The following is a 72,089-nucleotide window of genomic DNA, read 5'->3' as shown; positions in this document are numbered from 1 at the left end:
GGACTGTGATAGTGAGGGTCGGAACTTTGAATGTTGGCAGTATGACTGGTATAGGGAGAGAGATAGCTGATATGATGGACCGAAGGAAGGTTGGTATATTGTGTGTGCAAGAGACCAGATGGAAGGGGAGCAAGGCTAGGTGTATCGGAGGTGGGTTCAAATTGTTTTATCATGGTGTGGATGGGAGGAGAAATGGCGTAGGCATTATCCTGAAGGAACAGTATGCCAAGAGTGTTTTGGAGGTGAAAAGAGTGTCAGATAGAGTGATGTTTATGAAGCTGGAAATTGATGGTGTAATGATGAATGTTGTTAGTGCATATGCTCCACAAGTTGGATGTGCGATGGATGAGAAAGAAACATTTTGGAGTGAGTTGGATGAAGTGGTGATGACTGTACCCAAGGGTGAGAGACTGGTGATTGGAGCAGATTTTAATGGGCATGTTGCTGAAGGGAACAGAGGGGATGAGGAAGTGATGGGTAGGTATGGTGTTAAGCAAAGGAATGCAGAAGGTCAGGTGGTAGTGGATTTTGCGAAAAGGATGGAATTGGATGTGATGAATATGTATTTTAACAAGAGGGAGGAGCATAGGGTGACATACAAGAGTGGAGGAAGATGTACACAGGTGGATTATATCTTATGTAGAAGGGCCAGTCTGAAGGAGATTGGAGACTGTAAACTGGTGGCAGGGGAAAGTGTAGTTAGGCAGCATAGGATGGTGGTTTGTAGGATGACATTGGTGATCAAGAAGAGAAGGATGAGTTTGAGGGCAGCACCAAGGATCAAATGGTGGAAATTGAAAAATAGTAATTGTGAGGTGATGTTCAGGGATGAGTTAAGACAGGAACTGGGTGGCAGTGAAGAGTTACTGAATAGCTGGGAAACTACAGCAGAGCTAGTAAGAGACATGGCTAGAAAGGTGCTTGGTGTGACATCTGGAAAGAGGAAGGAGGACAAGGAGACCTGGTGGTGGAATGAAGAAGTACAGGAGAGTATACAGAGAAAGAGGTTGATGAAGAATAAGTGGGATTGTCAGAGAGATGAAGAAAGTAGACAAGAGTATAAGGAGATGAGGTGTATGGCAAAGAGAGAGGTGGCGAAGGCTAAGGATAAGGCGTATATCGAGTTGTATAAAAGGTTGGACACCAAGGAGGGAGAAAAGGACCTGTATCAATTGGCTAGACAGAGGGACCGAGCTAGTAAAGATGTGCAGCAGGTAAGGATGATAAAGGATAATGAGGGAAACATACTCACAAGCGAGGAGAGTGTGTTGAGCAGATGGAAAGAGTACTTTGAGGGGTTGATGAATGGAGAGAATGAGGGGGAGAGAAGGCTGGATGATATGCGGATAGTGAATCATGAAGTGCAGTGGATTAGCAAGGAGGAAGTAAGGATAGCTATGAAGAGGATGAAGAACGGAAAGGCTGTTGGTCCAGATGACATACACGTGGAAGCATGGAGGTGTTTAGGTGAAATGGCAGTGGAGTTTTTAACTAGATTGTTTAATGAAATCTTGGAAAGTGAGAGAATGCCTGAGGAATGGAGAAAAAGTGTTTTGGTACCAATTTTTAAGAATAAGGGTGATGTGTACTGCTGTAGTAACTACAGAGGGATTAAACTGATCAGTCACAGCATGAAGTTATGGGAAAGAGTAGTGGAAGCTAGGTTAAGAAGGGAGGTGATGATTAGTGATCAGCAGTATGGTTTCATGCCAGGAAAGAGCACTACAGATGCAATGTTTGCTTTGAGACTGTTGATGGAGAAGTACAGAGAAGGTCAGAAGGAGTTGCATTGTGTCTTTGTGGATTTAGAGAAAGCATATGACTGGGTGCCTAGAGAGGAGTTGTGGTATTGTATGAGGAAGTCGGGAGTGTCAGAGAAGTATGTAAGAGTGGTACAGGATATGTATGAGGGTAGTGTGACAGTGGTGAGGTCTGCGGTGGGAGTCTCAGATGCATTTAAGGTGGAGGTGGGATTACATCAAGGATCAGCTCTGAGCCCTTTCTTATTTGTAATGGTGATGGACAGGTTGACAGACGAGATCAGACAGGAGTCCTCGTGGACTATGATGTTTGCAGATGACATTGTGATCTGTAGTGAGAGTAAGGAACAAGTGGAGGAGACCCGAGTGAGGTAGAGATATGCTCTAGAGAGAAGAGGAATGAAGGTCAGCAGGACTAAGACAGAATATATGTGTGTGAATGAGAGGGAGGATAGAGGAATGGTGAGGATGCGGGGAGTAGAGGTGGCGAAGGTGGATGAGTTTAAATACTTGGGATCAACAGTTCAGAGTAATGGTGAGTGTGGAAGAGAAGTGAAGAAGAGAGTACAGGCAGGATGGAGTGGGTGGAGAAGAGTGTCAGGAGTGATTTGTGACAGACGAGTACCAGTAAGAGTGAAAGGGAAGGTCTACAAGAGGATAGTAAAACCAGCTATGTTATATGGGTTGGAGACAGTGGCACTGACAAAAAGGCAGTAGTCAGAGCTTGACGTGGCAGAGTTGAAGATGTTAAGATTTGCACTAGGTGTGACGAGGATGGACAGGATTAGGAATAAGTATATTAGAGGGTCAGCCCAGGTTGGAAGGTTTGGAGACAAAGCCAGAGAGGGAAGATTACATTGGTTTGGACATGTGCTGAGGAGGGATGCACAGTATATTGGGAAAAAGATGCTAAGGATGAAGCTGCCAGGTAACAGGAAAAGAGGAAGGCCTAAGATAAGTTTTATGGATGTGGTGAGAGAGGACATGCAGGTGGTTGGTGTGACAGAGCAAGATGCAGAGTACAGGAAGAAATGGAAACAGTTGATCTGCTGTGGTGCCCCCTGATGGGAGCAGCCGAAAGAAGAAGAAGAAGAAGAAGAAGGAAGACATGCCAGCAAAGCTAAGTAGGCAAACAATAAAGCAGGACAACATTATATAAGGGGACACATTGCAAAACACATTGAAAATGCATGTGTGCACCACATAGGGTGGTGTTGATGTCAACCCAAGCTACATTGAAGCAAATGGCCAAGGTATGTCAAATGGGCAGACTGCATTTCTGACTGCAATAAACATGGGTATGTAGAAATCATGCACACTCAGTATTGTGCAATCATCTAATAGCAACAGGGATAGGTAAACAAGCTACGAATCAGTATCACATATATATATATATATATATATATATATATATATATATATATATATATATATATACTGTCAAGCAAATGTGCAACAAAATGTAGAATAAATGCCTGTGTTTTATATATATATATATATATATATATATATATATATATATATATATATATATATATTCCATACCGATATCACTTACCATCGGTATGACTGAGCAATGGCAGTCCTGTGAACAACAATACAGCACATGCACATAGATTCAATGACTGTTCACAGTCCCAAGGTACAATGGGGTTTCTCTAATGATCAGAATATGGGCAGAGATATGTACATAAAGCAGTGCATATGTACACCATTTGAATAAGCAATGCATGTGGAAATGTAGCATAGGCCAAAGAAGGCATACTTTAATATTGCTATATAAGTAAGCAATACCACGGTGTATGAACATGAACAGTACAGTGGTGGTCTATGCATTCTATAAAGAAGGACTACCCATAACAGACACAGTTATATGATACAACTCAGCACCATCATACCCACATGCCACACACAAAGCTAGTATGCCAGTGTGACAGCAGGACAAGTGCCATACAAAGCACAGGGGAAAGGAAATGTCCTGCTGTTAAACATTCATAAGATAGCAAGCCACAAATCATACCCATCTCCCTATGTTATTTGTGAAGTGTGGGTAAAATGTCATTTGCAAGTTGCTGTCAGTCCCACACATGTATTCAGTGGAACTCTTGCATCAGTAGCAGCATGTTAACTGCAAAATGCATAACTGTGACATACTAGACCACTGTGCATTGGCCATAATAATAATATGTTGCACTGCATGACTAGGAGCATGCGCATACACACACACACACACACACACACACACACACACACACACACACACACACACACACACACACATAATGAGTACCACACCTGCTGACATGGAGCAATGTATGCATCAAATGCAAAACTCATGGACATCAGCATGATGACTGCATGGCTAATGTGGTAATGTGTGTCATGCACTCGGTGAAACATAATCCAAATGTCACATGACATCTGCAGTGTATTGTTGGCTATGTATCACATAAGGATGGTAGCAATATGCTATGCATGCACAAGTATGCCTATTGAGTTCAATTGCTTATATGGCAAAGACCATGGTGGAAGCAGTACACAGGTGGATCACACAGACAATACTTATGGTCCTGAGGACCCTCCCTTATGGGGAAGAGCACTGTAAATGATCTCTAAGGCTATTTACTTGAATGAGTTCTGCATAGCTTGTGGCATATCCTGGAAGAAATTCCCAATCAGGTCCCTGAAAGTCATCTGCTATTGGTGGGTGGCATCTCCTCCAATATGCAACATGGATGATGGCATGTAGAGGTCCAGGTTCTTCCTCGTCGCCATTATCTCCATCATGATTTTCATCATCATTGGGCAGTAGTTTGGTATATGCTCATCCCTGGTGGTTGTTGGTTGAGCATCTATGGGTCCTGCACACTGTCAAGGTGAATCACATGACAAGAAATAAAGTATATACCATATATATCTGCAACTATAGGAGTTCATAGCATACCCTCTGTGACACAATGCACGGGCAGAAAACATTCAGCATGATATATTGTAAAAAGGTTTGCTGATTGTCAAGTCTACCACCATATGTGTTGTAGGTCATGAATCCAATCATTATGTATGCCATTGCAAAATGCAAACAGTGTAATGTTGCAGTGATTATGAAACAGACAGGTATAAATTAAGTATAGGGATGGCTATGTGTATGAGTATCCCTGAACACATGAAACAAGTGTGTTGCAACCAAAGCAGCAGCAGTCTAGTAGGTAGAACTGCCACCCATGTTGAACTGAAGTGCATGACATACTCTGCCAACAATAACCAAATACTGAAACACCCATTCAGCATGTCAATAAGTATAGTACACACAACAGATCAATCACTGAGCACCATAGCCAGACATACATGTGTGCTAACATCTGCTATACAAACAACAGGCAAAGCACTAACAATTTATTTATGCTAACCATGTCAGAATCTAAAGTACACAATTGACTGTCATCTAGATTGTGATGTACAGTTCACAGCATTATATTCAGCAAACATGGCTTGCTCCTGACTCATATAGAAACATTTTTTTTAATGTATACTGTTAATTACAAGGATTGTATGACTATTGCAGTTACTTTACAGATGCATACTGGTTAGTTTTGCATTAGTATGCATGGAAATGGAAATCAACTAGCCCTCTAACAAAATTCAGATCTATTCTATGTAAAAAAAAACATGGAAATGTACTAAACATACTTCTCTCCTCACACTGCTCCTTCAGCCTGTGCATCTTCTTGATGCACAAAGCTCTGTTCCTTGTTCATTCTTCATCACCTGCAAAAAATAAAAAGCATGTATGAATGGCAAAGATTGGGTATATATAAAATTATACTAGTCAGCAGTCCATTTTCTGTACCTTTTAAGCTGAACAATATTACAGAATCTGCATACGCATTTTTGATCTTTACTTTACATAGTGAAAAACTAACAAATGCAGACTGGAAGACCTGGGATTCAACCCTGCAACTATGTTCACACTATAACCCTGCCACCTACTTGTGTAGATAATCCAATTTTTTCTTGGCTGAGATTGCATGTAAAAACTGCAGTTAAACAATTCAGATGTATGACTGTGCAGGGATGGAGTGATAACATTGATCAGGGCTTCCACAGTTCAAGGTGTTTAAACTGTACTTCAGTTTTCCTCACCTGCTGTGCATTTGTAAACCAAGACCAACCCCCGGATTCTCAAAAGCTTGCACGGCGTGCAAGATCAGTGCAGGAGCTCAAGTAGGCAGGCTATATGTCTACCGTGCAATCCATGAACAGCCTGCAGGGGCGTGCATGAGCGCTCCTGCATAATCCTGCACGAACAAAGCCCTTGTATGCAAATCACCCCATTTGCAGGAGAACTCTATGCAAATGAGGTGATTTTGCAATCCAGAAAGCTTGCAACCATCCGTGCAGGACTAGTGCTATCTGCAGAAATGTACTCAGATAGTAACTGAGTACATTTCTGCAAAATCCAAAACGGAGCTGTGACGGCTCCAAATAAAGGCTGCATATCATGTAGTAAGCATGCCAGTGGCTGAGTATAAGGCCATTGGCATTGCAAACATAAAAAAAAAATACAAAAATCAACTTTTATTTTTTTAGCCAATCTCGGCTGTTTAAGCGTAGAACAGCGGTGCACAAATGGAATTGGGGGGAAAATAACAAAATTAACCTAAATTAAGCATCCTAACTAAAATCAGCATTCTGCCATGCATGTCAATGGCAGGCAGAAGACAACATGACCAGTGAGTCGTGGTTGCTAAGGGGAAGGCTCAGTGTGAGACATGTAACTATCCATTAGCAGGCAATCCTATACAACTGAGGGGAAGGATAGTGAATCCCAGTTTTCCACAGCATGTGAGCCAGGTCCCAACAGTGTAAGAGTAGGAATAGCTTGGTGCAAGCCTATGAGTTAGGTGACATCATGGGGGGTGTGTCAGGCATACTGTAAGTGGATTGGAGCCTTGTGGCTTGTGTTTGCTCCTAGCTTAGCACAGCTAAGCTAGGCGGTGTGTCTAAACCTGCCTAGCACTCTTTACAAAGCCTAAGCAGGTGTGCACATCACGCACTGGGCTTTACAGGAAGAAAAAAGAAGTTAAACCAGGAAATAGCAGCACTGTGCACATTTGAGCACTGTGTTTGCACGGCGTACCCCTGGGCTTAAATAGGAAGGCAATGGGAAGGGAAAACAGCAGTAGGAAGGTAATCAAGGAGAACTAGCTTAGCTGGCAGGTGAAATGTATCAGAATCAGCTAATTACACAGGCAGCAGACCAGCCCAGCCCAGCCCAGAACACTACTAGAAACTATGCAAACACCTTCCCGTCTGTTTTTTCCCACACTCTACACCACCAGTGTAAACAAGCAGGGAACTTTTAACACTCACAACAGCAAAATGATAGGGGCTGCAATAGCTATCATACAACAACTTGTGGAAAAGGCTGAGGGTGGTGCAGATGTGAATGATGTCGACCAACCCACAGTGAGGAGACGGAGAAGAGTTTACAGACCCAGGGTAACCTACCAGGGGCTACATGAGCTGGAGATAGTGGAGTGCTATAGGGTGGACAGGGACCTCCTACAGCAAATTGTTGAGCTCTGCCGGCCACGCCTCACAAACAGAACTAACAGAGGGGAACCCATCCCAGTGGATACCAAAGTATGTGTAGGCCTATGAATACTAGCTATAGGTAGCTTCCAAAGGCCAACTGGGGATATGATGGGGATTTCACAGGCATCAGCATCCAGGGTCCTTCACCAATTCCTGGATGCCATGTCAGCACATGTCGGTGAGCACGTATATTTCCCCAACACCCATGAGGCGCTGGCCAGCAATATGCAACTGTTTCACCAAATTGTAGAATACCCTGAGGTAGTGGGTTTTATAGATTGCATGCACATATGCATCAAAGCACCACCCGGTGAGTGGGGTAGGGTCTACATCAACCGCAAAGGCTTCCCCTCCATCAACTTCCAGGTCATGTGCGATGCCCAGGGCATAAAAATGAATGTGTGTGCTGGCTGCCCTGGAAGCTATCATGATTCCCACATCTGGCATCTGATGCAGCTGTACCAGAGATTTGCCACTGGGGATATCCCTGACAGTCACCTAGTGGAAGATGCTGGATACGCACTGGAGCCATGGCTGATGACACCATCAGAAATGCACACACACCCAAACAAGAACTCCATAATGAGGCACATACACAGACCAGAATTATAATAGAGCATGTGTTTGGGATGCTCAAGTCACGGTTCCAGTGCCTGGACACATCCAGTGGAGCCTTGCAGTACTCACCAGCTACATGTATCCAAATTGTCCTTGTATGTGCCATGCTACACAATATGATCCAGCGGAAACAGCTGCAGCAGGAACAGCACGGGGCAGAGCCACACAGCCCCCCACCATTGCAAAGGCCTGCACAGACAAAGAGTGACTCAGAGGAGGAACAACCTGAGCCTGCCCCAGTGGGCAGAAGGAGGCATGCCCAGTAAAGAGGCAATGCATAGCACATCCACTGACACAGGAGGGACCCAGGGAATAACACCTCTGACTGACTCTCACATACAGTAAAAGGGATGCCAAACATTACACTACCTGTGCTTAACCATGTGTAGGGAGTGTACTATGTGCATCTGACATAGGCAGCCCTGCAGCACCACCCTCAATACTGGGACACCCATCAGGTAAGTGACTCACACATGCCAGTCAGAGGTAGTTCACATACACCAACAACAGTCACAGCCAGCAGGACAGGTGTAGACAAACACGAACAAAGGCTGTGCTATGGCCTCTGAATGAGGCCTATGGGTAACGCCCCCAAGCCTACACAGACAGACTATAGCAGGTCAGGCAGCGGGATGTCAGTTCTGAAGGGTAGGAAGTCAGAAACTAATATGTAGGTAATTAAAACCTAAGATCTGTAGTACACTGGTATGCCTCTAGTCAGCACGATAGGTAAGACTACAGTATGAAATGGAGTACCCGACATATCAGTACAGCCCTAGCAAAGGTGTACAAGTGTCAGGTGTGCCCCCTCATCCTATGTAGAAATGTAGTCACAGTCCGGTGTGCCCCCCAGTCCTGTGTAGAAATGTAGAAATAGTCAGGTGTGCCCCCCCATCCTATGTAGAAATGTAGTAACAGTCAGGTGTGCCCCCCCCCCCCAATCCTGTGTAGGAATGTAGGAATAGTCAGGTGTGCCCCCCATCCTATGCAGAAATGTAGTAACAGTAAATGCCAAATGATTGATGGATACCCTGCAGAGACAGCATGCTACCTGTAGGTGTACAACACAAAGGTCAGCACTGCAGTGCAAACTACTTGGACTCGATCCACACATTCAGTACAGATGGGCATACTGGGCATGCCCACACACTTTAGAGAAATGAAGGCAATGTCAGTCAACAACATACTTAAATGTCATAGTGGGCATGCTCACACACATAAACACATGAAGGCCATGTCTGCAAACACCAGTGGACCAGACATATCTGGCAGCCGCAGATGTTAGTGCAGACACTCCTCAGTATGCACCACTCATGCTTTGCACACACAGTGGATAGGAATGCAGGCATGTATGTAAGGACAACACACTATAATAAGCCAAAGGTAGACATACATAGATGTGTGGAAGAGGGTGACTGTGACAAGTAGCCATCCAGGCCTGTCCCACCTAGCACACAGCCAAAGGGCCACAACCACATGAGTGTCAGATGTCACTCACTGCAGATACTAGCCACCGGTATCTGTCAGCATTACAGAATATGTGGTGCAAGTGCCAGCTGTGCAACATGACTGTACAAGGAAGTAGTCATCTAGCAGCTGTGTACACATGCCTGTGAAATATGACCCAGGTTATGCCCGCATGTGGAGTGTCAAGCTCTAGATGAATGGGTTATGGCCCATGCACACACACTGCCCTCCCCATAGCCCCACTATGACAAGCATGCTGAGGTCATCCACTGTGAAATACACCTTTGGGAGAGTTGTAGCCCAGTAATCTCCATGGCGTGTCCCATAACTGCGTACTGCTGTAGTGTGATAAAATAGGTAGGAGTTCTAACTCCAGCCTTGGCAATTGTGTGTGTATGTGTGTCTGTCTGTCTGTGTAGAGAGCACACACTCTCTACAATTAATATGCTCTACATTGGTAAGGCTGCTGAGGTCATCCACCTGGAAATACACCTCTGGGAAGATTGCAGCCCAGTAATCTCTGTGGTGCATCCTATGCCTGCATACTGCTGTAGTGTAATAAAATAGGTAGGAGTTCTCACCCCAGTCTTGACAACTGTGTGTGTGTTTATGTGCATGTCTGTCTGACTCTGTGTATTCAGCAATGCTTTTCAGGGTAGTCACACTCTCTACAATTCAAATGCTCAACTTTGGCAAGGCTGCTGATGTCATCCACCTAGAAATACACCTCTGGGAAGGCTGTAGCCCAATAATCTCTGTAGCGTGTCCTATAACTGCATACTGCTGTAGTGTACTAATGTAGTTAGGTAGGTGTTCTAATCCCAGACATGGCAAGTGTGTGTCTCTGTCTGTATAGAAAGCAATGCTCCCTGGAATTTAAATGCTCAACTTTAGCAAGGCTGCTGATGTCATCCACCTAGAAATACACCTCTGGGAAGATTGCAGCCCAGTAATCTCTGCAGTGCATTCTATAACTGTGTACTGCTGTAGTGTGATAAAGTAGTTAGGTAGGTGTTCTAATCCCGGACATGGCAAGTGTGTGTGTGTCTGTCTGACTCTGTATAGAGACCAATGCTTTTTAGGGTAGTCACACTCCCTACAATTCAAATGTTCAACTTTGGCAAGGCTGATATTGTCATCCACCTAAAAATACACCTCTGGGAAGGTTGCAGCTCAATAATCTGACATGCGTGCCATAACTGTGTACTGTGGTAGAGTTATTTTAGAACTCTGGTATGGTTCTATTCCCATCCATGGCAGTTCTGGATGTTTTGTGTGTGTTTCAATGTCTGTGTAGGGAGCAATGCATTATAGGCTAGTCACACTCAATGCAATTCAAATGCTCTACTTTGGCAATCCTGCTGATGTCATTCATTGTGAACTACACCTTTGGGGACCTGGGCACAATGTGGAGTGGGTTTTGCAAATTTCTTATAAGGTGTCCCTAGTAAATGTCACAATGTCCACCATACAGGGATAACAGATATGAAATAGCCTAGAGGCTGGGGTGCAAATCCATACCCATACATGTGACATCAAGGCCAGGCAATCACAGTTAGCAACCCCATTGTTACCAAGAGCACACTCTCAACCCATGTCTCATACAAACACACACATACCTAGCCAACAGCCAATATGTGGGTAGTACACTGCATATTGGTCACTGATAGTAACTATGGAGTGATTGTAGTTGGCTAGAGAGGGCATAGCACCCTGTCCATCTGTCCAATAGGCATGTACATGCAGACAGTGCACCTTCCCTATGTTCTCCACTGGACACCTGCTACACCTGTGGTGCCATCACATGTGACCCACAAAGGACATACCATGCCTGAAAACATGCCCTGTATAGACAGATGCCACTGACACCAGGGAATGCTATTAGCATGTATCAATGTAGGTGCAGGGTAAACCTGCTGTCCATTACCAGTTCCCACCACAGGAGGCCAAGACTGGCACATCTGATGATAATCTATGTACACAGCATGGGCCAGACACCCCAGGTACAATTCCACATGTCACTGTACATGCATGTGGAAGGTGTGCACATCCCAGATACTGTCCATGTCATGGAATAATGAACACATACATGGCAAGTGATGCACAGCTTTGGCCACATGCAATAGTCATCCAGGTGACTGCATGGTGGTTACAATACCAACCTGTGTAGGCAATTGCAGAAACTACAGCCCTGAGCCACAATGCAGACCATTGTCATGTGGCCTGATGCCAAGGTATACCCATCACCTTGCCTTGTATAGCCATCTGGCACAGTTGACCACTACACACCCATGCAAAATGCATCCATGCATTTCAGTACTGGTACCCTGTGTGTTTGTGTGTGTGTTGTATGATGCGTATGATCACATCCACACTCACTACAACCCACACTGGTATACTGAATCATGCTGTCTGATGTCAGACACCTCCCAATACCCTTTGCCCATATAACCTCCATATGGCCCGTGTGGTGCATGTGATACCTGCACAGTAATGTGTTGTGGCAATCTCACTAGTGATGAGTTGTAATCCTGGCCCTGCCAAGTGTGTCAATGTGTGTGCGTCCCTGTGAGAGTGTGGCTGTGTTGACGCTGGCACCTGTTCATGTGGACAGGCGCGTGTACTTCACCTACCGTATAGCTGCCATATTCCTGTTGCAGATGTCACTCACCATCACATATATGTTCTGAGGGCTCCACAGCAGGTAATCTATGTGGCATGTCCAATAACTGCATAGAACTGTGATAGCACTACATAGTCATCAGTGGTTTGATACCCTGTGCTGGTAGGTGTGTGACACAAACATGCTTAAGTTTTACTCTCCCACCCCTTCCCGACTAGTCTTTGCCTCTGTCTGCCTCTTTCACTCCTTCACTGGTGTATGTGGAGACCTACACCTGCTTTGCTTAGGCAGCAGCATGTGTATTTTAGGTAATGCTCATGATCAGCTGATGGCCTCTGCACGAATTGCAGCCCTCCCCTAACTGATTGCATGTGGAACAGCTGTGGTAATATTCCCATAGTCAATTGCATGGAAACACACTCCAGTATCTAGGGACATCATGTTGGTGTTGCACCTTTTCATTCACTGTGAGCAGGAACTCAATCTGTTGTTTGGCAAACAGCATCTCAGATGGATTGGGGATTTACCTCTGGCAACATACACTGTGGAAACAGGCCAACACACAGGAGGGGGATGTGCCTGACCTGACTACATACTGTAAGTGCTGCTATACTGCATTTGGAGTAATGTTGGTTTAACAGGGTGTGTGCGGATATGGCTGTCCTACATGTATTAATACCTGCCATGTCAGTTCTATGTTTATGAGGACTCCCCATCTGTAGGGTCATCTGCAGACTGGGCAGTATGTGGTGCCTTTGGTTTCATGTGTTACCCACAGAGCATGTATCTGTGAACTGCAGAAAGTAGTGTGAGGATTGCAGTCTGTAGATGGTGAAAGCCATGACAGTTACTGACTTCATATCCCTCATAGGACATATGATGCAACAAACCCTGTTACAACAGTAAACGTATGATGTTATCACAGCAACATGTCAATATTGGCCCTGTGCATGTGCTTCCAGCCACAACTCAGTCAACCTTTGTACATATGTCATGCTAATGCATATGTGCTGTACAACATAATTAGTGTCATCATATCTGATAACAAGCCAGTGAGAAATCAGACTGCTATACATGTTATGTACAGTGGGGGTTATATTTGATGACATAACCTGGACATTCTGTGGTTGTTTGTACAGTACTGAGGTCTGTGTACTTATGGTGAATGTCAACAGTGTGTGTATTGTTAATATGTACCTTGGCCTGTGTACAGACTGGTAGATGTCATTTTCCTAGGTCCCTTCCTATCTGATTTTACATGCTGCTCTACTATATGTTACTGTATTGGCTTACATGTTTGTAAGGCCATACACACACATGTCCCATACCACAGACGGGCATCAGACCACACTGTGTAGCGGCCCAGTATATGTAAGGTTAGTGTGTGAGTGGCACATATGAGGATGGTGTCGAATCGATAGTCCATATACTGTAATATTATGCTAGCTTACCATATGTGACTGTGGCTGTGTTCACATTGGTTGTGATTATGCACTTTCAAACAGGTGTATCTTACCCTGTGCTGTGACATGCCTGTAGAGCCTGCTATACATGCAGGCACATGTGCATTCCCCCATAGGAGTTGTAGGCCAGTGTTGAGCCAGTCTGCCTGTAGCTTGCACAGTGCTTTGCTACATGCCTAGCAGCTTAGTGTACTTACCCAGTGAGGTGTCATGTCCAGATACTTGCCAGATGTACTGCTGCCGGGCCTCCCTTAACAGTCATGTATGTTGGACAGAGTGGTGGGATGCTGTACAGATGTATGTCGATATCTAGTGGGTAGTATGTGTCCATGGCACCTCTGTACCAGCTGTTATTACGTGTCAGGACAGACAGGGGTGTGTGAATGCATAACCTATGGGGGCAAATGTATACCAGTCGTTATGTGTTATACCCATCTGCATGGCTATTAACATCCATATTGTCAGGCTTGGTCCACATGTTCTGCATTAAGGGGGTCTGTGTATACCTCTGGACTGTACAGAGTATGTCAGACTGTCCACATCTATTGGCCAGTATCTCTGCTGTAGTCCACAGGAGCATTACGTTCTTGCAGTGGTACTGTACTATGATGTCCTTAGGATGTCTGTCAGTAGCCAATGGCGCACATGTGAAAAGCAGATGTGACCTCCCCCGCACACCATGTCTGTGAAGACAATCCCTATTACAGTAGCAATAGTCTGCTAATACACCTGCTATACATGCCTAACATCCCCTTGCACTATGAAGGTGGGACTATAGGAGCTGAGGTAGGACTACACCACAACATATGGTGAGTATATACATATATATATATATATATATATATATATATATATATATATATATATACACACACACACACACACACACACACACACACACACACACACACACATGATTATGCAGATATCTATATAGATAATTACACATGTATAGATGGGTGTGTATATGTACATAGATATGCATATACACACCCAGATATATACATATTCAGAGCAGTATATGTCTACACATATACAGATAGAGATACATGTGCACATATACATATACCATGCTGCCATGCCTGCTAGCAGTCCACTGCTGTTGCATCCCCCACACATACGGTGGGTCTGGAGCCATATATGTGTGGGCTTCACCTACACAATATGTGTGCCCATATGCACTCCAGAGGCTAGTGTATATAATAGTAGTATATGGCCCTGTATTATTTAGTCTAGGAAGGGGGATGCACCATACATAACCTAGGCTGTTACAAAATGTGGGAGTATCAGGGGTGAGCTGCCTTAAGGTATCTGGATGTAAAGTGCTATACATGTCACTTATCTTGACATTGCTTACATAAAGTGGGTTAATGCAGGCCTACTGCCTCCTGCCATACAGACTCTTCTGTTTGCCAGTGTGCCTGTGATGGTGTCAGTTATGCCTTGTTATGTAACAATTACATCCCATTTGGTCAACTGAAGTTTTTACCACCTAGTGATTGTGTACAGAGTGTAGATAGAGGCTGCTGGACTATACACCTGCGTCACTTACTGTTGATTCTGTTGTATCCTGTGGCCCAGTCTGTCTTTACTATTGTATGATTTGAAAGGCCTGGCCTGGGCAGCAACAACTGTAGACCGTTCCAGACTACTGTATTAGTATAAATGTTTCACAGTTACATTACTCTGTTGATATGGATGTCAGTGTCTGAACAGCTACATGGCATGACATATAAATCTGCAATAGTACACAAATAAAGGTATTCCATTTCTGCAAACCTGTGTGTGGTGTTTATCCTATGACCTCTCTGTGGGTATACGTTGTAGGCAACGAATGAGCTCATCCAGTGTCCAGTTGTTATGGTGTTAACCGTACCATATTTTTTGTGCCTACTACATAAGTATCTTACTGTACATATCTCTGCGTGTGTATGTATAGTCACATGTATATCTATATGTGTGTGTGTGTATATATATATATATATATATATATATATATATATATATATATATATATATCTGTATCTGCATATATGTGTCTTTGTATATCTATCCTGGGGATGTTGATAGCTTCCACATTTTACATTTCCCATGGGAGCCAGACTGTATTGCATGATATGTTATCAGTACCAGCCTGACATCATTCAGGTGGGATGTAGTACTTTTAACATCTTGTGCCCATGTCGTGTCAGGTCCTTGTTATGGGATCTGAAACACTTGGTAGTGTATTTCAGGGCGGACGTGTTTGGCTGTGGGGTGGGGGGGTATGCCAATTTGTACAAGACGTATTGTTTGGGGCCTCTCAACCTCATTAACGGTGCATGTGGACATATATGTTTCTGTTAATCTACCATTGCTATCTACAGATGTATGGCCATATATACCTATATAGATATATATATATATATCTGCTTACATATATATGACTATGTTCGTATATACCTACATAGATATATATCTGCATACATATAACTTGCTGTGTATATGTAGACATATAGGTGTAGACATATATATGTGTCGATGTAGGCATTTGCATGTATATATGTTCATATAGTTTTATATATACGTATATATTTCTAAATATATATATATATATATATATCTATATCTATCTATATATATATATATATATATATATATATATATATATATATATATATATATATATATATATATATATATATATATATATACATACATATATATCTACATATATAGATATGTTGTATCGGTTTAGATATTAATATATTTTCACACACACATATATCTAAATGTTGGTATACATTCTCTGTACTGTTGCATGACTGGGCTGGATGATATATTTCTGAAAACATCAGATTTATGTGTATTTGACATGGCTTAGTGGTAAATCACTAAGCTAGTCCTACACAGAAGTTTAGTAAATCCGGCGGCAAGCTTTTTACCCAAGACTTGGAGAAGTGTGGAACTGTGAGTAACTAGCTTTTCAAAAAAAAAGGAAAGAGAATTAAATTATTTTAATTATTTCAATTCTGCTTAAATATTTAAGTGCACTTACAGTGACCTGTGTGGTGATACTACTTTGTACTTATCTGCTGTGTTCCATCTTATTGCATTTTTTTAGTTTGTTCTGGGACCTTAGTCTTGTATTTTAGTTAGCAATTGTAGAAATAATGTGTTTCTGCATTACTCAGCTTTTCAATTTCCACAAGTAAAATTACTTGTAAAAGTTATCTGTTTGTACTTTAGTGTCAAAGTCTTGTAGTTTAATGCACAGTTGTGGCAGAACGGTATACTACTATCAGATGTGTGCCTTATTTATTACAACATTTTTCCCATAAAAAGTTGTTGTTGTTTTTCTTTTGGCTTTTCCTGGTTAGGGGTCGCCACAGCGGAACTCCAGTCTGCTAATGATTGTCAGACGATTTTTATGGTGCCGAGGTGCCAGCCCATCACCCGACCTTCAACAAAGGCACACCCATTCACACACGTCTTTCAAACACCACTCGACCATGGGGAGGGCATGCAGACTCCACACAGAAGGCACTCCAGCCGAGAACTGAACAGGAGAACCTCTTGCTGTGAGGCGACAATGCTACCGCTGCACCACCGCAGCTTTCTTTTCCCATAAAAAGTATTAATGATAAATTTTTGCATAGTCTGGTGTCTTAAACTGTAGCAGAAGTTCAACAGTGAGAGAATTATCTCTTCTTCAGTTTGTGCTTCAGTGCTTTTACATTCTGCTTACCATTTACCTGCTTGCATTCTGTGTCTGCCCCATCCCCCACTAACACATTAAGTTAAAGTCTCTGAAAGAGTTCTGATATTGCCTTTATTTTGATTGCTAGTTTTTGTAGCTAGCCTGCTTGTTCCTTTAAACTTTCCTAACCCTCCAACCTTCTTTCTGTTGTTGTTTTATAAGGCTGTGTCTCTGCCGTCAACCCCTTATGATTATCTGAATTCCAAAGTTCTTACCTCCCTTCTTTCAAAGCAATTGACTTTTGAATAGGCTATTTATGTACTCTTCCCATGTATTGTTTTCCAGAGACCCATCATACTGTGTGTCCGCCCAGCAAACCAGTATTTTTATTCAGTGATCCTCCTTTACTACATATTGTCTCCTAATCATTTTCCTGCAGCTCAGCAAAACATGTAGTCCTAGTCTGCATTGCAGAAGTGTTTTACTTTTATCCAGTGCCATCTAGACAAAGTTAAGTACCTCTGATTGCTAAATTGCCCTTAAGTTATTTTGAGTGATTGCTTATGTTTGCCTGGTCTATCTGAGTTGGGAAATACAGAAAATGACTCCAGTGCAGTCATGTTATTACCTAAATGGCTCATTATTTAGTTTTTCTGTTTTTTTCTGTGCTGCTATAAATTGTGTATGTTTGTGAAAGGTTAGCAGTGCCCTGTACAGTGGCAAACACCTAGAAAGCAATTTTTCTTTTTAGAGCTGTTCATAAAACTATAACCTGTAATTCAACAATATACCTTGTGCACCAACAAGCTTAGAGCAGCTAGTTGAGATTCCAGTGGCATTACCTATACATTTAGTAGATTTCAGTGCTGAGTAATCATTGAAGTTAATAGAATTTAGTATTGTTTAGCATAGTCTGCCCCAGTAAAGCACCCTTATTAGTCTGCTCGAGCAAATCACCCTTAATAGCCTTCTAACATCCATACACCACCCTCTTGTAGCTCACATATCAAAGAACTGGACAGTATGAATATGCAGTTTCCCAACTTCTCTGTAGCCAGCTTGGTGGATATGGCCATTTGAGATAATGTAGCAATTGTCTCATGTTTATGCACAATCATTTAATCCTTAAAGAATCAGACACAATATGCGAAAGGCATAATTCCCCAATGTCACTGTCTGCTAAACTCTTGCATACAAGTGAATATCAGGCTGTTGAAACCACACACAACACCCACCTCACATAGAACACTACACACACACACACACACACACACACACATAGACTAAAATATGCTGAGGCACTTAAAGCAATCTTCCTAAATAACAAAGATAACCTAGACCACCTGCTGTCAAGCAATGCCTCAGCAAGCCCAAAAGCACTCAGAAAAAACAACAGCTAACACCACACATACTGTCACTTTCAGTGAAGCCTCAAACATTAAGCCCCTAAGGCATGAAAGCACACTTCCCAGGACTCTCATCATAAGGGACTCCATTGCAGGATATACTGATGCCCCTCTAACCAGGATGAACAAGGAGAAGATGACTGTTAGGTGCTTATCTGGAGCCAGGATCTACTAAATAACACATGCACTCAGGTTATAACACCACAGGTACCAGTATGATTCCATCATAGTCCATGTATGTGTAAATGTCCTGAGATGTACCTCTCTGGACTATATGAAGAGAAACATTATGGAACTTTCAGACTGTGTGTCTCAGGCTGGTATGATCATGGCATTGAGCAACATATTACCATCACCAAGGATGCCACAGTATGAGCAAAATATGATTGATTAAAAAAACTGTCATTCTAAGAGAATTCTAAGGAGGACATGGTTAGCAGAGCATGTTGTTTAGCCAAGTATGGTCTGCACCTTTCCCCTCTAGACTTTTGAAAACTGGCTAATGCTTTGTCTGCCCCCATAGTGCCTTTTTTAGGCAATACCAAACTGGCAAAGCTACCGATAGCAAAATTAACTCAACAGAACTTCAAAGTGTTAACTGCTCAATGCTAGGAACCTAAATAAAAAAAAAAATACAATACCTCCAAGCCCTCCTCACACTTGAGAATATAAATATCTATGCAGTAACTGAGACATGGTTTAAAGCAGCAGAGGATACCCTGGCAGTGCAAGGTTTCTCTGCCTTTCACAGACTAGTAGCTGCATAGACAAGGGCTAAAGGTGGAGGTGTTTCAATATATATCAATGATAAGCATGCTTCTGGGCTGGTCAAATAGAATGGCATGCTGGAGTTCCTACAAGTGTAGATCACCATAAACAAAATCCCGTACCATATCCTAGCCAGCTATAGGTCACCGTCTATGTTTCAAAAAGCGCACAATGCATAGTTGGACCCACTTGAGACACTTACCATCCAAGTGAACACCCTATTCATGAGAGACTTTAATTACCCCTCTATAGACTGGAAATATTACATGGCTTCAAATCGACAGGCACATGGATTCCTAAACTATACAAACACACTTGACCAAATAATGAATATGCCCAATAGAGGCTCCAACATACTGGACCTCATTTTAACAAATATGAGAGAATGCTATACCAGCCCCAGTGTCTTGTCCTCCAGGTAAGGTTCAACCATAAAACTGTTTCCTTTGAAATCAAAATCAACTCCATAATCCTATTAAAACTAGTAACATTTAGTAACTATTCCGGGTTCAGGCACCTAGGCAGCGAGATTTCTCCCTGTGGTACATTTGATTGGGGACACATGGCTAAAGTGACATTCAGCTGCAGAGAAATATGGCTGTTTGCAAATTCCCTGTGGGCAAAGAGAAGCACACATTGCCATGTCCACAGCTTTATTGACTGAGTGCTTGGAGGTAGATAAAGTAATGAGTGTTGTGCTCAGTGTATAGTACATACTTATGTGACTACAACATGTAGAAGTGTGCTATAGCATGAAGGGAATCCTGCATGCTGCTGTAGTCACATTTATGCTCCAGTATGCGTTTTAGGTAATGTTCCCTAGACACTGTGAAGGGGGTAGTGGTCCACACACACCAATTATAAAGGCACTGCCCATTGTGCACTACATTTTTACTGCCACTGACATGCCCTCTGGCCAGTCTGCTGCTGATGCCTGCTATAATGCCTGGTGTCTCATGTTCCTTTGGGGACCGTGGACATCGTTTTCATCCTGTGCATTTGGTTATTGAAGTTGTGGGCATGGCAACACATTCTTCTCTTTGCCCACAGGGAATTTGCAAACAGCCATATTTCTCTGCAGCTAACTGTGCCTTCAGCCTTGTGTCCCCAATCAAATGTACCACAGGGAAATGTCTTGCTGCCTAGGTGCCTGAACCCAACTATTCCAAGGCAATTAACTGTTCTTAAGTGATGGTTTGTCAAAATTCAGTTCCCATCCAAATATCAAGAGCAAACCAGCTTATGCTGAATTGCACTCAGAAACTCTGTACAACCATGTCAATGGCTGCATAGAGGCTATTGTACCTACCAGAGGTAAGTTCAGAACTAGCCCTAGAAACAAACTGGCTTTGTGGCATCCCAAATTAAACAGGATATACAACAAAAGAAAAAAAATTATGGCAAATATCTGGAAGAACCTCTCTCATAGGTTCATAGGTTCATAGGTTAGTACTAGGCTATCAGCCCTAGGGCCTATACAAGCCTAGCCATAACAATTCCCTGAATATTTCTTCCCACATTATTTACTTTCCTGGACCCCTGTCTAGCAGGGCGACTGACGTGATCCCTGGGGTGAATTTCCTTTCTCCCATCCAATCGTCAAGGTTCCTCTTGAAGAGGTCCAAAGAGGCACTCTGCTTGACATGTATGGGCAATCTATTCCAGAGTCTGGGGAGTCTCTGGGTCAGGAACCTATCCCTCATCAAAGTAAATAGGCAGCTAAGAAGGCTAATTAGGCCAAGCAAAGCCAACTTTGAGGTTATGATATCCTCCCAGGTGAAAGATAAGCTGTAAGACCTTCTACAGCTATGTCAGAAACCTCAAGGGCAGCAGACAGCAATGTGCCGAACTGGTGGTTAATGGTGCCACATTCACTGATTCTGGTGAAATAGCAAACTTGTTTGTGGACAAATTCAGTTCAACTTTATCTCCCCTCAGCCCCTACCATCCTCCCAGTAATATCTTCAAACAACTCCTCCAACTATAAATAGGGAGCATGTACTAGCTGCACTCAATAAAGACAAAAACAAGGCCTCAATGGGTCCCAATAACCTCCCAGGATGCTTCCCGAATAGTCTAAAATATGACTCCTGAAGTCATTATTTAACTATAGTCTTAAAACGGGTTGGGAGGGTGGCCTAATGGTTAAGGTGTTTGTCTTACAAAGACAAGGTGCAGGGTTTGAGTCTCATAAGGGATAATTGGCTAGGCTTAAAATGGCTCGCAAGGGCAGTTAGCCTAGTACTAATCTATGAATCTATGAATCTAAAACAGGCTTTGTGTCTTTTGAATGGAGGACTGCAAAATTCATTCCCCTTCATAAAGGAGGACCTTCAACAGATCCTGGAAACTACAGACCCATTGGACTGACTAGTCTTGTTTGCAAAGCCATGGAAAGAATTATGATGGAAATTTTCAACAAGGGCATATGAGATCTCCAGACACTGGATCCATCCTAGTTTGGTTTTGTCAAAGGAAAGTCATACTTACTGAATCTGGTGGACCTCTTTATAAAGGTGAATGAGGGAATGGATGCAGGGAGAACTGTGCATACTGCCTGCTTAGATCTGCCTAAGGCATTTGATATAATACCTCACTAGGGAATTGTGAACAAACTTATAGAAGTAGGTATAAACCTCTTTATAACACACTGGATAGCTAGCTGGCTCATTGATAGGACCAATGAGGTTAGAGAGAAATTATCTTTGCCTGGCATACAAGGCATCCCTGGACCCTGTTTTGATGAATTTTTTTGCACATCCACAAAACAAACAGCATTAGAACTACTAGATTAAAAGACCTACATTTCACTTGCAACATAAATAGGACATGTTGAAGAGACAGGTATGTTTCTTAAAGAATGGAACATGCTCCCCATACATGCAAAGCAGAGTTCCTCTGTATCCCTATTTAAGTGCAACATGGACCAACGGATGGGTAATTGGAAATTCAACCCTGGTCTGGGAACTATGTCTCTGAAGAAATAACCACCATGGGAATTGAACCCATAATTACAGGGAAAATAGTCATCTTGCCTTCTTGATTATCCAGATGAGCTAATCATCAGAACAGCTAAATAATGAGTTTAAAAGGCATGTGTCTGACATATGAGTCACAGCTATATCTGTAATTTCCATAGGAATGCACAAGTACACTTAGGAGTATTACAATTACTGTAGGTATCTACTGGCTGTCTCTGCACTTTGGTGACCATCCAGCATGGATCCCAGTGTCTCTTCAGTGCAAGTCATCATAATGGTTGTAACCTGCATTGCAGTCTGGTAAATTCCAGTGTGATGTCGGTACTCCCTCACTATCCAGTTCCAGATGTTGATCTTCGTGAAATTCATTGATATTCTTCTTCTCATACAATGCTCCATTCCACTGTAAATGGCTAACATCTGGGTGGTCTCCTCCTCAGTTCACTTTAGACACCCTGACACATTGAAGCCTCCTCCCAGTATCCATGAGAAGGATAATATGGAGATATCAAACTTCCAAAAAACGGTCACTGAGGTTCTCACTCAGTACACTTGTAGCAATGGTCTGATATGTAAAAGTATCTAAATCACAATTTAAAAGTGGTGCTTATGAGATGGTTTAAGATCATTGTATGGTAAAGGTCACATGCTACATATATAGTCCTGTTTAACAATACCTATTGAGTATTTGTGCAGAACACCTTCCCACTATTCCGAGCTATTGGTTATTACACTGAATTTCGAGACCTTTCATGGATGTGCACAAATGGGTTTCCAAAACTTTGAATGTTAATGAACCTCATTTATTATGTATGGCACAAATGGAACTTAAAAGCTGTGTACACATAGCTGATCTTACTTTCAGGTATACCTGACTCACAGTTAGCTTCAACAATAATGCTGTACCTGCTACCATTTCTGTGGTGGTATATGCTTCTCACCTTTTAGACCTATGGTGTTATTACTGCTTAGAAATATATGTGTACATGCTTAAATTGCTTTTAGGGAAAATTTTCTGCAATTCACAAAATGTATGTGACTTGCTGGAGGGGTGTAGGATTGACCTGTTTGTATACAGCTGGGTACAAGCAAGGATTGCACATATACACTTATACAGATAAATGTAAAGAGCACCAGAAAACAGTACATAAAGACACACTAAAGAACCATCCACATAAATTGCTTGTGACTCTGCACAGTCTGAGGTATACTTATGGCAACAGATGCATTCTGACAGTATATGTATGTTGCTATGTAGTATTTAGTTAGTTTAGTTAGTAGTTAAGTTATGGATATTTATTCACAGATGCTTAATAAACCATGTGCTATAACCATGTGCTATAAATAGTGCCTCAATAAAACTATATCCGTGTTTATGCCTGGTTACCGTGTACTGTCTGTGGTATGTTTAAGGATAGCAAAGCTTTCCGATGATTTCTGTAAGTTGTTCAATCACTACTCTACAGATATTTTCTGCTAAGAGTAATATGGTAACAGTTATCACTGAATTTAATCTCATACAGATGAAATGAGGATAGCACTGATTGTTCACTATTGATTGTGTTGATATAGCTATTTGTGCATAGCAGTTCACGTTGCTATGACTGCTTTTTTTCCACAGGTTGTCTGTTTAGGCTCCTGTTGCATAGCATCTATTGACAATACAAGATGTGCTTCACAGCCATGCAGCATTATTGTTTTACACATATGTTACGAGTAAGATGTTAAAGTGAAATACATGTAGAATGCAATGATCGTGTGGCACATTGTGTTGCTGTTGGCCTTATAATGCTGTGATATCCACTGTAATGGCTTCAAACCACACATACAACCTCTACAGACATCGCAATTTATGATGTTGTTCTATGTATTATCTATTCAGACATTGTTTTTATATCACATATGTTGTTTTATATGTCATAGTACTAAACAGGACAGGGACTATTTCAGATAATTTTGCAATGTACAGGAGAGGGCAAATTGACATAAGCTGTCAAAATAATCATCTCTGTATGTGGGCCCCCACATTAATTTAACCATGTGCATATAACTCTTTTCCATCTGGTAAGCAGACCTAGGGACAGCAAGTTTTCTCCACAGGAAAAAGAGATTATAATAGATGGTCTGTGCCAGCACAGACAGAAATTCCTTGGATGGGGAGGAAATCAAGTTTGGAGGAATGAAATGTGGTCTGACCTTACCAACACATGCTGATGATGACCAATGTAAGTGTAATGACATATTGCTGTATAACTTACATACATAACACTACAACAAACATTTGTAATGTTGTCTGAATTCATTTGCACAGGTCCATCTGCTTCTGCACATCAACAAGGCATGACAGGTGAGTGTCTCCATGTACTGTTACTGTGACTATTGCATGCTATTGCCTCTGTCTCCTGTCATGCCAGTGGTGTGTACTGTCATATTGATATTTCCCTGACATTGTCATATTTTGGGGACATGAGCCATGCATGTGCACATATGGACAGACCAGGTATGTTTCCCACCATGTTCATAGGCTGCAGCTCTGTGTAGCACACCTGTGTTGTATGAAATTAATGTTGTGTTTTTCATACTCAGAGAAATATGGTCAACATGTGCAGTGTAAGTCACATGAGTATCACCATATCCTGCTACAGTGTTATAGCTTCAAACATATGTATCAGACTAATGATGACAAAGGCCTTTTTAAGCCTAGCCATAGCTTACTAGATGAAACATTTATAAGCAGGGGCCTGGGAGATGAATCATTTACAGGCTACCTGTACCCATTAGAGTCATAGGTGCCAAACCAGAACTGAATTTCCAAGATACAATTGAATTTGGTAAGGGAGGATCTCTGTTTCACATGGATGGGGAGCCTCTTCCAGACAAGGGGTAGTCTCAGGTTTGCATACCTGTATCTCCAGCAGCTCTTATTTATATCACAGGCAAGGTTTAAGTCTTTGGAATGGGGACCTCTGGTGCTGTTTGTTTTGCAGCTATGCAGGAGGTCCCTCAGGGTGGGGTCTGACAATGCCTTATATGCCAGACATAGATCTCCCCTCAAAAGCATATAGGAGACAGAATACAGGGAAAGGGGCTTGAGGCAGCCTGCATAAGACATGTTACTTACACCCTGTATTCTTTTAGTGAGGAACCTCTGAGGACATTCCTATTGTTGGATGTGCCTAGTTAGGTACATACCAAAGGAGGCATCGTACTTGATAACAATTCTGATGAATGCCTTGTACCTAGATACCATACCTTTGTTTAGAAGTTGCACAGCATAGAACATGTTCCTTTGTACTGTAGGCACATGATGGTCAGAGGCTAGATTACTGTCTGTGTGTGCCCCCAAGTCACTAACTGCTGGGTTAACTCTTAGGGGTCTGTTGTCAATATGATAGTTACCAGGGATGGATGACTTCCTGAAGGATACTGTTATGCATTTCTTGGCATTTAGTTTTAGTACATGGCTCTGACACCAGTTGTTTGTCTGTGTCAGCCACTCCTAGAGAACATTTGTGTCAGTGTGAGATTCAATGACAGCTCTTAATTTGCAAGCATTTGCAAATTGTATCAGCTAGAGGACTTTGACATTGGTCTTATCTTCAGAGAAGTAAATGCCAAAAAGGACCCATCTCTGGACCAGTTCCTGAGGGACTCTACTTGTGACTGGCCTCTTTGTAGTGGTGGACTCCCCATTTCTAACTTTCTGGGTCCTGTCTTTGACCCAGCTGGCTATCTACCGGGTGACATATGGGTTTATACCTAACCTCTTGAGTTTAACAATGTCAAAAATGGGGTATTATGTCAAATGCCTTGGCCAGATCAAAGTAGGCAGTGTGAACCATTTTGCCATCATCCATTGCTTCAATGAACTTCTCAAAGAAGCCTGCCAAGCTGAGTAGACATGACCTGCCCTTGATAGGGTCCAGTGTCTGAAGGTTTTCTATGTCATTATTGATCATTTCCATGGCAATTTTTGTCATGGCTTTGCATATGAGTCCAGTGAGACTTTTGCATCTGTAATTTCCAGGGTCTGTAAATCACCTACTGTTGTGCAGTTCATCATTCATGAGGCATAAAGCCTGTTTAGAGTCTATAGATAAATAGCAATTCCATAGGTCCTGATAGGTCATGTTTATGCTATTTAGAAGGCATCCTAGGATATTGTCTGTGCCCATTGATGCAGCATTCTAGGCCTTAGAGAGACCATTGAGGACCTGTTACCTAGTGATAGGAGGGGAAGTCATATTTGATGGTATTTCCTGTGGGGAGGCTGAGTGGGAGAGAGGAGTAAAGTTAGAGCTGAATTTGCTGGCCAGTAGGTTTGTTATATCTTCGAGCTCAGTATAGCTGGCTCCATTAACAATGAGCTCCACAAGCAATTGTATATTGCCTTTGAAGATGCAGACATAGCTAAAGATTACCTTGTTATTGTCTTTGGCCTGGGAGGACAAATTTACCTCCAGTTTGGCTTAGCTATACTTTATTTGTCCTTTGACTTGTTTGTTTAGTTTGATGAGAGTGTCTTTATCCTGCTGCATGCTACATCTCCTAACATTCGCCAATATTTTCTTCCTTCTGTTATACAGCCTATTGATGTTGTAATTTTGCCATAGCTTGTTTTTTGAATTAGTTCTGTATTTCTTCCTGCTAGGTATAGCTGCCTCTCTGCAGCTATTGCCATGATTGTATGTGGTTTCTGTGAACAGTTCCACTGAGGCAACAGCGTTCTCAGGGTTTATGGGGATATGAAATTTTGCCATATTATCAATTAATAGTAGGAAGTTAGCCTTACAGTATTTCCTTAAAATTCCAGGGTTAGGTGGGGTATTGGGTTTTATTAATAATTCAGAGGAGACAATTTTGTGGTCTGACCTTTCCAGAGAAGACATTACACTAGGGGTGTGCAGCACTCACCCATATTTTTGATGACCAGATCCAGTATATTTGCACCCCTGGTTGGCATATTGACAATCTGGTCCAAGGAGTTTGTGTTTACAAATTCCAGGAATCTCTGTGCCTGTACATTGGTGTCATATGCATTTCCCACTTAATAGTGGAGTCATTAAAGTTGCCAGTGAATATGTTATTGAGTTGGATAGTGAGTATTTCCAATAAGTTCAAATACATATTATGGGGTTCCTGGATCATGGGGGGGGGGGGCTATAGTATGTAAGGAAGTGGTGTGGGATTTTGCCTATGCTGATTTGAACCTAGAAGAGCTCAAGTGCATTGTCCTGTTTGACCATCCTGGAGGTATATGTATTTTTTATGTAAATTGAAACAACTTCCACCTTTAGGCCCTGTCTGTGTAGTTGCTGGTCTGAATGTGTGGAAGGAATTATAGCCTTCCACTACCCGTGTGCTCTCCTTGGCTCTAAACCATGTCTCAGTGACCACTCAGACATCAGCATTCTCTACAATGAGAAGCGCTATATATGTCATCATGCATCTATGCATGCATTCATGACAGTGTTTGCTTTGTCTGTATTTTCCCACTGCAGGATCTGCATCACAACAGACAAACTCATCACATACGAAGGGTGTAACTGATATGCTATTTCTTCTAATTCCTACATGTCATTGCTGTTACTGCTGTTGTTGTCTTCCATTAGTACTGTCTCCTTCTACCCCTGCCCAGGACAGTTGCCATCAGCACCTCACTTGTGATCAATTGGTATGTATATATGTTACCTACTCTGTGTATTGTACCTCTGTTGGAATGGTATATCCTGGCATGTATGTGCTCACTAATACTATAGTTATGACTTTGTTTCCCTTACAACAGTTGCATTTCTGCCCTTAACTCTTGAACTGTATTCCACCAAGGACATGTCAAGTGTGTGTTATGTTGATAGTCCTTACATATGTCATGTATGTTGCATATGTAGCATAACTGTCAACTCTTTATTATATAGATTCCATGGGCCACACTTGGATATGACCTCCAGGTAAGTCCTTAGCATCTCTAGCATTGTTGCAATAGAGTTGTGACATATGTCACTAATGTTATCCAGCATGTGATATAAGCATGTTTACCTAACCTGCGTCATCTGTCTCTTTTTCTTTTATCATATCCATTGCCTTCATTCTCCATTAGCCCATCCACTGATCACAAAGTGGGGTCTGATGCATTTCACTATGCTAGCATAGCCCCTGGTACATAGGATACAGATTTGGTGATACAGTTCAGCCCAGATGATGACAGTCATGTGGCTGAAGCTGTAGCCTCAGATGTGGAAGAAAACATGTGCAGCCTTTCTGACAATATTGGGACATCATATAGTGGACAGGATGAGACCTGTGGGCTATAGTCACATGTTGTGTCTGCTGGTAGTATGGGCACTTCCCCCGAACACAGCAATACTGCCCAGCCCAGTAGACAAAGTGTGTAGCTGGTGCACATGGGCATATGTCAGAGGGTGTCCATCTATTCCTAAAGGCAAATTAATGTTCCCTGCAACATCACGGATCTGACATTCAATCATGTTGCATACCAGCTGGGTGTGCTGCATAAAGGACAGGAGTGCAGATACAGTGAAGTCATGATGGCACTGGTTGCACAGAATGAAAGCATGTTATCTGTGGCACATTCCATTGAATCCCTGGTTATGGCAGTACTACAACAGTGCCGTAGTATGAGCAGGGTTCTGCATGCCTTGACTGTGCTTAGTCAAATGCCACATTGGAGTGGCAAGCCCCCTCTCAGTAGACCAACCCTTGCTCATTGTGTATCAATGTCTATGCACACACATCTGCTGCTGGCTAATCTGGTGTGGGCCCAGCACTTATGATCAGACAGTCAACATGCACCCATGTTCCTTCCCACAGTGTGTCCACATGCTGGTGTCACCCCAACAGTCTCCTCTGTGGAGCAACATGGGCTGAGTGTTCCCATATGTGGAAGGGGCGGCCAGGACCATGGTGTGAGCTGTCAGTGTGGGCACCCTAGGCTGTGCTTGAGTAACACTGGCAGTTGATCCACTATGTTATGTAGTGTTAGTCTCACCCCCTGGCAATGATGATTGCTGTACGGACCACTGATGATGCCATCTGTCTTTGGATGTTGTGATGTCTGATGCCACTGGGTTCTGTCACTTTTACTGACCTAGGTAACTTCATTCAGTATGTAATCATTTAGCAATACTTTACATTGTTATATGTTACTTGTGACATTGACAACAGTTCTGCATTAAGTCCTGACTTGCTTTCCTGTTTGCATCATTCGTCAGTGGAGAGTTAGGGATGTGGTTCACAGAATTATGTCCCTTGTTGTCTGCCATACATAAGTACAATACTATGAGTCTGTATGCATACCTGTGTCACTTGTGGCCTGAGTTGATGGTCCCTGTCATAATAGATATGTATATTTTTATAATGTTACATGTTACAATTATGTTGATATACCTGATGCTCAGTGTGTACATCTATTGGGTAATGTTCATTAAATGCAATCTATGTTGCTATCGTGGGTCAACATCTGAACATCAAAGTTTAATGTGTGTACTTCTGTATATGTCACTTGTCATGACTGAAAGTTGTGTGTCAGATGTTGCCATGTTGCTTGAATGTGGACTTATGATTGCATCATCTATCACCCATGCCTGTTTTCTCTGCCACGTTTATTATCCTGCTTTACCTCTGATGGCTGTGGAATGTCATTTTCAGACATCTGGGGTTCTTGAGGTACTTCACCCACATCATGTGGAAGAATGCTATGTGTGGTTGTTAGCATACTGTGTAGAATGGTGCACACGGTAGCCATTTGTGTTGCCTTTTCAGGTGTGTATTACAGTGCACTTCAAGATGTGTCAAGACATCTGAACTTAGCTTTCAGTACACCAAAGACGTGCTCTATGGTATTTGTGTTGTGGCAGGCATTTTATTGTAGGCCTCTTCTGCAAGGTTGGAAAGTTCTCTGTATATGTTCATTAGCCACGCCTTGAGTGAGTGGATAACCATTGCCACCTGTTGTGGGGAGGGAAACACGTTATCATCATGAATAATCTTGACAGGGATATATTTAGCTTATGCCCTAGCTGTGTTCCTGTACTTACCCAGTAGTAGTTCCTCAGGTATTTCACCTTGCTAGAATGCTGCCCTCAGACCACTTTCCCTCCATATGGGGTCTTAATAGTGATGTGGGTGCAGTCTATTGCACAAAGAACATGGAGGAAGTTGGCGATGTTATAGAAATGGTAAATGATGTTTCACCTCTCCATGAATGTAGATGGAAAGTGTATGTCTTCATGGTGCACACTGCTGCCAGGAACTGTGTGAGGGTGCAACTGACAGCTGTCTATGACACTCCTACAGTATCTCCCATACATTATTGGAATGTTCCATATGCCAGTACACCAAGGCTCAGCTAGACTTTTGTTTCAGGAGGTATGCAGTTACCTCACACTGTACACACAAGGATGTCTGGAGCACACATGTTGCACACAGCCTGCACCAGCTGTTTCTCTAAGTGGTACCACTCAATGATTTCTTGATCTGAGAACTGGCTTAGTTGTAGCCTGGCTATCTGTTTAGCTGTCTGCCTTCTAAGACATGCAGCCAGAACCTCCTCCCTGCCTTGCAGTACAACAGCCTGTTGTTGTTCATTCACTGCAAGTAGCATTTTTTAGTATTGTCATGGATTCCATAGGATTCTATCAGGAATAGCTTCCTTTCCTTATGTTGCATTCACTGAGGATTTTTAAACTTAGTTGGCTTTGCACTTTGTCGCATTTAAGTTGTGTTGGGCATGTGCAATGTGTTTTGGAATCCAATGGGGATGTGCGGACTTTGTAATTATCCTGCATTGAAAAAATAACTATTCTGACTGATTCCAGCATGACTTCTGAAATTGTGTCCACATCTGGTATGCTGAAGTCTTTCTTCAGTGTGCTGCGCTATCCACAACTAGCTTTTGGAATCCGGCACACTAAGTCCCAACAAACCTTCTTCAGACTCTAAAATAGTGTTTTGCAATTTTTGTTAAAGAATATACCCAAAGAGTTAGTTAATAAATCTAAATGTAATCAATTACTTAATGGATTTCAACAGTAAAATTAAAGATGTTTCTACAAATGACAAATATTTATAGTTACTGCTGCTATAAAAATATTTTTATTTCGTGATTCCCACAAAGTTCATGATATAATGGTCGCTGAGTGGGTAGTTTCTACTTTCCATATACAAGTATTATTCTAATTATCTTGAAGTAATTTTAAGTATTTTCAGTGTAATACTATGTGTTCTAGACACAAGTAAAACATAACAATGGATGCTGCTATGGCATACAACTTTGACACATTATGTCACTCTTGGAAGAAAATGTGTCTTACAAAAGTGACTTCTTTAAGTACTCTCTTAGTTGTAGTCTTATTTTATGATGACATTTTTGTTAATGTGTAAGCTGACAGTAACACCTTAAAAGATGAGGAATAAGAGCACTGAGTTTTTAATGTTCACTTTGGACTATCACCTCACAGAAACAAAATGTCTTGATTTATTGTTTTATAAGGAATTGACTCAATCAATTATTGACTAAGACACAGAATAATACTTCTGAGAGTAATAGTCTGAGAGTAATAGTCTGCTCTATTAAAGCAGCATGTAGTCTACTTTCATAAGGAAAGAATTCTCTAAAGCAGTCCTCATTTTCCAACTTTGAGCATGTCATTTATCCAGACAGTGCTTGGATACAACTCAGAATTTGGACTAAGCTCCACAATGGTCTACTGCAAGCCTAGTAACAACCTGTGGACAAGCTATTTGTACCGAAGAGTTAACAACAAAGTCAAGTTAGCACTATTAAACCATAAGCACTACTTATTCTTATACTCTCTACGATTACCCTGTCCTCTATTGGTCTGTCTTAAATTTAGTTTCCCTATATTACTCTAGCATGTCCAAAGGTCAGTCAATGGTTTCCTCTCCAGTCCAGCTGGTGAATCTGGGAACTTTGAGGCAACGTTACAACTGTCTCATGTACACGGACAACCCTCTCCTCCTCCAAACAGGTTCAAATATATGTGACAGAAGCAACTATTTAGCCAAACTGGCGGCTGAGCTCTCTCATCTCAAAACTGGTGTAACCAGTCAGGAGGAGAAGGTAACATCACACAACACAATTCCAGTATCACATAGTCCCACCACATCAGCAAACCAAACACATAAATACACAAAAACATACTCGGAGGCTCTAAATAAAAATCTACCTAAGCAACAGAGACCTCCAAAGCAGACATCCAGGCAAATGTTACCTCAAAACAAAACACGCACAACACATAGCCCACAAAGTCAGTGTGCCAAGCAGCCACAGCCCTTAAGGCTGAATAACACACCTGATACTCTTGTAATAGGTGACTCTATTGTCAGACACACTGACGTCCCGCTCACCAGGCTGAATAAAGAGCTGCCTGTCGGGTGCTAGGATCCGCTACATAACACAAACACTCAGGTCACTCCAAAGCAAATACAAATATAACTCAGTCATTGTACTTGCTGGTGTGAATGACCTGAGACGTACCTCCCTGGACTACATGAAAAGAGACATAGAGGAGCTCTCTGATCATGTAGCCCAGGTTGGTATGACCCTGACCTTGAGCAGCATCTTACCCTCACCTAGAATGATGCCACAGTACAAAGACAAAATGATCGATTTTAACAATTGGCTAAAATTTTGGTGTCATTCAAAGGGGATCCAGTGTCTGTCAGCCTGGGATGACATGCTCGACAAGCCACGTTGCTTCGCTAGGGACAGCTTGCATCTGTCACCACTGGGCTTTCGGATATTGGCAAAGGCTCTTGCCACCCCCATAGTGCCTTTTTTAGGCAAGGCTCAAAAGTCAAACCCACCCCCATAGACAGCACAAGGAACAAGAAACTAAGGGTAATGCTGCTTAACACCAGAAGTCTTAACCTCAAGATGCATGCACTCGAAGCTCTCCTCAGTATGGAGAACATTGATATCTGTGCAGTGACAGAAACCTGGTTCAAGGCTCCAGAGAGCACCCCAGCACTACCAGGCTATACCTCATATCATGCTTTTCGGCCCCAAAACCCGGACCGAACCACAAAAGGAGGGGGAGTTTCCATATTTATCAAGGATATCCACACCTCCAGGTTAGTGGCATTGCACGAAGTATCGGAGACCATCCATGTGCAACTAACAGTGGGCAAGACTGCTTTTCAGTTTATAGCATCCTACAGACCACCCTCTCAAAGTTTGAAATCCCACTCGGCTTTCCTGAAAACATTGGAGAACATGAAGATCTCTCCGAACACCATTATATTGGGCGACTTCAACTACCCAAACATTGACTGGGAGCACTACTCAAGCCCCAGCACCTTAGCCCAAAGGTTCCTGGAAATTATAAACTCAAATGCTATGGAACAACTAGTCACCACTACCACAAGAGGGGACAACATACTAGACCTGATCATTACCAACATGGGGACTCTATGCTCCACACCAGAAGTATATCCCTCATTGGTAAGATCAGACCATAAATTAATTTCACTGGATGTCCACATCCCAACTCCACCCCCAGCCCAGAAAACCACAGTGAAAAACTTCTCAAAAGCGAACTTCTCACTTCTCAAAACCGAAGTGGAATCCTTCAAGGCCCCAGGGCCAGTGAAAACTACGGCCCAAACTGCAGAATCCTATATAAATGCATTCTACGGACATCTCCAGGAATGCATGGATCATGCTATCCCAAACAAAACCAAGACCCAATCATCCAAAGGCAGGCATCCAGTCTGGTAGACCCCTGCCATAAATAAACTGTACAACAGAAGGAGGAAGCTACTACATGATAGAGCAAAATCCCTAATAGGGAAGGCATCTCTGATCAGTACTAGCAAAAAATTACGATCCCTCATAAAATCCTCCAAGGCCAACTTCGAGAGAAAAATTGCACAGGACACCAAAGACAATCATAAGGCTTTTTTCAGTTATGTTAGGAACCTGGGATGCAACTCCCAGACTTGTTCTGAGTTGATTCTAAACGACAAAAAATACACTGAACCCGCAGTCATCGCCAATATCCTGGCAGACAGGTTCAGTGCAAACTTCTCCACCCCCCCCCCCCCAAAAGAGCAAGCACCTATCCCGGCAGAGGGCTGCCTCCCAAACATCTCTGATGCTCAGGTGAAGGCTGCCCTCTCCAAAGCAAAAAACACTGCTTCCATGGGACCAGATGGCGTCCCAGGTTGTGTCCTACATGAACTCCATGAGGAACTAATCCCTCAAATAAAACAGCTATACAATCTCAGCCTCACTACAGGATATGTGCCCACAGAATGGCGTACAGCAACAGTGGTCCTACTCCACAAAGGTGGAGCCTCTACGGACCCTGGAAACTATCGCCCCATAAGCCTGACTAGCTTAGTCTGCAAGGCTATGGAGAGGATCATCATGGAGCTCATAAACAAAAACATTGGGGACCTACAGACGCTAGATCCTACCCAGTTCGGCTTTGTCAAGGGCAGATCCTGCCTTTTGAACCTGGTTGACTTCTTCGAAACAGTCACCAAAGCCATAGATGAAGGGAAGGTATTCCACACAGCCTATCTGGACCTTGCAAAGGCATTTGACACAATACCCCACTCGGGCATCATAGATAAGCTATCCAGCTTAAATATAAACCCCTATGTCACAAGATGGGTCAAAAACTGGCTCAAAGACAGAACCCACAGAGTGAGAGTTGCTGGAGCCATGTCAGACTCGAAACCGGTCACAAGTGGCATCCCACAGAGTTCTGTCCTGGGACCACTCTTGTTCGGTATATACTTTTCCAAGGTACAGGCAAACGTGGGAGGACTATGGCTCACCAAGTTTGCAGACGACTGCAAACTGTGTGCCATAATCGACTCTCCAGCTGACACAAACATCCTTCAAAAAGGTCTCACAAAGACAGATAACTGGTGCCAGCACCATGGTTTAAAGCTAAATGCCAAAAAATGTATAGTCATACCCTTTGGCAAAAACAATGTGCCCACAAATTACCACATAGGCGGAAACCTATTTAGTACAGAGAAAGTTATTAGGGACCTGGGGACCCAAGTTGATAGCAATCTCTCCTTTGAAAACCACATTGCCAAAGTGGTTAGAAAGACCTTCTACATAGCCCACCTCATCACGAAGGGTTTCACATCTAGATCAAGAGAGGCAATCGTGCCCCTTTATTCATCCCTCATCAGGCCCATCATAGAATACAATGCCCCTTTTGGGATGTACCTTACCCGACACCTGCAGCAATTAGAAAGACCCCAAAAGTATCTCACCAAGAGGATCAAGGGTCTCAAACAGATGCCATATGCTGCTCAGTTAAAAAAACTCCAGCTCTACTCAGTTGCATACCACCTACTTCGAGGCGATCTATGCCTGACATACAAAGCTATGTCAAATCCAGAATTAATGGACATGCTCCACCTCAGTAAATCTAAATCCCTTAGAGCCACACGCTCGAGGGACTTGAACCTCAGCACAGAAATAAATAGAACTTGCTGGAGGGACAGGTTCATAACCCAGAGGCTCCCTTCGCTCTGGAATAGAATTCCAGTTCATGTGAGGCAGAGCACCTCACTGAATCTCTTCAAGAAGAATCTCGATAGGTGGATGGGGGATCGTAGGTTTGTCCCAGGGATTACTCCCGTGTCACTATTAGACAGAGGCACAGTAAACTAAACCTTAAAAGGGGCACAGTATACTCAAATCAATGGGTGGCGTAAGCCATACAGAATCGGGCTAGGCTTATAATTGCCCCAGGGCAGATATACTAGTATGAACCTATGAACCTATAAAGTTTGTTACTGCTGAAATAAAAGAGCTGAACTGAACTGAAATTTTCACCGGAACAGAGTACCTTAGAAGTTTTACGAATGATATTTTTGCTGAATGCCAAAAATGTATGATTCAAAAAATGTTGGTGGAATCCATGAGTATTGTGCCCCATGGACTAGGTTCATAAGTACAAATACACAGTGACATCAAATTCTGTATGCAGTCTTACATCGCTTATTAGCCACAGTATTCTTTGAAGGGAGCCACGCGTGCCAATAACCCTCCAATGATTGTGCTCAATTCAGAGGCACTACACCAGCACTGGATGGTCTGTTTCCAGCCACAAAAGTTATGGAACCAAAACTGCTTACCCACAGTTGTTACAGCATGTCTGACTGCACAGATCCTTCTTCCCTTTTGATGTATTACTCAACACAGAGTGATGAGACGCAATATCAGATTTTAAACAATAGGCATAAAACTACTTTGCATGGTTGGGTTGTAAAAATTATTGGCAGTGGAGTTTCCCCTGATTCAAAGAGACGTGCTACCACAAACACATATATTCATACCTCAACAAAGTGACACTGTTGAGCTCCTGTAGCACCAGAACCCTTAAGACCATAAAATTGTTGCTGATTTTTAAAAAAAGCATTTATATTTATTCACATATAAATTTTACCTTGTATAATACTGGCTCTTTAAATTTCTTTAATTATGTTAATTGGTTTTATAATTAATTATCTCATCTTAATTGATAGTATTATTTTAACTGAGGACTCTTGGGGTTTCTTTGTCTGAAGAAGTTAATGTATTTTCTGAATGAAAGTGCTAACAATAAACTGGTTGGAATTCTACAGCTTGCTGCCTATTTTTGTTTTGTGTTTATAAAATGATAATGACCAGAAAGCTCAAAGGTGCAGAACAGGGTGTCTGCCTACAGCACTGGTGACGTAAGATCAACTTGTATGCTGGGAAGTTGGAAAGTTGGCTGGGTGGTAGGTTTGAGTGGCCAATGGTGAACTTCCCTTCCTTGTTGGGAAAGGATGGTTGAACTTTTGCAACATGACACTGTTCTGTAATAGAAGCTGGTCAGCAGCACTAGAGTCTCACAAAGCACATATGAACAAATTGAAGGGTGAATGTCAATGTATCACAGCTGGAGTGCCCATAGGCATGTTCCTGTGTTAATGCACTGATCTCCACTCAGCAATTAATGAGCATGTAAAAAAAACTCTAAAGCGAAGAGTGCTTGATGCAGAATCAGGATGCTTCAATCTCCTCCCCAAAAAAAGTTGAAAAGATGGTCAAGTAAGATGGTTAAATTCTATGGCAGTTGTGCTCCCAGGTTGGTGGTCCTAGTCTGGGGATAAGTAAAGCTTGTTCCTAGAAGATTTGAAGGAGAAGCAGCAACCACCTACAGATGGTCTTCTTGACCAAGGAGGCTACCCCAAAATAATATGATAATAACACTACTTTTCTGTCATGAATAATGAATGCAAACATGTAATGCATTGCTGTGCAAGATGATAGTGGAGGACAGTAGAGCTTAATTCTGCTCATATCTGAAGATGGTGGCACTGGCTACCTATTGGTGAGATTCAAATTATTCTTTAATCTATTTGTTGTTCAGACCCTATGAACTGTTCATGTTTCACAAGAACATTTTTTTTCTTCAGACATAGTCTGGGTATCACATCACTTTGGTAGAATTTATATTTACTTGGTGTAATTTCAGTTGGAGTTTCAGCATTCTTTATCTCAGGGATTAGCATTTTCCTTTTTTTTTTTTGGTGTCACCTGGCCATTTTCTGGGGAGTTGTGTGGTACCCAAGTCTGTGTTATGTGGATGCTGATTTTGTTGACAATAAATGTTTTTTAAAGGCTGACTGCTTGACTGTGTTTAGTCTGGTCAGAGATGGAATGCTTTGCAGCCCCTTGAAATTCTGTATCAGGATTTTGCTGGTGTTCTGTATGGGGTTTATAGATTTGGAGTGTTTCAGCTTTGAGAAGTTTTGGAATTTGACAAATGGTCACTGCAACTTTGGGCTTTATTAATATATTAAGGCATTTCTGTTTTTTTTTTTACTTAAATATACTGAGTATGAATTCATGTTTTTTTTCAATTCAAAATTAATGAATTTTGGTGGTCATTGATACCATGACATCTTTATAATTTTCACTTACTTTTCACATTATATGTTTCCTTTTGCAATCAGAGTGTCACCCATATTATTAAACCTGCATTAGTCTTGTAATATGTTGTATTCATCATCATCATCATCATCATCATCATCATCATCATCATCATCATCATCGTCAGAATCAAACCCCCTTTTCCCATTTTCTACATGGGGTCAGGGTGTTGTGTCAACTGTCACCATCTCTCTCAATTCAGTGCCATTCTCCTACCTTCTTTGACACTCATGCCTGACTGTCACAGATCTTCTCTCACACAATTCATCCATGTCTTTGCTGGATGCTCTTGTTTCCTCTTACCTTCTTCCTGCCTGTCCCAAATTTTCTTCACAAGATTGTCTTCTGCTTTTCTGCACATGTGCCCAAACTGCCACAATCTGTTCTCTTTGACCTTTTCTGTAACTCATCCAACCCTCCCAGATGCATGAGGTTGTTAACCTGTTCTACTATCTTCCTTTATATCTCAATTCTCAACTTCTGCTGAATCCCCCCATTTGCTGCTGTTGCCACTGTCTTATCTGTACTCAAATTCATCCCATGTGCCTTCAGTTTTGCATTCCTTTCCTCTATCCTTTACTGAAGTACTTGCTCAAAGTCTGCCTGTAATACCAACTTATCTGCATACAGTAACTTTGTTGATCTACCCCCTCCATCCCATTTGCTAATGTAGTCCATCACCAGTATGAACAACAGTGGGCTTAGCGGTGAACCCTGTTGTACACTCACTCCCAGTGGGAACGCCCCTGTGAGACCAAACACTGTTTGTACTTGAGTCATTGGGTCCTTGTACATAGCTTGAACTAATTCTACCAATGTTCCTGGGACTTTAACCACCTCAGGAGTGCCAAAACCTGCTTCTTATGGACTTGCCATATGCTTCCTCCAAGTCTAGGAATGTCTAGTTGGGCTCTTTCCTCATCTCTAGCTTCTTCTCAACTATCTGTCTTACTGCAAACATTGGATCAGTTGTGTTGCAACCTGATCTGAATCTGAGCTACTCATCTGCCATCTTACTTTCTACTACTATGAGTATTCATTTATCAATTGCCCTATCCAGAACTTTCATGCAAAGTGACATGAGTGTGATACCACTGCAATTCCCACAGATGTGAATGTCTCCTTTGTTCTTGAACACTGGCTCTAATATGCTTATTCTCCAGCCAGCTAGGATATGCTTTTCTCTTTACACTACTATGAGTACCCTCAGGAACTACTTCTCACCTGTCTCACTCTTTACCATATCTGCTGTGACTTCATCTAAGCCTGTTGCTTTTCCTGACTTCATTTTCCTTTGTGCTGTTCTTAGTTCTTCTATTGTGGGCTCATCCTCTTCTCTCATTGTAGACTGTGTCTGGGGCAGTACAGCTTCTGTGGGGTTTTCTTCATTCAGCAGCTGCCATAAGTTTTCCTTCCTTCTGCCTTTGATGCCCTGTGGACTGGTGAGCAGATTGTTGCTGGCATCCCTTATGAAGGGTGTCTGACTATCTTCTCTATCTTTCTGTCTTTGCCTTGCAACCTGATATGGTTTCTTTGTGCTGGTAGAGTTGGTAGAATGCCTCTGATGCCTTGTTCTTTGCTACTGTAGCTCCTTTCTTAGTCTCTTTGTAAGCCAATACGTATTCCTTCCTAGCCTGGACCATCTTTTCTACCTTCTTTATTTTCCTGCACTTCTTTCTGTTGATGACTTCCCAGACGTCTGTGTTCCACTGAAAATTCCAAAAGTTAGGACAGAGCAGATGAGATCAACGACTTAACACACTTAAAACATCCAAAAACAAAAAGATCGGATCTCAGCGCCAAAGACTATTACTTCCGTTTTTCATAAAATGGTATAAATCGCAAAGCTTTCGGGAAATACCCTTCCTTAAAGCATAAAGCAATTAATTTAAAACAAGCATTTTCTACACAGCATATGACTCCAACAACCAATGAAAATCAATCCATTTCTTTCATTCAAAACTATTTAGAATGATAGTACCATAAATATACTAAAATTTAACATATATCTAAGTACATTTAATAGCATAAACAGTCAATTCAGTATTCTTATATCTTTATTTTAGTTTCATTTCTCAACTTTTTACAACAGGTTTCAAGCTAACCGATGCATTTAACCATTACATCATTATATTTACTATGTTTGGCTAATAAGTTGGTTATAACACCTCTTCTTATTTTTGATAAATGCTTGGAAATTCTTTCTTTAAACTTCCTATTGTATTTGCCAACATAAAAACTTTTACTAGCAGTGCAAACAGCTAGATAAACTAAATTCTCAGTGCTACATGTAGCAAAGCAATTAAATTCAAAAACTTCTTTATTCTACGATGTTCAAAAGTAGTATCAAATTCTAGATGCTTACGAAAAGTGCAATTATAACGAGAAATTTCCTTTCCTTTTAATTTCTATAGATTCAGATCTATTCACATTCATTTCTCTATAACATATCCTCTGTTTTAACAGGAAGTTTAAAGGGAGAATTTCTGAACATTTACCAGAAATAAGAATAATAAATGTTAGTATATTTATGGTGCTGCCATTTTAAATTGTTTTGAATGAAAAAAGGGATCGATTTTCATTTTGTTTGTTGGGGTCATATGTTGTGTATAAAATGCTTGTTTTAAATTAATGGTTTTATGCATTGAGGAAGGGTGGTTCCCGAAAGCTTTGTGATTTATACAATTTTATTAAAAACGGAAGTAATAAGCTTTGGCACTGAGATACGATTTTTTGTTTTTGGATCTTCTACAGTCCACCTCTAGCTTTCCTTGTGTACCTTATTTCCATACCTTGATCAACTGCAAATCTGTTCTGTAGTCCTCACACATGCTGTTTTGAGGTGCTGTCACACTTCTTCAACTCCACCTATTTTATCTTCTTCTTGAGGTGCTAATTTCTTGAACTGTTGTGCTCTCTCTACAGTAAACTTGCAGGTCTTCAGTCTGGTCTCTGTTGACCTTAGAGCCTTCTCTGACCACCACTTGCAGCTAATTGTGGCAACAAGTGGATTATGCTGTTGGCTAACTGTTTAACTGGGGATGACTTTGCAATTACTGATTGTATCCCACTGTCCTTTCCTAACTAGGGTGAAGTCTTCCTGAGTTGCATGCTGGCCACTATTGTATGTGATCTTGTGGCTGTTTCTCTTTCTGACCTATGTGTTGGCTACATACGTGCCAAACAGAAATCTAGAATGGCCTCTCCTTCTTTATTTCTTTTGCCCCACCGATCTGGACTCAGGCAGTCCTCATATCCTGTTCTGTCTTTCCTGTTATGTGCATTCAAGTTACTCATTATCAACACCAATTCATGCTGTCTGCTTTATCTATTAGGTCCTGCAACTGCTGTCTGAATGCACTCTTTTCCTCACTATCATGACCCTGCTGTAGGACATAGGCTGATATTATGAATACTGCACTATCTCTATACTGGAGTCTGATTGCCATGAGTCTTGTCACTAATTCTGATGACATCCTTCACTGCCTTCTGAAGTCTCTCCCTCACCAGAATTTCCACTTCATTTCTAGCCTGTCCTCTCAGGTAATAGAGTCTGGATCCCAAGCAAAGTGGCTTTGGTGCACTGCCCTTCTATCTTGTCTCTTGGATACACAGTATGTCCAGTCACCCCCTTACCATCAAGTCATCCAAATCCAAGTTCCATCTTCATCCTGTTAGTGAACCTACACAGAGTGTAGCAATTCTTCATTCATGTTTGGCAGGTTGCTTGGTTTCACATCCAGCTTTCACTCAGTGGACCTATCTCAGGTAACCCAAGCTGGGCCACCGGACACCAGCCAGCCAATAGCTCATTGACTAGTAGCTTATTAATGCAGGGCTGTTGAACTTTATGGCAGGCACACTCTAGCAAATAGGGCCAAGTATACCCCTCCCTTTGTAAATATGGGTCTCTGGTGTAGGTTGAAGTAGGCTGGATCATCACTTATCACCAGCAAATACTCATGCTCATTTGGCTGTATTAGTCAACATGAGTGAATCATCTACAGCCATATTTTACACCACTGAGTGGCTATCCGTGCCATGGCATGCAGTCTATGATCTGTGTTACTCTATCATGAGGATACTGTGCACCAGAGTAGATGCCCAAAGTGGTTGGTTTGCACAACTGTTCCTCCTATAGGACATATGTAGAGTCTGTGCTGCTTCCCACAGCTCCATTTATTGCTGAGTTTAAGATGGAAACACTTAACATGTTTTTCAGAGGTGAGAAGAACTCCACAGAGACACAGAGAGAACATGCACTCTCCAAACAGGCATTGGCTGGAGGTCAGGATCAAACCTTGTACCTTGCACAGAGATCTGATGAAGCGTACCAGACGAGTACGCAAAAGCGCTTATCTGTTTTTTATTCAATAAATCTTTTTTATGCTTTTTCGTGGTAGTCCGACTAGTCTTATTGCTCATATCTTTCATTTCAACTTACTGTGTTGGACTTTTAGACAGCTGCATTCACCTTTTCTAGTCTTGCACATGGAAGGCAAAGACCTTAACTATTAAACCTTCTTGAGCTAATAATGTTAGTTTTATTCAATTTTAATTATTGTACACATTGCTTGTTTCCGATCTTTGTATGATTGCTTCAGAAATACAGATTATAATAAAAACAAAGTTAAAGTCAAAGTGGAACAACTACTTAATATGTTACACAAGTAACTGAACAGTACTGCAGTGTGTAACGCTATTTCACAACCTTGTGATTCGCTCTGTGGCATCAGTGTGCACCGTGGTACACAGTTCAAAAAGATACCAGTTCTCTTCGGAGTTACAGATCATTACTGTGATCTAGGTCTATGAATCTCAGTTCTACAAATCATGGTAATGAAAGACAACATACTTAACACAATGTACTGAATGCATTTATATAAATGTACACTATATTTTCAAAAAGCAATGGTTATTCACATTGCTTAATGTTCAGGATATAATGCTATTCTATGTAGGTAGATCTACAAGGAAACTAAGAAACGACATCTGTAAACATTATGACAGTGAGTGAAATGCACTTTTAGAAATTACAAATTATGCAATAAGTATAAAAAAAGTTTTACTTTTTTGTGTTGGATTACAGTTTAGGTATCAGAGAGGGTAAAATCAAAAATTAAGTCAGCACCAAAGGATTTCAGTTGTAGGTGCCATCGGGTACTTTCTGGTACCTCATATTAACAAATGCTTTAAAATTTTAAGTCTTGTTGAATGAGAATGATGAAAATGCTGAGGTAATAATGTTAGTTTTTTTTTAGGGGGGGGGGGCAAAAATTGTTGTAGTTCTCCTGTTCTCTTGTTCTGGCAGTATTTGTTATTCTAACTCAGGTACTATTACATGAATAGTAAGAAAGTAATAGGAGCATAACCTTCTTTCCAAAGGTAGGAGTGGGTTACAGCCATCACCAGAAGACATACTTCTGAAGAACTGCTTCTTTTGAAGCACAGTACTTTCACATTAAATAAACAAATATGACAGAGTATCAAAGCTGTTTTTCATTAGTTCAGCTTTAATAGACTATCATACATTCAATGACACTATGTATGCTTTTATATTATTTGTGTGCAGCTTCTTAGCTGTTGGTTGTATGTATATATTTTTGCTTCACTTTGCCCTTGCTGCCTGCGGATCATCGGCAGAGTTGCCTGGGAGGGATCATCATTAAGGAGTGGTTTAACATTTTTCCTCCCACTTTATGCCTTTCTCATTGACAACCCATGGGTGGACTGTGAATTAAGCATCAGCACTGTACCTCCCTACTATTCCGCAAGGGGATGATGCAAGCAAGACATTGCAGCCCACCTGAAGGAGGCACCACACAATTCTCCTGTTGTGGTTTCCACCAGGAATATAAAATCACTCTCAGGTGCTGTGGGCTCATACACTTCTTTCTCTGGAGGATAGGCCATGCCCGTACCTTCTGCCTGTACCATCAAATGACCAAGTCACTAATTCTACTTCTTTCATCTGGGTCATAGTCAGGGCTTTATCCATCTATGCCAATGGCGCAGACTGATTTGTTTTTATTTATTTACTAGACTTTATTTTCTGGAACATCAGAGATCCAGCATGCTGGCTTCTGCTTTCTTCATGAGTATTTGGTTGTCATATGAACTCTAGTTATTGTGCAGACATGGGGATTGTAGGGAATGCAGTAAAGAACTGAGGACTAAAAGGAAAGGCACACCAAGCAGCCGACTTGTGCTTGCATATTTGTATTTTTTTAGGTGTTTTTACCTTCCCACCTGCCAAACATTAGACCCTCCAATAAACTTTGGGCCATGGGTCCCCTACCATTGATTACGTGATCACTGATGTGGCTGATAGCCCACTGGAGGAAACTATCATCCCAGCAGGAATAGAGTTTTAGTTTCACCTGCCTGTAGTCTATCGGCCTTGTAGTCATCTGTCAAACAAGTGGCTCAACTTCCAATCCTTGGTATCCTGACTGACAGCCCAAGGGTCTTTCAGCCTACCCAGTGAAAGTGTCATCTTTTCTGCTGATAGGACTTTTTCCTATAAGCACTCATCATTCTTCTGTCTATTCCACATAGAGAGTCTGCAGTGAAAGTGTCATCTTTTCTGCTAATAGGACTTTTTCTATAAGCAGTCATGTCATTGTGTGGGCGTCAGATGCTCCTGTTTGTATATGCATGTTCACAGACACACACACACACACACACACACACACACACACACACACACACACACACACACACACACACACACACACACACAGACTGACACACACATACCATCACAAGCTTGGACGTGCCAAGACCATGTTCCTCATTCTCTGCCTGTATCCTTGTCTTTGTCAATCTTCTGGGAAGCCAACTGGATCAAGCCAGTGTTGGCCAAACATTCCTCCCTCCCCTACCAACTACTCCAGTGTTTGAGCTATTTATCTGACTTGGATCATATGGGTCATAGTCAGGGGCTTATCCGTCTATGCCACTGAACCAAGCTTATCTGAACTAGTATATTCCTTCATGTTATTTAGCACTCTATATGACATTATAGAGACTAATACATTTGATGTAGTATGACATGACAAGAATAGCTAAATAACATCCACAGACTTTCAACAGAGGATGAATAATGAGATGCTGTCTGTTGATGGCAGATAATGACACACTGATGTACTTTCTGACAGCATTACATCTCAAATTCACATGCTGTAGGTCTTTATGCAGCAAAGTTCTAAAAATGGCCTTCTCTGGAGCTGATACTGTTTTAAACTTAGTAGCATTCTTGAACACAAATAAAACACACTTTCACTACCCCTTACTTTTTACTGGAGTGGGGTGAGTAATGTCCAGTGTTGCATGATGTCTGTCTGAAACTGGGCCAGATGTAGTTCTCAGCTTTCTTCAGCAGAATGTGTGAAACAGTATGTAACAAGTAGGCATAATAGGTGACAAATGAGTAAATGTGAAAATGGAAGGATTTGAGTGTAATGAAGCTCAGCTGTGTTTCTTCTGCTTCCGTACTACATAACATTACTAACAGCTATGAATTTGTGCTTTAAAATCATTAGGCAGTGCATAAAACTGTCTCTTCCAGATAGTATAAATGCATTTTTTTGAAATAAGGAGTGTGATGTAAGTCATAATGTGTAACACCTGAGACGTAATAGGCCGCACTAATTCCAATGGCACAGACTACACAGTGCTAACATAGTCTGAGTAATTCAGAGTGCTACTGACAGACTAAACAACCACATTGAAGATATATTTTGTAGTATAATGCTGGCATATCTGTGGGCAAATTACTTATAACCAGTGTTTTAGTACTGTATTGACGTTTTAAACCTTTATGTTGAAAGAGATTGTTAAGTTCTTCTTACTGCATTTGCCCTTCTTAGGTCCGGCACCTGGCAGTATGTCTCTAATCTACATCATCCATCGCTTCCCAAGTGGTAGTTAGGCTTTTGATATCTCTTGTTAACTTATGCAATTACTATACAAGAAAGTGTCATTGTTATGTCAATGAATTGTAAGTGCTGATGTTTAATTTGATATTTGCATGCTATTTACATATTTACATGTTGCATTGTTCCTTTTTTAACAGTTTGCTCATAATTGCCAGATATGCATAACATTATTTAAATGTATTGAAAATATTCATAGGACATATCTGGTGCTTTTGCTCTGGGTCATGGATGAAAATGGTCTTTAGCAAATCCACTTACTAGACTATCAAAGAAATAAAGAATCATGAAGTTTACCTGAAAGCATTAGCTCTCTCCTTGCTGTCACCAGACAGCAGATGCTCTAAATCAGTCTTTTTAGATTATTAGAGCTTGGGACTTCTGAAGAACAGAATAACTAATAAGTGCATATACCTACATAATTGTATGTTTACTAGAACCTGCTGAGATGCAAATGAAGACTCCGCAAACTGCACTTAAACTGTCAACCTGTTGGTGCAGAGGGAAGGTATCTAACTGTGTTGCCAGTGACCAGGGTTTAGGGATGGCCATAGCTACTGGTACAGTCTGCAGGGAGGGATAAGATGCAATCAGCTGAGTGCCAGGTCCCATATTCTGGGGAAGGCTAATGGTTAAGGTGCTGTCTGACCTCTGGTGGTGACTAGGTACCTTGAAGGCTATTTAGGGTAGAGGGGGATTGACAGATGCCTAGCACATGGCATATGGGTCTGTATATCCTTATGATATAAAGGCAGCACCAAACTTTGCATTTGAGGTGGCTTCTTATGGAGTGCACTATCTGACTGTAGTTACCTCTTCAAAATTGATGGAATACAAATCTGAGAAAGTAAAGCAGTTTGGTGATGTTCCACAGGAAACGTGAAGAACAAATTATTTGACTAAACTGACATACAGGAAAAGCTTGCTCTCTCTTATATTAAAGGTGCTGCTACTGGATGCATTGTGCAGAGTAGGTGAACAAAGAATGCTTTAAGTCAATCATGGAGTCACCTGGTTGTCCGGTATACTGTCCACACAGTCTATGACTTCAGTGCTCCACAGAATATAATAGCTTCAGCAAGTTAATTAATTGAATCTTAATTCATCTGGAATTTTCCTTTAATGTATCTATGCATATCACTTATCAGACATATATTTAGTATCCATAGCTTATCACATTTCTTTGCTAATTACACTTCACAAAAGTGATTTATACTGTTTAACAAAGAGTGCTGCATTGTGCATCCTTAAAAGACATTAGACTATTTCTTATTGTGGTAGTCCGCATACCATTTTTTATCGTAGCTTTGTAAGTTTATCATACTGAAATCCTGAGACTTCCTGTCTGTGGTGATCTCTTCTGTACAAGTTCCTCTGCAACCAAAATACTCTGTCTCTGGTTTTATTTAAACTGTTATTCCCATATGAATAGTTTGCCAGCAAACAAAATGCAGTTGTGTTTTGCATGGCACATTTATACCAGTAAAGCTGATGTGTCCCATGTTTTTTTAACAAACACATATTTTCATCTGTGCTATATTCTGTATGTTACACTGTTTGCAGCGCTACTATTTCTGTCTTCTGTTACTGGTAACCACCTGATAATGCTGCCGGCTGTTAATGTTCGCTGTTTACTGCATATTTTTACCACAGTTTAGTCTGCTGTGCTTCCGGGAAATGTCTGAAAGTAGGAGTGTGTTGGATTAGTGCGTCTTTCATGGCACCATAAACAGATGCATTAAAACATAACATTCCAGAAATAAAATATGTCATTTAACTTTTGAAGTGAGCACTGTTCCCAGGCTTGTAGACTAAAGAGTTGTTTCAGTTTTTTTCCCCTGACAGCTGAAGTTGTCTTTTGCTTTAACTCAGATTAATTCAATCTGTCTGTGGCCTGTAAATGTGCAAATGTGCATTTGTAAACCTTGCTTTGAATGTAGCAGGTCTATATTTTTTGTGATATATATATATATATATATATATATATATATATATATATATATATATATATATATATATATATATATATATATATATATATATATATATATTTGCTATTTGAAATGTAGATTGTCTGTCTCCATAATTTCTTAAATGACTATAATGATAAAATTGCATCAGGAAAAGTTAAAGTGAACTCGAACCTGCTTAATTATTGCACTGGTAATCTTCAATGGTTCCCCATTCAAAACATGAAATAATTTACTGTACAAGTAATTTTCTATCATAACATTAGAATAAGAAATACAAGAAAACAAATGTAGCACATTTACTAAAAATATTGACTGGTTGAGTTATGGCTGAATTAACCTTCCGTGGAACTGTGATCTTGTCATGGTGGAAGGCCTTGTCTCACTGTATACTGCTTTGAGCAGTGTTACCTGGAACGTTATGCTACTAGTAGTTAGGTTTGGAAAAATACTCAAAAAAGGAAAGACCAGAGAAGTAATGGCATAAAATATTGATCTAAAATAAACTTCCCAATGATAGTTAATTTAAAGTGTCAAGGAACCTCACCCCAAAACAGGGATACTGGTACCCACCCTTTTGTCAAGTTTGGCAGTGGTGTTTACTAGTGTGTACTTGGTGTTTGGTTACTAGGAAAAATCTGTGAGCAGCTACAATGTGAGACCACTGACTTGCAAAGCAAAGAGTGCATGATGGGTGAGAATTCTGCCACATAATAAGGTTTGACAGGTAAAACATGGAATGCGACCTCAGTGCTGAAGAAACAGATGGATCTTATGTTGGAGACTGAAAAGTGCCAGCAATATATATATGTTCATAGCAGTATACACAACATTAATTCTTGATCCAGACTTCTATATCTGAGGTCCTGGGCCTTAAGGTGATACTCCCAAGTCCCTAACTATATAATGTACAGACATGCCCCTAGATGTCTAGGTTACCTCACTGTGACCCACTGTCACTTCTAGCCAGAATAATGGCATCAATAAACAGCACCTAAACACACTCCTCAGGATTCAGCAAGCTCTGCACAGCATGCAGGAATACTGCAAGAGCTGCTGTAGGCAATATGGCTGCCGTGTGATCCAGGAATAAGCTCCCGGGATGTGCACGAGTGCCCCTGCACTATTCCTGCATGGACACAACCCCTCTATGCTAATTACTTCATTTGCTGGTGAATTAGCGATCCAGGAAGCATGCAGATGTCCGTGCAGGAATAGTGTAGATTGCAGAAATGTATTCAGCCAGTAGCTGAATACATTTCACAAACTACAAAACGGAGGCATGACAGCTTGTAAAAATGCATATATTAGAAGGGTTAGGCATGCGGAAGGTCAAATATATGGCCATAGGCATGAAACATAATTTCAAAATTATAAAAATTAACTTTTTTTTTTGTTGGCCGATTTTGGCCGTTTCAGTGCAGGGCAGTGGTGCGCAAAGGGGATCGGCCTGAAAATAAAAAAAAAAAAAGCTGGAAATAAGCTTTTAAACCAAAATCATAATTCTGCCATAATAGTCAATGGCATGCATAACACAACAATACCATGGAATAGTGGTTGCTAAGAGGGAAGGCTGAGTGTTGGATTTCTAACCTTGCATTAGCAGTCAATCCTGTGCAAATGAGGGCAATGATACTGAATCACAGATTTCCCCTCAGTGCTAGCTTGCACCCAACCATGTGGGTGCATTAAGACTACAGTGTAAGCCTAAGAGCTAGATGACTTCATAAGGGGGTGTGTCATGCATGCTGTAAGCTTATTAGAGCCCTGTGGCCCGTGTTTGTGCTTATCTAAGCACAGCTAAGGCAGGGGGTATGTCTAAGGCTGTATTGTCTTGCACTAAGAAATGCAGAGTGTGATTGTGTCCAGGGAGGGCCAGTTTCTACTAAACAGTGTTTACATTGCCTAAACAGGTGTGCACAGCATGCACCGGGTTTAAAAAAAAAAACAGGAAATAGCAGCTCTGTTTACATCTGAGCACTGGGTTCGCGTGGGGCTTAAACAGGAAGGCAATGGGAAGGGAAAATAGCAGTAGGAAGGTAATCAAGGAGAACTAGCATAGCTGGCAGGTGAACTGTATCAGAATCAGCCAATTAGCAGCCCAGCCCAGCACACTACTATAAACTACGCAAACACCTTTCCCCTCTGTTTTTTTCCACAAACTCTGCACCACCAGTGTACACAGATGGGGACATTTAGGTTCATAGGTTCATACTAGGCTATCTGCCCTAGGGCATTTATAAGCCTAGCCAGAGTATGTTTGGCTTTTGCCACCCATTTTAAATTAATTTTGCTATGCCCTTTTTCGAGGTTAGTATACTGTGCATCTGTCTAACAGTGACACAGAAGTGAAACCCGGGGTAAACCTACGATCTCCCATCCACTCATCAAGATTCCTCTTGAAGAGAGTCAATGAGGGACTCTGCCTAACCTGGACTGGGATTTTATTCCAGAGTGAAGGGAGCCTCTGGGTTATGAATCTGTCCCTCCAGCATGTCCTATTTATTTCAGTGCTGAGGTTCAAGTCTCGAGTGTAGCTCGATGGGATTTGGATTTTTTGAGGTGCAGCATGTCCCTTAATTCCGGGTTGGACATGGCTTTATACATCAGGCACAGGTCGCCTCTGAGCAAGTGGTATGCCACTGAGTAGAGCTGGAGTTTCTTTAACCAGGCAGCATATGGTATCTGTTTGAGCCGTTTGATCCTCTTGGTGAGATACTTTTGGGGTCTTTCCAGTTGCTGCAGGTGTTTGGTAAGATACATCCCAAAAGGGGCATTGTACTCAATTATGGGCCTGATGAGGGATGAGTAAAGAGGCACGATGACCTCCCTTAATCTAGATGTGAATCCCTTCATGATTAGGTGGGCTATATAAAATGTTTTACTAACCACTTTGGCCACGTGGTTGTCAAATGAGAGATTGCTATCAACTTGGGTCCCCAGGTCCCTAATTACTTCTTCTGTACTTAATGGATTACCACCTATGTGGTAATTTGTGGGCACTTTGTTTTTGCAAAGGGGATGACTATACACTTTTTGGCATTTAGCTTGAGGCCATGGCTCTGGCACCAGTTGTCTGTTTCTATGAGGCCCTTTTCGAGGATGCTTGTGTCGGCTGGAGAGTCGATTATGGCGCCCAGTTTGCAGTCATCTGCGAACTTGGTCAGCCACAGTCCTTCTGTGTTGGTCTGTACCGCCGAGAAATATATACCGAACAAGAGAGGTCCCAGGACTGAGCCTTGTGGGATGCCACTTGTAACTGGTTTGGAGTCCGACATGGCTCCAGCAATTCTAACCATGTGGGTTCTGTCCTTGAGCCAGTTTGCAACCCATCTAGTGACATAGGGTTTATATTTAAGCTGGTGAGCTTATCTATAATGCCCAGTGGGGTATTGTATCAAGGCTTTGCAGGTCCAGGTAGGCTGTGTGGACCACCTTCCCTTCATCAATGGCCTTGGTGACTGTTTCAAAGAAGTTGACCAGGATTAAGAGGCAGGATCTGCCCTTAACAAAGCCGAACTGGGTAAGATCCAGTGTCTGTAGGTCCCCAATATCTTTATTTATGAGGTCGATGATGATCCTTTCCATAGCTTTGCAGACCAAGCTAGTCAGGCTTATGGGGCGATAGTTTCCAGGATCCGTTGAGGCACCACCTTTGTGGAGAGGGACCACTGTTGCTGTACGCCACTCTTTGGGTACATATCCTGTAGTAAGGCTGAGATTGAACAGTAGTTTTATGTTTGGGTTTAGCTCTTCTTGGAGTTCATGTAGGATGCAGCCCGGGACACTGTCTGGTCCCATTGATGTTGTGTTTTTTGCTTTGGAGAGGGCGGCTCTTACCTGAGCATCTGAGATGTCAGGGTGGAAGCACTCTGCTGGGATAGATATTTGCCCTTTGGTGGGGGAGTTTGTGCTGAACCTGTCAGCTAGGATGTTGGCAATGTCTGTGGGTTTGGTGTATTTTTTTGTCATTTTGGACTAATTCTGAGTATATCTGGGAATTCCCACCCAGTTTCCTAACATAACTAAAGAAAACCTTGTGATTATCCTTAGTGTCGTGTGCAATTTTTCTCTCGAAGCTGGCCTTAGACGATTTTATGAGTGCCCTTAGTTTTTGCTAATACTGATCAGAGATGCCTTCCCTTTTGGGATTTTGCTCTATCATGTAGTAGCTTCCTCCTTCTATTGTATAGTTTGTTTATGGCTGGGGTTCACCAGACAGGACGCCTGCCTTTGGAGGATTGGGTCTTGGTTTTATTTGGGATTGCATGATCCATGCATTACTGAAGGTGTTCATAGAATGCATTTATAAAGGATTCTGTGGTCTGGGCCAGATTTTCCACAGGCCCGGGCTTTGAAGGATTCCACCTCAGTTTTGAGGAGTGTGAAATTTGCTTTAGAGAAGTTTTTCACTGTGGTTTTCTGGGCAGGGGTGGGGTCGGATGTGAATATCCAGTGAGATCAGTTTATGGTCTGATCTTACCAGTGAGGGATACACTTCTGGTCTGGAGCATAGAGTCCCCATGTTGGTGATGATCAGGTCCAGTATGTTTTCCCCTCTTGTGGGAGTGGTAACAAGTTGTTCCATAGCATTTGAGTTTATGAATTCTAGGAACCTTTGGGCTAGGGTTTTGGAGCTAGAGTAATGCTCCCAGTCTATGTTTGGGTAGTTGAAGTCGCCCAATATAATGGTGTTTGGAGAGACCTTCATATTTTCCATTGTTCTCAGGAAGGCCGAGTGGGGTTCCTGTGTTTGGGAGGGTGGTCTGTAGCAGGCTATAAACTGGAAGGCAGTTTTACCCACTGTTAGTTGCACATGGATAGTCTCTGATGCTTCGTGCTTTGCCACCAACCTGGAGATGTGGGTATCTTTGATGAATATCAATACTCCCCCTCCTTTTGTGGTTTGGTACACATTTTGGGGCCGAAAAGCATGGTATGAGGTATAACCTGGTAGTGCTGTGGTGCTCTCGAGAACCCTGAACCAGGTTTCTGTTACTGCACAGATATCGATGTTCTCCATGCTATGGAGAGTTTCAAGTGCGTGCATTTTGAGGTTTAGACTTCTGGCATTGAGTAGCATTACTCTTAGTTTCTTATCCCTTGTGATACCTATGGAGGTGGGTTTGTCTTTTGAGCCTTGCCTAAAAAAGGTACTATGGGGGTAGCAAGAGCCTTTGCCAATATCCGAAAGCCCAGGGGTGTCAGGTGCAAGCCGTCCCTAGCGAAGCATCGTGGCTTGTCGAGCATATCATCCCAGGCTGACAGGCACTGGATCCCCTTTGAATGACACCAGTACTTAAGCCAATTGTTGAAATTGATCATCTTGTCTTCATATTGTGGCATAATTCTTGGTGAGGGTAAGATGCTACTCAAGGTCAGGGTCATACCGGCCTGGGTTATATGCTCAGAGAGCTCCTCTATGTCTCTTTTCATGTAGTCCAGGGAGGTACGTCTCAGGTCATTCACACCAGCATGGACAATGACTGAGTCATATTTGTACTTGCCTTGGAGTGACCTGAGTGCTTGTGTTATGTGGCGGATCCTAGCACCCGACAGGCTGCTCACCGTGACCTTCTCCTTGTTCAGCCTGGTGAGCAGGACATCAGTGTGCCTGATGATAGAGTCACCTATTACAAGTGTATCAAGTGTGTTGTTTAGCCTTAAGGGCTGTGACTGTTCAGCACACTGGCTTTGTGAGATATGTGTTGCACGTATTTTGTTTTGGGGTAGCGGTTGCTTGGGTGTCTGCTTTGGAGGTCTCTGCTGCTTAGGCAGATCTTTCTTTAGAGCCTCCGAGTATGTTTTTGTGTGATTATGTGTTTGGTTTGCTGTCGTGGTAGGTCTATGTGAGAATGGAATTGTAGTGAGTGTGGTTTCCTTCTCCTCCTGACTGGTTATGCCAGTACTGAGTTGAGAGAGTTTAGCCTCCAGTTTGGCTATATGGTTGCATCTCTCACATGTGTTGGAATTTGTTGGGAGGAGGAGAGGTTTGTCTGTGTACATGAGGCAGTTGTAACATTGCCTCAAGATTCCCAGGTTCACCAGCTGGACCTGAGAGGAGATTGACAACTGACCTTTGGACATGCTAGAATAATATTGGGCATTCCTTTATAAAAAAGCAACAAAATGATAGGGGCTGCTTTTTCTCTCATAAATCAACATGTGGAAGAGGCTGGGGGTGGTGAAGATGACAATGCTGATGACCAACCCCCAGTGAGGAGAAGGAGAAGAGTGTACAAACCCAGGGTAACCTACCAGGGGCTACATGAGCTGGAGATAGTGGAGTGCTATAGGGTGAGAGGGACCTCCTACAGCAAATTGTTGAGCTGTGCTGGCTACATCTCACACACACAACCAACAAAAGGGAACCCATCCCAGTGGCTGCCAAGGTATGAGTAGGCTTAAGAATACTAGCCACAGGTACCTTCCAAAGGCCAACTGGGGATATCTTGGGGATCTCACGGGCATCAGCATCCAGGGTACTCCACCAGTTCCTGGGTGCCATGTCAGCACATGCCGGTGAGCACATATATTTCCTCAACACCCGTGAGGTGTTGACCAGCAATATGCGTCTCTTCCACCAAATAGCAGAATAACCTGAGGTAGTGGGTGCTATAGACTGCATGCACATACACATCAAAGCACCACCTGGTGAGCAGGGTACAGTCTACTTAAACCACAAGGGCTTCCCCTCCAACTGCCAGGTCATGTGCGATGCCCAGGGCATTATAATGAATGTGTGTGCTGGCAGCCCTGGAAGCTATCACGACTCCCACATCTGGCATATGACACAGCTGTACCAGAGATTTGCCAGTGGGGACATTCCATATGGCCACCTAGTGGGGGATGCTGGTTATGCACTTGAGCCGTGGCTGATGATACCCATCAGAAATACACACACACCCGAAAAAGAATTCCATAATGAGGCACAAGCACATACCAGAATCATAATAGAGCTTATGTTTGGGATGCTCAAGTCACGGTTCCGGTGCCTGGACATATCCGGTGGAGCCTTGCAGTACTCACTAGCTGCATGCACCCAAATTGTCATTGTATGTGCCATGCTACACAATATGATCCTGCAGAAACAGCTGCAGCAGGAACAGCATAGGGCAGGGCCATACAGCCCTCCACCATTGCCAAGGCCAGCACAGGCAAAGAGTGACTCACAGGAAGAACAACCTGAGCCTGCCCCTGTAGGCAGAAGGAGGCATGGCCGGTATGCCTGGGCCTTGGCAAAGAGGCAATGCATAGCACATACATTCACATGGTAGGAACCCAGGGAATGACACCTCTCTCTGACTTGCACATACAGTACAAGGGATGCCAAACATGACACTACCTGTGCTTATCCATGTATAGGGAGTGTACTATGTGCATCTGACATAGTCAGCCCTCCAGCACCATCCTCAGTACTGGCACAGCCACAAGGTAAGTCACTCTCCCTATCAATTGCTGACTGTAGTAGTATGTTCTGATAGTTGTATCTATGATATGGATGTGAGCATGCAAGGGAATTGGGTGGCTGAATGGGATGGCAGCAGATAGTAGACACCTATATCGACAGCATGAAATCCATAACAAATACTGGTGTCAACAAAGTAGGCAGTACTAGACAAGGTGACAAAACCTACTGCAGGACATGTGGTGGGCCAAATGTGTGTCCATAGGACACACATATACATGTCAGTGAGGCTCATATACCCGACAACAGTCACAGCCAGCAGGACAGGTGTAGACAAACACAAAGAAAGGCTGTGCTAAGGCCTCTGATTGATGGCAATGGAGAACAGCCCCCCTCCAGACCTACACAGACAGACTACAACAGGTCAGTCAGTGGGAAGTTAGTTCTGAAGGGTAAGAAGTCCGAAACTGAAATGTAGGTCAATAAAACCTAAGAACTGTACTGCACTGATATGCCTCTAGTCTGCATGACACGTCAGAATACAGAATGAAATGGAAGCCAGCAGAGTACCTGAAATACCAGTACAGTCATAGCAAATGTTTACAGTTGTCAGGTGTCCCCCCCACAATCCTATGTAGAAATGTAGTAACATGTATGTATGGGTATAAAACAGTGGAGCACAGATTACCTGAGCTGGCCAAAGTAGCAGGGTAGATTGTTGCACGTGTACAATATGCAGGGCTCTGTGTGCTAGGTTGCTGTGTGTTGTATATTGTGTGAAAGTGGTCAGCATGTAGGCATGGAGTGTTGTGTCCCAGTGGCTAATGGCCCATACTGTTGGTGACAGGGCCAAGGTCTCACAACTGCAGCGCCAAACACAATGCATCCCAGCAAGACACAATCCAGCAGTAATCTATACTAATTGTTCGGATGTAATATCTGTCACCATCTGAAAGATAGACATGGCATGAATGTGGGCCCAGACATACAAACAATACACAGGTGGAAGTACCCTAGTCAGAGAGGGTATAACATGTGACTGTCAAATGGACACACCTTTGGATTTGTACATACAGGTTAACAGCACATTAGTTGGCTGTTTAGTATGGAATATTGATGTAGTCTGGCCAAACACTGGCAGACAACAAAAGGCACAGGTATGAAGTACTGAGAAACCACTGATGTCCATGCACAAGCCAGCATAAGTGGAATGCCCCACGTATATCTGTGAGTCAGCTGCATGTAGCTTCCATACCACACATACACTCAGCTCACCCCATCATCAGCCACAGGTACATCACAGATCATATCCCTGCTGTTGGGAATGAGTACAATATGACCCCCACCTCTGTATGGGAATAGCCACAGAATGCAGCATACTGAAGAGGTGTCCCATGCAGGTGTGTCCCTAGCCGTAAGCAGCACCCTGCCAGCATCCACACCAATGGATTAATAAGGGCAGAAACTATTGCCATTAACACCTTGCACACCTACCCTGTCAACCCAGGGAATACAGTGGCTTGCAGCCTGGGACTGTAGGAGTGAGAGAATGCACTGGCCTGCTACAGATGGCCTGCATCATTACCAAATGCCCTTACAGTCCTCTATCAAAGGCCTGTGTCTCACCCGTATTGCCAATGCATGTTATCTCATGGACTCCCAAGTAATGACATAACACAGTCCACAGAATACAAATGCAAGGCCATGTTGAAAAATCCCAGTAGCATGTCCACCATGTCCTACTGCATGAACTGTGGACCAACCCCTAAATACTGCTGGGATGAAGTGATAAATCTAGGGATACTTATCAGATATAATTTGCATATTGTTAGGAAGAGGATAGAATAACAGGGGGGGGGGGGGTAGAAGCATGGACCCCATGGAGTGTGTGAAGTCTGAAACTCAGATGTGTGCACATACTATCCCTGCCTGCAAACACAGGAATGGGTGGCTACAAACCTGTTTTCAAACTACAATGTGAAGGGGTAATGACCAGAAATATAAGCCCTGCCTCTGGGTAACCTGCGTAAATATGTACAGCTGTGAGGTATGGTCACAGCAGGATATGGCCATTCTGTCATGTCGATAGATGTACAAGCATGGGATCCTCAACCACCACAGTACCAAGGTGCTGGAACATTTACACAGACCCATCAGCAAGTGTCTGCAGCTACCCCTCCAGAATGGCATGATTGTGCAAGAATATGTAGGCCGCAGACCACAATATTGGACACAGTTTCATTCATCTTGTATTCCCCAGGAAATTACTGCAAGCAAATACATATACCTGTCAGTAGTTGATGACATAAAGCATCACAGTGTAAAACAGTACATATGTCTGAATATCTCTGCTAATACCAAAACCATGTAGCAGAAGCAGCACCGACACAATTATTTACAGTATCCCACTATCCTTTGTCCATTGTGACCCCATATTGTCAACCGTTCTACAGATATGCTGCAGAAACAGGTTGTTAGCTGTAGGTGTAGAACACAAATGCCTGCACTGGAGTACAGTACCTGGAATGGATTCACACATTCACTACAGAAGGTCATACTGGGCATGCTCCCACACTTAGAGAAATTAAGCCCATGTCTGGCAACAAAAGTGGACTATACATATCTGTCAGTCTCAGATGTCTGTGCACACACTCCACATTGCACATCAGTCATGCTTTTCACACATCTGAGAGAAATACACACATATATCCAAGGACAACACACTATAATAGATCAAACATACACATACATAGATGTGGGGAAGACAGTGACAGACAGTGACAAAGAGCTTCCTATCATGAAGCCTGTCCCACCCAGCACACATCCAATTGGCCAGTACCACATGATGTGCAAATGTCTATCACTGTAGAGATTTGCTTCTGGTAGCCCTCAGCACTATAGTGTCTGTGGTGCTTGTGATAACTGTGTAACATGACAGTACAAGTCATTATTCATCTAGCAGTTGTATACACAGTCCTGTCAAATGTAAAGTTGTGTATGACTGAGTGTTGTATGTGCGCTTCCAGAGGCATGGTTTATGGCCCATTCACACACACTGCTCTCCCCATTGCCCTACCTTAGCTAGCCTACTGATGTCATTCACCTTGAAATACACCTTTGGAGAAGGGCTAACCCTATAATCTCTGTGGTGCATGCTATAACTGCGTAATGCTATAGTGTGATGTACTAGCTAGGTAGGAGTTCTAATCACAGACATGGCAAATGTCAAACTCTGTGTGTGTGTGTTTGTTTGTGTGTGTAGGGATCAATGCTTTTGAGGCCAGTCACAGTCACTACACTTTTCATTGCCCTACTTTGGAGTAGGGCTAGTCCTATAAGCTCCATGGCATGTGCTATAACTGTGTAATGCTATAGGGTGATGTACTACTTAGGTAGGAGTTCTAATCCAAAACATGGCAATTGTGAAACTCTGTTTGTGTGTGGAGGCCAGTCACAGTCACTACACTTTCCATTGCCCTACTTTAGCAAGCCTGCTGATGTCATTCACCTTGAAATACACCGTTGGAGTAGGGCTATCTCTATCAGCTCTGTGGCATGTGCAATAAACGTGGTACACTGCAGCAGCAATACATAGCTAGGTAGGGGGTTGAATCTCAGTACTGTCAAGTTTGTGCATGTGTGTGCCTGTCATCAGTATCCTGTGTGGAGGTAGATGTGATTGTGTAATAACAGGACTCACTGTGGGGGGGAGTTTGCAAATTTCTTATATTGAGGACCTACTATATGTCACAATGTCCATCTTACAAGGACAACAGATGTCAAACAGCAGAGAGGCTGGTGTAGACAATTCATACCCCTACATGTGAAATTATGGATCGGTGAACAATATAGGCACCCCTTGTATTACCCAGAGAACATTCTCCACCCATGTCTCATACACAAACACACTTGGCTAGGCAACAACCACTATACTGGTAGCTCCCTGCATATTGCCCACAGATAGTAATGATGGTGTGATTGCAGTGGACTACAGAGGACATGGCACCCTGTTCCATCCCTACAATAGGCAAATAATTGCTTACAGTGGTCCTTTGCTATGTTCCCCACTGGACGCCTGTAACAACTTTAGAGTCTACAAATGTAACCCACAAGGGGAATACCATGCCTTATACACATGCCCTGTATGGACAGATGCCACTAACACCAGTGAATACCTGTATCATGTTGTCAATGTAGGTGCAGGCACAGCCTCAGTTCCATAGTCAGTTCTCACCACATGAGGTCAGGAACTCCACATCAGATGATAACAATCTGTCCACACAACATGCCCCAGAGACCCCAGGTACACTTCCACATGTCACAGAACATGCATGTGGGACATGTGCACAACCCAGACACTGTCCTTGTTATGGAATATAGAACACATACATGGCAAGCATTGCACAGCACTGGCCACCCACAATAGTAACCCAGATGAGTGGATGGTGAATACAGTACCCACCTGTGTGAGCCAATCCAGGGACTACACTCCTGAGCCACAGTGAAGACCATTGTCATGTGGCCTGATGCCAAGGTATACCCTTTGCCTAGCCTTATGCAGCCTTCTGGCACAATCAACTACTACACACCTGTGAAGCAATGAACCCATGAATGTCAGTACTGGCAATTATGTGTGTGTGTGTGTGTGTGTGTGTGTGTGTGTGTGTGTGTGTGTGTGTGTGTGTGTGTGTGTGTGGAGATTAATGATTTGGAAGGCATTCACACTCACTACATCTCCCTACTTTAGCATGCCTTCTGATATCAGTCACCTTGAAATACTCTTTGCCCATATATCATCCTGATAAGCTCTGTGGTGTATATGATACCTGCATAATACTGTAGTGTAACAAACTAGTTAGTTAGGAGTTCTAATCCTGACCCTGCCAACTGTGATAATGTGTGTGTGTCCCTGAGAGAGTGTTTTTGTGTCTTCCTTGACACCTTGTGGACAGCCACATGTACTACACTTCCCTTATCCCTCCTTTATCACTGTTGCTGATGTCACTCACCTTCAAAGATACCTTTGGACAGCTCTCCAGCATGTAAGCTCCGTGGTGCATGCAATAACTGCATAAAAATGTAATTACAATACTTTGTCAGGCAGGGGTTTGAAAGCCAGTATTGGTAAGTGTGTGATACAAACACGCTTAGCTCTTACTCTCCTACCCACTTCCTTTCTTGCTTTGTCTCTGTCTGTCTCTCTCACTCCCTCTCTGGCGGATTTGGAAAAGTGCACTTGCTTTGCTTAGGCAGCAGCTTGTATTTTTGTAAGTGATGCTCGTAATCAGCTAATGGCCTGTGCATGAATTGCAGTCCCCCACAAGCTGATTGCATGTGGAACAGCTGCGGAATCATTTCTATAGCCAATTGCATGGAAACACACTCCTATAAGTAAGAACATCATGTGGGTGATGGCCCTTTTCATTCACTGTGATCAGGACTTCATGTCAGTGTTTGACAAACAGCACCACAGAGGGTAGTTGGATATACCTCTTGCAACATACACTGTGGAGAAAGGCCAACAAACAGGAGGGGGATGTTCCAGACATGAGGAAAGAATGTAAGTATTGCTGTTCTACATTTGAAGTAATGTTGGTTTAACAGGGTTTCTATGGATATGGCTGGTCTACATGATTTAATATCTGTCATGACATTGTTATGTGGTTGTGGAAACTCCCACCTGTAGGGTTATCTGCAGACTGGCCGGTGTTTGGAGTCTTACATGTGTTGTGTTACTCACACATGTCCTATCTTTAGAAATGCAGTAACATACTCTGAGGATTGCAGTCAGTACATGGTGATAGCCATGTGAGTTACTGACTTCATATCCTCAGTAGACATATGTCGCAACAAGCCCTGTTACACCAGTAAATGTATGGGTCATCACAGCAACATGTCAATACTGGCCCTGTGTTAGTGCCTCCAGCCACAACTCTGTCAACCTTTGTACATATGTCATGCAGTAAAAGGTGCATATGTTCAGTACATCATTATTTAGTGACATCATACCTGATAGCAAGCCTGTGAGATACCAGACTGCTAGGTATGTTATGTATAGTAGGCCTTAAATTTGAGGACAAAACCTGGATATTCTGTTGTAGTGTGTACAGTAGTGAGGTATGTGTACTTATTGTGATTGTTGACAAAGTGTGTAATGTGAATATGTACCTTGGCCTGTGTACAGACTGTGATAGATGTCATTGTTCTTGGTCCTGTGCTATGTGATGTTGCATGCATACATGTTTGTAGGGCCAGACAGACACATGTCCCATACCACAGTCAGGCATCGGAATGCACTGTGTATTGGCCCAGTATATGTAGGGTTGGTGTGTGAGTGGCACATATGAGGATGGTGTTGTTCACACAGTCCATATACTGCAATATTAAGTATGGCTACAATATGTGACTGTGGCTGTGTTCAGATTGGTTGTGGGCATGCACTTTCACACAGGTGTCTGTTACTCCATGCTGTTTCATGCCTGTAGAGCCTGCTATATTTGAAGGTACATGTGTATTCCCCCATAAGAAATGTAGGCCAGTGCTGTGGAAGTCTGCCTGCAGTTTGCACAGTGCTTTGTGACATGCCTAATTGCTCTGTATTTACCCAGTGTGATGTCATGTCCAGATATTTGTCACATGTACTGTTGCCGGGCCACCATAAATATTGTGTATTTCTGACAAAGCAGTGGGATGCTGTACAGATGTATGCCACTAACTAGTAGGTAGTATGTGGGCTTGTGGCCTCTGCTTCTCCAGTTATTATGTGTCAGGACAGACAAGTGTGTGTAAATGCATAAACTGTGTGAGCTTATCTATTCCAGTATTTACGTGATATCCCCATTTACATGGATGTAAACATCCACTTTGTCAGACTTGGTCCACACGTCTTGCACTTAGGGGTTCTATGTTACCTGTGGACTGACCAGAGTGTGTCAGACTGTCCACATTTATTGGTCATATCTCTGCTGCATTCCACAGGATCATTACTGTGATTTGTGTGGTACTGTACTATGTTACGATATGTGTCAGAAACTGATGGCGTACATGTCAATATCAGATGTGACTTCCCACACAACATTTCTGTTAAGACAACCCCTGTTACAGTAGCAAAAGTCTTCATGCATACCTGCAATACTTACATGACATCCCCTTGCACTGAGTTGTGACCATAGCTCTCAACCTTCCATGTCCAAAATGAGGAACATAACCCCTCATAATGTGGAACAAATGGGCAAAATGTGGAACACATACTAATGGCTTACCAACAACTTCAACTAGGAAGGTCATAGGATGGATAAAATAGGGTGGTTTTACTTACAGAGAAGATCTTTTAATGAATTAATATGATTAATTTCTATTTACAATGGGTTTCACTTATAAAAATTCCTAACACTGAATGTGTGACAGAGTCTTTCAATGTGGAACTTTCAGGGAACTTCGAGGAACATGAACTTTTTAAGACCCCAAATGAGGTACATTCCTCGTAATGAGGTACACTTGAGAGGTATGGTTATGACTTCTGGTGCTGGGGTATGACTCCACTAGATGTTATGGTCATATGTTATACATATATGTATATATATGCATACACACAAACACACACACATATATATATATATATATATATATATATATATATATATATATATATATATATATATATATATATATACAAATACATATAGATATATATATATATATATGTATTTGTTCGTAGATATATATATATATATATATATATATATATATATATATATATATATATATATATATATATATACACAAATACATATATATATATATATATATATATATATATATATATGTATATATATATATATATATATATATATATATATATATATATATATATATATATATATATATATATATATATATATATATATATATATATATATATATATATATATAGATATATACATATACATACACACACACACACACACACACACACACACACACACACACACACACACACATATATATATATATATATATATATATATATATATATTCACACATACACATATGTATATGTTTACATATACACAGGTATATATGTATATATCTTCATATATATATATATATATATATATATATATATATATATATATATATATATATATATATATATATATATATATATATACATATATGCTGCATATACTTTCCCAGATGTATCCCACCATATTTATCTGATAGTGTGTATGTAGATACAACAACATACTTGATTCAACACTAATATCACTTACAAGTACTACACCATTATAGAGCTCAAAACAGTTGTTCACTACTATTTAGTATGTGTACTGACAGATATATTGGAAAAAACATCACACATCTTCACAGTTGTGATGGCTTAGTGGTTATGTGCTGTGACTATAGTGTACAGGGTCCTGGGCTGAAGACCTGCAAGGGCTGTTTATTCTGTTGCTAGGCAGAACAAGGGCTGTTGGATACAGAGTGGTTAAGGCAGGTATGAGCAGCCTGATCACATTCCAGTCTGATAAAATAGCAGGGTAATGACATTTTTAATAAGTGTATTTAATTCCATGTACATAACATGTGTCTATGTGCTATCATTACATTAGCAAGTGGTGTGAGTCTACTGACTGGGGCACCTGAGTATATATGGCTTGTATAACACTATTTTCCATTTGAATGTGTTACATACATGGATAGTATCCCAGGTTATATGCAGTCACACTGGTATGTAGTGAATCATTATGTTACTACTGTTGACAGTGCTTTCACAAGTAAGAGTAGATTGCAGATTGTAGTACTAGGACCAAACACTCCTGCATGCAGAGATGGACTATGAGTGCTCACTGTTGTGTTCTTGGTGTGTGAGCTGTGTGTCATTAAATATTTCATACTGGATATTGATCTGACTTGTGGATATTAACTGTAGACTACTGTGTGTATAGGACATGTCATTGAGGGCTGCTGTCATGTAATAATGGCATACCTATCCATGTCAGACATCTGTCATTCAACACTGTCATCATACTGCATAACCACTTGGCTAGCTGATGTCTGTCTGTCCTCTGTACAGATGTGCAGATGTCGGGACTCCATATTGGCTGCTTACAGGCAATCTATGCTTGAGTGACACTGACATGTCTGCCCAGCTGTGTTATGAATGCCACAGCTAGGAATCCACACCCTGTATGCACCACATGCCATGGATACCTCAACTACACTACCACAGTCAACAGAACATGCTTGAGTACAGGTCTCCAAGACAGACACTGACCATGTTATGTAATACATGTTGCATACATGTCAACTGGAGCAGCTCACTGACCATCTGCAAGAGGGAACCAGATGATTGGATGTTGCATGTAACTCTCACCCTGAGGATCACCCCGTGGTATCTGTTGATAGATGGCCTGCTGGAAAATGGCAGGTGGCATGATGCTACTGTACACACATCCCCTATTCTTCCCATCTCTCCATGGACAATATCCTGGTACACACCTATGAACACCTGCACCTATGGACCCCAGTACTGACAAATGTGTACGTGTGCATTACTGAGAATAACAGTGTTTGTAGACCTGTAATTGATAATACCCTGAGGCCCTTCACACCCACCACACACCCCCATTGCCATAGTTAGATATGGCTGCTGCTGTAATGGACATTACATGAACCTTGTTACACTCTTCACCCTATGGGCTTCCTGGAGCTTGCAGTACCAGCACAGCATTGTTGTACAAATGGGTTGATAGGCATGGGATACCCTTTGAGTTCTGGAAAGTGTGTGTATGTGTGCAAATGTGTATATTTGTAAGATACAGCATTCTGAGGCCACAGTCTCCTAATACAATACACATTGCCACACAGTATTAAGGATAGTGATGTTGCCAACCGTAGGAGAGCTATGACAATGCATCACCCTACTATCCCTGTGGCATGTGCATTAGATGCATATCCCTGTAGTAGCACTCTTGAGATAGACAAGGGGTTGTATTGCAGTCCTGGTCAATGTATGATGGTGGGTATGTCAGAGTATTATCATGGGTTTCAGTGAGTACAATATCCACTGTGGGGTGTGGGTGCTGGGTATACTGTCTTTACATTATGGTACCCCCAGTACATATCCCATGTTCCACTGTATGGGGACCACTGTCACCATCAACCATAGAGGTAACTGATAACACTATCCAGCCCAGTGATGCAAGTGCTGTGTGCAACTTATCTGTAACAGAATGGACACACTGGCAAGGTAGTTAGCACTGATAAGCCTAGGTCTCTCACATGTGTGTGTATGACTGTTATGTGTTTGTCAATGTGTATATGTCAGTATGTCACACTATGTATAGTTCATAAACAACCAGTACATCCCCTATTACCATACTGTACAGGGCCTGGAGATTTTCTTCACTTAATATGTAACCTGGAACACACCTCATCCTAAAAGCTGTGTTGTGTGTGCGATTAAGGCCACACACATCAGTAGCACTACATACCTAGGTAAGGGTTCTAGTCCCAGTGTTGCCAAGTAAGAATGTTTGTGTATGTGAAGGGATCTACTTCAGTTTGCAGAATATGCATGTCCCAGGAGGTCATCAGTCTGAGAACTGCCTGGCAAATGCTAACATTTCACAGGTATCATCCTGTGGAAATTCATTTCATCACAACTGGTAGTAGATGTGTAAATGCCCTCTTTCCCACTGTATAGCTGTACAGCAATACTGGGGTTTGTATATATAGCTGGGTGTGGATCTTTTGGATACAGCCACCATCACTGCAGTTATTGTTGAGTGTAACCCACAGCTTAGCTGGCTGTAATACTGTACAGTTCATGTTAACAGGTTAAGTAGTTGTCAATCACACTATCTGCGGTTCTACACACTACATTGGGGAAGGGGACATATACCCTGCCAATACCATCGCCAATGACATTAAACTAGCAGACTGCTTATTTCCCAGTGTGTTGTTGTACCTATCCTGTCTTGGTGGAATTACATAGGCTAAAATGGGTTCCTTGCACAAGTACATACATACATGTGTACAGTATTATCTGTGTATTGCATCAACACCAAAGCCTCTGTGTGTTATACACAAACATGTGGTGTGTACCACCCAGTACATTTACCATTGTCCACTGTAGAAGGGCTGCTGACATCAGCCACCATGCACTCACCTGTATATACCCCCAGACCTATCATGCATGTGGCGCATGCAGTAACTGTTATACAGACCTGTGATCTGTTTAGCTGTACCCAGGATATGGCAAAGTCAAGGTGTCACCACAGTGCCATAGCCCTTGTAGGAAACAACAGCAGACTAACATCCTGCTGACACATGGACACCCACAACACAAATGGAATACATTATGGAAACCACAATCACTCAATGTTAATAACAGCTATAATGCATCATGGCTGGACAGCTACACCACCTGACATGTAAGCATTAAACTTTACTGCTGACAACATGTTACACAGCATTACATTGGTACACCATAGTACAGTCACCCTGTGCATCAGAACCATATTAGCTTGTCCCTGCATTAATGTTATGAATGACAGGGATGTGGCACAGGTATCATCATATGCACATGGTGCGTTGTTGGTTTGCCAGAGACCTAGGCTGCACTATACATTTAACATCATGTGTGTGTGTGAGGGGGTTTAATTATTAATTGGGCTGTTGTGATGTGGTGTGTGCAGGTATGAGGTTGCCCTAGCTGTGTTGGTGATATGTGTGTGCATGCATCACACAGTTCTGCCATGTAGCTGCCCTATACAGGGGTTTGTTGGACAGCTGTAGACCATACCTGGCAGGTTGTGCAGTTCACCATCTCTGGCCATGGACACAAGAACTGTGCCTGCCAGGGGTTCCACGGGCACCACCAGGTACCAGCCATGATATGGTACTCTCCCCTGATGATGACATATGTCCACTGGATCCAGGTCCCTCTTGGGACCGGAAAGGGCCACATACATGTGGCCTGCTGTGGTTTGGTGTGAACAGCACCCCCTGCAGTGCTGGTGCTGGTACTGCTACTACGGGAGCTGTTCTGAATTCTTGCACTCCCACGTCAACCTCCAGCTGTTGGTGTTGCTGGCCTACGTCAATGTGGCTGTAGCACTACTCCCACCATATGCTCAAGCACAGACATTCCACAGATGAGGATTCCCACGATATCACCCAACCATCTATCCATGACCTCTGCAAAATAACGGTGGGCTCCTGCAAGATCATGGATGTTGTCAATAACAGCGGAATGACTAACCCTCTGCAGCCTCAGACCCTGTCTGGTATACCATTCCATACATGCCTGTGCCTCCATGATGGCCTGAAACATGCATCTGGTTGCACCAGATGTGCCACTTCTGCCAGGGGCATGATGACCAGCAGCCCTCCTATGAGCACCCCTGTACATCTGCCTGTGTGGTACCCCACCGGAAATCTGGCTATGGCTGCTGTGTCCAGACACACATGCCATAGACACCACACTGTCCTGTCCCATGCCACCACCCACCAACTGTCCCTCATCTATAGCCACTGGTGATGGGGTATGTATAGGCAATGTGACTGTGTGCGGGGATGGGGTGGATAACAGTGGGATGTCAAACAATGGTGCAGCTTCAGCCCCTGACAACCCTGCCTGTCCCTCAACACACCTATCATCATTATCAGTGTCTGTATGGACATTAACATCAGTTTGCCTGCAGGATGGACCCTGACCCACTTTGCCACCTCTGAGGGGAAAGCAAGAAATGCACTTTAAGACCTGTACATCATTGCTTAACAGTACACACACACACACACACACACACACACACACACACACACACACACACACACACACACACACACACACACACACACAAAATTACAGGTGAGGTTGCACAAAGATATTACACACAGACCTCTCATTACCCATCTGTCAACATGCATGACATATGGCACTCAACAACATGCAGTGCAGCTATAGTCAATCCCTGTTACCAACATTATGTATCTCTGTGATGCATGGGTTGTGTTAGTAGGTGATGCCCCTTCCCATGGAACACACTGCACCATGTACACAGCATTGCTGTGCACCTGTTCAACACCCTGGCATATACTGTTCACCATACCTCACAGGTGTACACGCCATTGCTGAATGTGTATATATGTGTCAGTTATGTTTGCACTGCTGCTAACAGTCCCTATGTGTTTGTCCGACACATACCTGGGATGATATGTGGACAGATGTCATTACTGAATGCCTGATGTCTGATTTACAGATCTCATCATCAGTGGTGCATGTATGACCAATAAAATACAATTACACTGACAACCTTCAAAACTTACTGTGGCTATGGGGAGTGTACACACCCTTATTGACATGGCACTCTCTTCCTTGATATGCCATGGGGCCACATTACTGCTTATGTTAATATTACACAAACCTGATATGTGGAATATGACCTGTGCAATCAAATGCAGTATTAAACAAATTTGTTAGTTGTGCAGATGTGGATTGAGATGCATACAATTTGTGGGTGCATAAGTGTGCACACCCTTATCATGATGGTTTGTTGCACCAACTGTTAAGTGTACTACAGCAGTCACTATTCCTGGAAGGGGTATACTAGCATGGGCCATCTGCATTTGCCAGTATTTGGTCACTCTGCCCTACAAATGTCCCCCAACTCTGCATGATTGCAAGGTCAACTTATGTGCACAGCCCTTGGAGGTCACACAGTGCCATCACTATTGCTGTGGAATCAGGGTTATGTCTGCCACAATTCATGACCTTAGAATGAAGCAACAACTAGGTAACTCACTTCGGATAGATGCACAGTGGACACTGCTCGTACCCAAGGATGAAAAAGTAAATTTAATGACTCCACACAGAATAAATGCAGGTACAATTCCAGAATAAAACTCCACACAGAAAAGATGCAGGTGTAATTCCAGGTTAAGCGCTTTCAACTGTAATACACAGTCTTCAGAATCATGTCTGCCTATTTTCAGTTTTTACAAGAAGTTTAGTTATATTGTAGTATGTGATGTTTTTATATTTGAATCCATTTATCTTTTTTGAATTTACATATTGTCATCATTTTAGTACTGCAAGAACAGCTTTTTCTATATGGCTTGTACATATATACATGTTTTATATACTATTGTATGACATTTTTTATTATTGTAAGATATTCTTTGTCATTGTATGACTTTTTGTTCATATAGTATGATCATGTAGGTTTTTGTAGACAGTAGATACTTTTAAATATGTTTGTGTTAGGATTTTATTCAGCACACAGTATTGACAACATATTAGAGGATATGCCTTTAAGTTTTTTGGTGGGTTTTTTTCTAATAATTAGTACATTATTCAATTAAGATGGGTATAAAGTGATATCAAGGTGTGTTATGCTTTGTTCTGAGGAAGACTGTGTATTACAGTTGAAAGCGCTTAACCTGGAATTACACCTGCATCTTTTCTGTGTGGAGTTTTATTCTGGAATTGTACCTGCATTTATTCTGTGTGGAGTCATTAAATTTACTTTTTCATCCTTGGGTACGAGCAGTGTCCACTGTGCATCTATCCGAAGTGAGTTACAATTCATGACCTTGACTGTGTGCAGATACAGCCATTCATAGCAAACTTTGGATGTCTGCTTCAGTTCACTGTTGTGTTTCAGGATGACACTTCCTCCCCATCCTCAGACGTTTTGCAGATGCTTGACAACTATGGGCTACACATGTGTGTCATTTTGCAGTGTCCCAAATTCTGAACACCATGTGTACCGGCCTAGTCCCTGCTGATGAATGGCAAACATAAAGGTGTACACTGGCACCAGCAAGGTACAGATAGGGATGGTGGGCCTGAGGTGGGGTGAGGTGTTGGTTATGCAGCACATGTATCTTAATTGATACTGTCTGTAGGTTTCCAACTTGGTCTTGGTACACCAATACACATTGCAACATATGCTTTTGGGGAACTTTTGATGTTATGCATACGCTACCTGTAGAGAGACTTGGCTGATGTTTCCTGTGGAACAACTGTCCCATCTGATTACCCTAACCCATGGGCCACACTTATGCAGAGTCCAGGCAATTTTTGACACAGGTACTGCACAGCCAGTACTTGCTAGACATTCCTGCAACTCCCTCAGTGTTGCGGCATGTTGCTAGGCAGCCTGCATGACCAGTTTGCAACATGTGTCATCATCTGTCTTGGATGGCCATCTGTTTATTTTCTACATTAATCTTGTCCCATACATCCTCGCCACATACATGACTATCTGCTCTGTTTGCCATGGTATATGCAATGGTGAGGTAAGGCTACATGTTCCACTCCTGCATGCTACCTGTTGGGTATGGGATCCATTCCATGGCTTGTAAGATGTGCGCAAACCATGGCTGTTATGTTGCAGGTAAGTGGGCACATTTGATGGACAAGCATCTTGGACAGCAGACCATTTCTTGGTGTGACATTGAGGACCTGTACTTGCTGGAAGGTCCACACTCATGAAGAGTGAATGCTGTCAGTACCTCAAAAGCTGCTTCCACAATATGTTATTTGGAGTAGCCGAGTGTGTATAATCCACCATTAGTAAAGGAACTGGAAATGTTTCAAATGGTGTGTGAGCAGCAAATAATAGAAATGTTAGAGAATAAGCCTGCTTTTAAATATCATAATTTAAAATATAAACAGAGGCAATTACTTAATAGTTTTTTAAACAATGAAAATGCATTAGTCACTAAAGCAGATAAAGGAAATGCCTTGGTGGTGTTAGAAATGAGTATATAAATCAGATGGAAGAAATGTTATCCGATACACAATTTTATAAAGTTGTAGTGTTTACTGAAGTGAAAAAATGTTTCTCTTTTATAGATGGACAAATTGAAGAATGGTTTTTGACTGGGTGCAAAACAGAAGAAATAAAAAAAATTTACATATTCAAACACCTAGTATGAGTCGTACTTTTGGTCAGCCCAAAATACATAAAGATTTGAACAAGCCTCGTATGCGCCCAATAGAGATGAGTAGTGGAGGTAAGACAGAAGCAATGGTTATATATCTAGATAGACATCTGCAGTAAGTAGTGAGATGTAGTTCATCTTTCATTAAAGATGCATTTGAATTTAAAAATATGTTAAGTGAGATCAGAGTGAGAAATGATGTGTTAGTAACTTCAGATGTAAACTCACTATATACAGTTATTCTGAATGATGAAGAAATGGAGACTTTTAGATTACAGTTACTGAATTCTAAAACAATTTTGGTAAATACAGTAGGGATATTAATGGAAATCCTAGATATTATTTTAAATTATATTTTTTTAATTCAATCATAAAATATATAAACAAACTAATGGAGTAGCTATGGGTGCCTCGATGACACCTAGTTATGCTAACATTTTCATGGATGGCTGGGAGCAGTGTCATATCTTTGGAAGTAAGTTTA

The sequence above is a fragment of the Protopterus annectens genome, chromosome 2.part1 (assembly GCF_019279795.1).
Source record: "Protopterus annectens isolate FY-2018-M chromosome 2.part1, PAN1.0, whole genome shotgun sequence".
Classification (NCBI taxonomy): domain Eukaryota; kingdom Metazoa; phylum Chordata; order Ceratodontiformes; family Protopteridae; genus Protopterus; species Protopterus annectens.
Note: the sequence above shows the minus strand (reverse complement) of the source record.